Raw genomic sequence first — 72,089 nt, forward strand, 5'->3', positions numbered from 1 at the left:
GTTGTCTTTCATAATTTATCTGGTTATGACTCACACTTTATAATTAAATCCTTAGCTACAGTATTTGAGGGTGAAATTTCATTATTACCAATCAATAAAGAGCGTTACATTTCTTTCACAAAATCAGTTAAAAATACTTCAGTCTCTCTAAGATTTATTAACTCTTTTAGATTCATGGCCTCCAGTTTAGAGAAATTAGCTTCATACCTTGATGATAAAGACAAACAGATTACGCGACTACACTACCCTGACCCTAACAAATTTAAATTAGCAATACGTAAGGGTGTATTCCCGTATGAGTACATTGACAGCATTGACAGACTAGATGAGAGACAATTACCTGACCAAGAATCATTTTATTCAAAATTAACAAACTCAACTATTTCTGATGATGATTATGCTTTTGCTCAAGTAGTTTGGAATGAATTCGGTATCAATACGTTAGGTGAGTACTCAGACTTGTACTTGAAGACTGATGTACTTCTCCTGGCTGATGTTTTTGAGAATTTTCGACGCAGTTAATTTAAGACATATAATTTAGATGCCCTACATTTTTATACAGCACCAGGTCTTTCAAACTCTGCAATGTTAAAGCGTACTGAAGTAGAACTTGAACTGTTAACTGATCCTGAGATGCTTCTTTTCATTGAAAAGGGTGTTCGTGGTGGGGTATCGATGTGTGCTAATAGACATGCTGTAGCTAACAACCGGTATATGGGCAAAGATTATGATTCAAACAACCCCGAAACATACTTGATGTACTACGATGTAAATAATTTGTATGGAGCAGCAATGAGTATGTCTTTACCCAAGGGTAAATTTGAATGGGTTGAAAATGTAGACAATGTAGATCAGTTTTTCAATGATGATGAGAGTGTAGGCTACATCCTTGAAGTGGACCTACACTATCCTGAGAAATTACATGATCTACACAAAGATCTACCTTTATGCCCAGAACATTTTGTACCACCTGGCAGCAAACAACAAAAATTAACAACAACTCTGTATGATAAGTCTAATTATGTAATACATTATAAGAATTTAAAACAATGTTTAGATTTAGGCTTAGAACTTAAGAAAATACATCGAGTCTTGAAATTTGAGCAGTCAGACTGGCTCAAGTCATACATTGATAAAAATACTGATTGCCGAAAATTAGCGAAAAATGAGTTTGAAAAAAATTTTTATAAATTAATGAATAACGCAGTTTTCGGAAAGACGATGGAAAATGTAAGAAAATATAAAGATGTATATTTGAGAACGAAGTGGCAAGGTCGATACAATGTATCCGATTTAGTATGTAGATCTAACTTCCACAGCCTTACAATTTTCGATGAAGACATGGTTATAGTAGAACTTAAAAAAGCTAGAGTCTGCTTCAACAAACCAATATATGTAGGCTTTAGTATATTAGATTTATCCAAGACTTTTAATTATGACTTCCACTATAATTATGTGCTTGAAAATTATGCAAAAACCTCTAAATTATTGTACACCGATACAGACAGTTTAATTTACCAATTCAATGTACCCAACATCTATGAAGACATCAAACGTGATATCTCAAGGTTTGATACTTCCGATTACCCACCTAACAACGTCTTCAACATGCCCCTTGTTAACAAAAAGGTTCTGGGACTCATGAAGGATGAGAACAATGGAGAAATCATGTCCGAGTTCGTGGGTCTCAGAGCCAAATTGTATGCCTTCGAAATCCATGATCCTGAGAAGGAAAAGGATAGGATTAAGAAACGGGCAAAGGGTATCGGAGGATCAGCCTTGAAGACTATCATGTTTGATGACTTCAAAAGATGCCTTTTTGAAAATGTGCTGTTAAAGAAAGAGCAGTATATGATAAAAAGCAAAAAACATCAAGTGCACACAGTAAAACAGGAGAAACTTGCTCTCAGTTGGGCTGATGACAAACGTCAACTCATTGAGGCAAGCACTGATACTGTGCCTTGGGGTTATAAAGGCTCCTTAGATTTTAAGAAAAGAAAACTTGTAGATGATGAAAATGATAATAAGAGACAAAAAGTTTTGTAATAGTAAAAATAATGTAAATATATTTTTAAGGATTTATGTATTAAAGTTTTGTAAATAAAAACAATGTAAATATAATTTGTGTTTTATATATCTGATTTATTGATCCAACTATTATGTTTAGTATCAAAGCCTAACCATTTAACATAGTATTTATTTCCACGTTTTCTAATTACTTTTTCAACAAGATATACATCTGGATATTTGACTTTGCTGAGTTCTTTGTTGTAATATCCGCCTTCAATTGGTTGATCCTGATAGTCCACGAGCTTGTACGTCGTTGGATTCGTATTCTGCACCGATTTGATTGTGAAGATTTCTGTTGTCCAGTTTGGCGTGTATCCTTTGTCAAAAACATGCTTGTACTTGCTGATTCGGACTTTGTCTCCAACTTTGAACTTCTGCTTCGATTTGGTTTTCAGTGGTTGATATATATTTTCCAATAGTTGTTTCTCCTGAGCAGCGGTAACATCAACAGGTTTCATTTTGATGGTACTGTGTTTGGTGTTGTTGTAAGTATTCACCAAGTCATCAAGTATATCAGTCCACTTGTAGCTGCCACGAGCTGTAAATTCTCGCCACATTTTATTCTTGAGTGTTCTGTTGAAACGTTCACATATGGATGCTTTGAGATTGCTGAATGTTGAGTAAAGATTTATCTTGTGCTGCTTCATCAGATCTTTGAATTCTTTGTTGTAAAACTCTTTACCCTGATCAACATGGAGATTCTTAGGAACACGACCTTGCTGGAGTACAGACTTCATAGTACTAGTGACATCTCCACCACTTTTTGATTTAATTGGAACTGCCCAGGCATATTTAGAAAATATGTCTATGATTGTAAGCAGATACTTGTATCCTTTATTGACTGTCGCATATGGAATCATCTCAACCAAGTCAGCTTGCCAAGTCTCATCGAGACCTCGGATGTCAACATGACGACGTTTATAGTTCCTGCGAGCTGGTTTGTGAAGCTCTTCAGCTATCACTGTCTTTTTGTCGTTCATTGAGTTTCTCAGTGAGATATTTGATATTATTTTGGTGAGAGGAAAGTACTGCTTTAACTTCCTCAATAGTCGTCTGCAAATTTCCCACAGCAGCTTTCAGTATTACTATTTCAGAGTGTAAATGTGAAATAATCTCTTTCTGTTCACTGTCTATACTTTTATTCAGTTCAGACATCTGTCTCAGTACAAACTGCACTGTCGCCGCATCATGTTCATTTGAAGGATTACCGAGATTGCACAGCCTTTTATTCTCAATGTTATAGTTTCCATCAGAAGTTACATTGAAACCTCTACCAGCTGGCCCTCGTTGACCTAAGTTATTGTCCAGTGGACGTCCAAATATATCGATGCTCATGGTTATGAACACTTTGACTGTCAGCGTGTGAATGATTTAATTTTTCAGAAGCTTTTAATATATAACTCCAGCCTCCCTAAGCTCTTCAATAATTGATATGATTTCATTCGTGTGACTTGGATTTCCAGCAGCTTGAGATGCCATAAGTAGTTGCAAACGATCAACTAGTTCATTTGGATCATCCCAGTAAACATAGTCCATTGGTAATCTCTGTTTTCTTGCAATCATATATTTTGGTAACCCTTTACCGAACTTGGTGATAAAATCAGCAATGTATTTATTGAACTTGATTGTTGTATCTTCATAAATAGTACGATTTGGGTCATAATTTTTCCTATGAGCGTTGGTATGTTGAATTATGTCCAAGTACTTTTTCTTATCATCTGGGGTGATGAGTGCATCCTCTGGTGATTTTCTAAATAATAATTCCAACAACCCAGGAGTTATTGGATAATTTTTTTCTTTGACAGTTATTGTATCATTTGCAAATGAAATAGGTGAATCACCCATATGCATTTCACCGCGTTTTCTGCGTACACCATATCTCATATCATTATCTTTATGTTTTTTACTTAAACGTTGTAGATAATTAGTGAGAAGAGGATTTCTACGAGCTGGAGTACTTGTTGATGGTGGTGGCTGAGTAATAGCAAGTGCTGTATTCTCAAATGACCTTTCATCATCTGTTATTAAACTGTTGTATACTTCTGGATCATCATATAAAGATTTTTCAACCTCTTGTTTTTCAACCAGTGGTTTTTCTTCTTTTTTAATATTTTCTTCTTTAAGCTTTGAAGATTCAACTATACTCTGGAGTGGTGTCACAATAGGCTTGAACATTTCCTCCATAGCTTTCTCAGCTGTATCTTTACCCAACTTCAACATCTTGTGCTTCCGTCGGATGGCATCACTGGCTTGAGATATCTGATGCAGAATATCTTTCTGCTTTGATATTTCTTCAGGCTTCATGTTGACAGGTTAACGTCTACAGCATGTATGACTATCACACTCTAAAGTACCTCAATTTATACTAATGAAGCAGTCACATCCTTTGCGATACCTACCACTGTTCAATTCACTGTCTTTATCTATTACCACAAACCCATATTTATTCCAACATGCCGAGCATAAATCTCTGAATGAGTTGTACGACATGTCTGTATTGACATGATCATTATAAATATGCTTCAGATTCATTTCATCTTGACGGAATAGCACGAGAAAGTTTGCGTTATCTCTAATCAGATGCTTAGGTATTCGTGTATAAGTTTGACAGAGATAGAAGCTGTCTACATCCTTGTGTCGACCCATGCAGAAAAAAGCCATGATGTGATCTTGTTTTTCACAAGCAACATCATCAAATATCATCAGGGAGTTAGGTTTAGCATCTTCAGGCTTGATTACAGCTTCATGTTCACTGAATGTGAAGAATCCAATACCATCAATCTGTTTAAGCAGCGTCTCCAGGAACTGATACTTTGGTAGGTTAAGAGACTTTGATTAAAGATATATATTCTCAAACCTCAAACCGTTTAGATGTACAATAAGAGACAGTAGAGCGTTGGTCTTTCCACAGTTTGATGGTCCGCAAAACACTGCACGGATACTGTTGGGAAGTAATGCACCGTGTCGTTTGAGTTTCACACCGGTCCCTTGAACAATTTGATCAAAATTGATAACTGGCAACTGAGCTCTTGATTTGCTGCCCATGACTGCTGATTAGATTCTGAGCTCAAGGGGTATATATACCAGCTTATATAGATTAGCATGTCAGTCTTTGATGTGACATGTCTGAGAGCAGACGTGGTGAAGGTTTATTCAACAACATAATCAATAAGCTTCCACTTGAACTTCACATACCAGGATATCAGTATTGTGGTCCGGGAACAAAGTTAGCCAAAAGGTTAGCTCGAGGTGATCCAGGCATAAATCCTTTGGACTCTGCGTGTAAGGAACACGATATAGCTTACTCTAAAAATCATGAAAATTTGGAAGCCCGTCACGAGGCTGATAAAATTCTTGCTGAGAAAGCGTGGCAACGATTTCAAGCGAGGGACGCTACTATTGGTGAAAAAGCTGCTGCTTGGAGTGTGAATAAAATCATGAAGTTGAAAAGACGTTTCGGTATGGGTCTTAAAAAAGAAAAACCTATTACAAAGCGTAAGACAATTAAAAGAAAAACAATGAAGCGTAAGACAGTCAAAAGAAAGACAACCAAGAAGAAGGATGTTGCTCTGAGACAGATTGTTGATGAAGCTAAAAAGTCCATGCAACCTGGTGGAGATCCAGTTAAAACAGCTCTTGGAGGTGCCCGCAAAGCAGTCAAGAAAATTGGTGGGAAGAAAAACGTTCGATTGCCTCGTATTCTACCAGTTCCATCAAAGATTGGTGGAGTACTTCCATTCTTGATTCCCCGGTTTGCAGGGTTATCAGCGGTTGGTGCTCTAACAGGTGGAGCTGCAGGTGTTGCAAAAGCTGTGAACGATGCCAGCGCAGCCAAAAATCAATTAGCTGAAAAGAAACGTCACAACTTGAAGATGGAGGAAATAGCTGTAGGTAGAGGATTATACCTCAAACCTTACCGCAGTGGTATGGGACTTTATCTGAAACCATACCCAGAAGGAGCTGGCTGCAAGAAGTCAAAAAACCAGTAGAGCTACCACATCGAGCACTGACTAACATCGACTTATTAAAGTATGCCAAGCTGCTTAAAATTTCAAATTTTCGTGGAGTTTTCATGAGAAATGATTTACCAAAATCTGGACCAAAGACAAACTAATCAGCAATAATAAATTTAGATGATAAACTTGGACCTGGAACTCACTGGGTTGCATACCAGAAGAATCATAATCAAGTAATTTACTTTGATAGTTTTGGTAATCTACAACCCCCACAAGACTTGATGAAATATCTCGATGTAGGTAGCGTAAAGTACAATCATAAAAGATATCAAGACTTTGATACAATCATATGTGGACATTTGTGCTTAAAATTCCTGGCTAGACAACTATAAATTGAAGTGAGTCGAGACAACAAGCGTCAGTCATGGCAGAGTCATTCACCTTGACACTATCCGGAAACTCCTCCATACTGGAGGCAAATTATTTTCCGCCGATTGAGCTATCACCAACAAAAATTATGTACTTGGGCTTGTTAAGCTCCTAACATTTAATTCAATACCAAATATTGATGTTGGTGCTAATAAATTTTATGTGTCATCAAAAAGATCCAAAAGAAGTACAATCAAGAGATTTCAAGAAATAACTATACCAACAGGGAGTTATGAAATTAAAGATATTGAAACTTATATAAACAAGACATTACCTGAACTAAGTTTCACTTTAAAAGCAAACAACAATGAGTTGAGAAGTGAAATAAGATGTGATCAATATATAAATTTGGAGCCTGAAGATTCCATTGGATCATTACTTGGATTTACCAACCGCGTGCTTGAACCTAACACAGCACATAAATCTGATTTACCAGTCAAAATATTGAAAATCAATGCTCTGAGAGTCGAGTGCAATATAACTACTGGATCGTACATCAATGGTGAGAAGAATCACACAATCCATGAATTTTTCCCGAGGGTTCCAGCAGGATATAAGATAGTGGAAGTGCCAACAAACATCATTTACCTACCAGTCACCGTACGAGCAATACACAACTTGAGGCTCCGCATTGTTGATCAGGACGGGAGAATAGCAAATTTCCGTGACGAGACTATAACGATAAGACTGCATATAAAAAGCCTGTAATGGGTATCGTATATGAGACAAAGACTGGTAACGGGTATAAAAGAATTGCAGGATGTCCAAAGATTATCAGTCATCATCGAGCTCTGAAAGTGTTGACACGTCAAAACGCCGAGTTCCTAAAAAGTCTAGGACTAAAATTACGTGGAAAATTCACAAGATAAAAATAAATTTTTGTTGTCTAGCTTGTGTGATACCATGGCGGAAATCTTAGATATAAAAAAATCAATTATTTTCGATGAGTCTATTGCACACTGTGAAGCTCATTCACACTTACCATATGCATCATCAACATTCAACAACAGTGATGAAATCAGGATTGCTGTTCAACATCAAGATCTGTGCTTGCTCCCAAGCAAGAGCACATTACATTTTTATGGAAGAATGAGGAAGGCTGATGGTACTGCTGTAAGTGCTACTACGAAGATGGTCAACATGGCTGTTTGTCATATGTTTGAAGTGATACGTTATGAGCTCAATGGTGTAGTAATCGATAGATGTAAGAATGTTGGTATCACCAGTGTTATGAAAGGATACGCTTCTCTGAGTCCGGGACAACAAAATATTCTGGAAAATGCTGGTTGGATTGTTAATGAAGATGACAACAAGCTGACTGATAATAGCGGTTACTTTGATGTCTCAGTACCGCTGAGTTTCATTCTTGGATTTGCTGAAGATTATCAACGAATTATCGTGAATGCTAAGCATGAATTGATACTAATCAGATCAAATACTGATCAAAATGCTTATGTTGTTACCGTTGAGAATGAAAATGTTTCAATTACGATTCAAAAAATTGAGTGGATTGTACCATACATAACAATGTCTGACAAGCAAAAAATTATGGTGCTGAATTACATAACCTCCGATCCAGCTATCCCAATCAGTTTCCGGACTTGGGAATTGTATAAGTATCCACTGCTACCAGCTACCAACAAGCATATTTGGGTAATCAAAACAACAAATCAGCTTGAGAAACCTCGTTTTGTTATCCTTGGATTCCAAACAGCAAGAAAGAATCAATCGAATCAAAACGCAAGCGAGTTTGATCACTGCAGCATAAGAGACATTAAGCTGTTCTTGAACTCTCAGAGTTATTCATATGGAAATTTGAACCTCAACATTGTGCATAATCAGTATGCCTTGATGTATGATATGTACACAAATTTTCAAAGTGCTTACTATGGGAAAGAAGCTGAACCGCTATTGGCTAAGAAAAAATTTCTAAGTACAGCACCTCTGTATATAATTGACTGTTCCAAGCAGAACGAGTCAATCAAGTCTGGACCTGTGGATATACGTCTGGAGTTTGAATCGTCAGCACAGTTTCCAAATCAAACTGCTGCTTACTGCTTGATAATTCACGACCGAATAATTGAGTACAATCCCATCAGCAGCACTGTAAGAAAACTTACTTAATGGTACAGATTGATCCGAAACCCACCATACATTACATGTATGTATGGGACTTTGCATCCAGACAAGCGAGGAAAGGACCATGGGAACAAGCAGCAAGAGACGGAGAACGATTTCGTCGACGAATACAACAAATCAATAACATTATTGATCCTATACTAATCAATAAACTTAATGTAATTAAAAATAGTAAATAAACTTAATGTAATTAAAAATAGTAAATAAATAACAATGTTTTTGTAATTTAATGTTTTTTAATTACAAACCTTACTAGAATAAGTATAAAAAATTATTTAGTATAAAAGTTAAGTATAAAACAATTATTTAGAATAAAAGTTAAGTGCACATATCAAAACACAATTCTCATCACAATTTCTGTAATTGATTTCCCAGAGTGATTAATAAGCTTGAATTTATTATAATTGGCCCCAATGTAGTGTCGATTTAAAGTATTGCATAAGATTAAAAATTTCATTTTAAATATCATATCAGGATTGTTGAGATATTTCTGGTTGGTGGTAGCAGGGAAGAACGTTGAAAAGTGGTTTTCCAGATCGATTTCAACGTTGAGTCCATGATCTGTCATAACCGTTCTAATCCCAGTTAGCTTGTAAGTTTTTCCCACCTCAAGTTCACACATCCTCTTGAACATCAACGGGCTTGGAGTTTTATCTTCAACTTTGACACGCTTGAAAGTTGTTGATCTCTCAATTTCATGCATTGTATCAGTAACAGGATGTTTACAGTACGGTGCCATGATTGAGATTTCTTCAGCAGATTTCAAGTAGCAGATTCCAGCACGAGGTAGCAGATTTCAACAGCTGGTAGCAGGCTTCAGAAAACAGTTTCAGAACAGCAGATTTCAAAAGCTTGATATTTTCTAACACACAACACTATGGTACTTCACTCGTACTTCACTTCGATGAAGTATGCTCGCGGCGCGCTGCTTTTATAGTAAGGTAATGATGTCATCTACTGCGCAGTTGGAAAAATTCTAGAATAGTATGACTCATAATCTAAAAATAGAAACTGCGTAGTTATGATAGATGACGCACAAGAAGTTTAACATAACCTGAAATCATAAGTTAAATGGTGGGAAAGCATAAACATAACCTGTAAAATGAGTTAAATGGCGGGAAAGCATAAACATAACCTATAAAATGAGTTAAATGGCGGGAAAGCATAAACATAACCTGTAAAAATGAGATGACGTCATCTACTACGCAACAGAAATAGAACAAAGAAAAACTGCACAGCTACGAGACCTTGAACAGGTTCAGAACTGTTGGATAGTGTCATATACTACATAGTTCAAAAATCTACTGTGTACTTTGAATAACCAATCAAATTATCAATTAACCAAGAAGAAATAATTGACCAATAAGATTATCGAGTGGTGGGGGTAAAATCCAGAGATCGGGTTATAAAAAGGTTGAATTGATTGTAAGAGTCATCATTCAGTCACTCTTCGTTGTCAAGAGCAGAGAAATGGAGATCATTCTAGACATTCAAGGATTCAGAGGAGCTGATAATCGCTTCATTGTTAAGGAGTTGGCCTCAATAACAATTCAACATGATATTGTTAATATTGAAGAGTTGTCATACACACTATTTCAACCGCCATATCACTGGAAGGTGTTACCAGTCAACTATCAACGTCTGAATACCTGGCTGATCCGAAATTATCATGGAATCGGTTGGAATGCTGGAACAACTTCATATTACAAGCTCAAAGAAGTTCTCAATTATTTAACTTGTAATAAAAAAATTATTTATGTCAAAGGTATCGAGAAAAAGTTATGGGTTCAAAATTTAATTGATTGTAATAATAAAATTGTAATCGATCTCGATAATTTCAAATGTCCCTCTCTAAAAAGTATGAAAATTTGTAACAATCATTTTTGTAATTATCATGATCGTTTATCTGATTTATGTGCCTTGGAAAATGTAAAAATTTAAAAGATTGGTTTGTAAGCACTCAATAAATCTAAAATAAATGAATTATAATTGTTATTATTATTTCATCCTAACACATTTAGTTCAGAATAGAATTAATTATTGTTAGTTATTAAATTCAAATAATTTTCCAACACTACTACTGATATTAATACTTATCAACAGATGGCGTAATGGTTTTTGATTTTTTAATTATGATAATCAATAATCAGTTTTTGTTTTCTAAAATTTTATAATTAATATTTGTTTAAATTAAAAGTCATGCATTATTTTATATAACCATTTAAAAATAAAAACTGAGTATTGATTTTCAAAATATATCGCTAGAAGATTTTTGGATTTGACGATACAGAGCACATCAACCCCATATTAGTTTATCAAATAATACATAACTTTTAATTTAAATAAATATTAATAATATTAATAACAAAATATTATAAACTAATAATAATTATTTATCTTTTATTTAAATTAAAAGTCATGTATTATTCTATATATGTATATATAACTAGAAAATTTTTTTAATATTTTTGAATTGACAGCTTTCACGCTCTAAGAATAAATAACTGATAGTAGTAGATGGCTCTAGTACAAGAAACGCGAAATTCAAACTATCATTATGATAAGTAATTTAAAAAATTATGAATAAGTATAACTTCATGAAGAGTTTGAATGAATTAATAGATTCAAACTATCTGTTTCTGCGTTATCATGGTGGAAAATATAATAAATTTGAATTTATTAATTCTAGTCTTGATGTAAAAATGACCAGTGGAATTATTTAATCAATAAAATATTGGATTTCAATATAAATAATTCATTGTTTTTATTTATAATTCCTCACATTTTTAATTTAAGATTAATATTTATAATTCAAATTCAATAAGTTATCATCTTTTAGATGTTGAATAGTTCTTGATGGTAGATAAATGTTAAATTCATCGTTTATATTAGCAACAATCCTAGTTTCATACTGAGTTGTAATAGCTTTGATACCGTTAATCTTATATTTTCGATTAAACTCCAACTCATTTATTTTCTTAACAGGAAGAATCCCAGTAAGACAATTAACCTCATTTCTCTTGGTACGATCCATGATTGATTGCTGCAAAAATTTTTTAATTAATTGTACTGGTTGATTAAATGATTCTTGATTTAATTCATATTTTGATTAGACAGTAAATGAATACTTACGATTAGTAATACTGATAGGTAGAAGATGTATATCACCAAGAACTTGTACTTCAACTTGTAGTCACCACCAGCTCGTACTTTACTGGAGACGTGTACTTCGTTTTTGTGAAGTACGGCTTGAGCGCGCTGCTTTTATAGCCAGAGGATACTACGCAGTTACCCCCCATTCCTTTACCTCAAAAACGGTTTGATGACGTCATCTGCTACGCAGTTAGAAATAGAACAAAGAAAACTGCGCAGTTACGCAACCTTGAACAGGCTCAGACCTGTATGATGACGTCATCTACTACGCAGTTAGGAATAAAGCAAAGAGAACTACGGAGTTACCGTCACCTTGAACAGGTTCAGACCTGTTTAGAAGTAGACAGAAATCTCGACAGATGGCGTATCTTCTCGCATGTACTCCTCATACGTACAGTTTGAATATATTAATCTTTTCAGAATATAAACAATGAAATGCACCTGTGATCTAAGCAACTATTATTGATGCTGAGAGCACAGGTGCATTTTTTAACAAAAATGCAGGAAATCAGAATCAAAATTTGAAATGGCGGAAATCAGACTCAAAATGGCGGAGTCAGATAGCAACCACCAGATGGTAAATTTCAGATAAAAGATTTCAGAGAGCAGACTCAAAATGGCGGATTTCAGACTCAGATAGCAGCCACCAGATGGCGGAAATCAGATAGCAGACTCAAAAAATTCTAGAACAGAATGAGTCATCTACTGCGCGGTTAGAAGTAATGCACGCTATCACCAGATGGCGTTGCGTGAAATCCTTCTCGCAAGTAGTTGACATAACTTCATTTTAAATATATAGAACATGGATATACCATACTACAAATGCGTAATCCTGAACTATTGATCTGTTATGGCTGAGCCGAAGGCAGGTTAATAGTTGAGGATGCTTTTTAACCTCAAAATGTTGAACTCAAATTCAAAATGGCGGATAGCAGCCACCAAATGGCGGATTCAAAATGGCGGATAGTAAGATTTAAAAAATGGTGGATAGTAAGATGGCGGCAGAATTCCCCACCAGCGCCACCTATAACCTCGATAAAAACCTCACCCATAACCTCAAAATGACATACATATCTACCGTCGACAACACATACTGTCGGTAAAACAGGTCACCCATATACACAGATGATACTTGTCACGAACCTACTGTCGGTAATGTACATCCCAGCTTAGCGTGGACATGAACCCACAACCTGTTTTACCGACTGAACATGCACCCCTGTTTAACTACTAAGATGAGTTTTATGAACGTGGACTTGGCGCAATTTTTAACAGTGAAACTGTTTTTGTTCGGATTTCATATCTTTTTGTTAAGTGTAATTTTTTGCTCGCCTCTTAATACATTCTTAATTTTAAAATTGAACTTTTCCCGCGCAAAATTAGAAATATGTAAATAAATTAATTAATGCAGGTAAAGCTATTATCATATAAAAGGTTATTTGTTCGTTAATTTTGAAAATCAAATCCTAACAAAAAAATTAAAATTCTGTTTCTCTCATAGTAGCTAGTAGCATTAAAAAACTTAACGTGACTGACCCGTGTAAACTCTTCGGTTTCAATCAATTAACTAGCTTATCAATGGGGATTTTAAATTTTTTATGTATATATAGTTAAAGTTTAACATTTTTTTGAATTAAAAAAGTTGTTAATCTAGATTTAATGCTCTACTACACATTAATTTAACAATAACAATAATTATTTTGGTAATGATAAACAATGATAATGATACTTTTAACATCAATTTATCATTACCGATATAATAAATTTCATTTTTATAATGATTATCATTGTTATTGTTACAATGACATTATTGTTAATAAAGGGGACAATGCATCATACGCATAATTGTTATACCTATGGCCTAAAAATTACAATTATTTGAAATCCGCTCCATTGAATAACAATGCCACCTACAGGCAACGACTACAAAGTCGTAGAATGTGTACACTATCCAATGAGAATTGCCTAAATCTTGAACTGCTGGCCTGAAGGAAGAAAGTAAAACTCAAACAATCTTTAGCCTGTTGTGTATTTAGTCTAGTTAATAAATGAAATTCAATAGAAAGAATAGGTTTGAAAACCATCCACATATGAAGTTGTTTGATAGTTTGTTCTAGAAATTTTGTATTTATAAAGTATTTTAACATTCTTAATTTCAAAATTAAATTTTTCCCGCGCAAATTTGAAAATTCATAAATGAATAAATTAATGCAGGCAAAGCTATTCTAATATGGTAGGTTGTTTATTCGTTAATTTTGATAATCAAATCCTAATAAAAAAATTGAAATTCTGTTTCTCTCATAGTAGCTAGTAGCATTAAAAAACTTAACGTGACTGATCCGCGTATAATCCGCGGTTAAAAGCAATTAACTATCTTATTAATAGGGATTTTACATTTTTATTTATATACAGTCAAAATTTTAACATTTTTTTGAATTAAAAAAGTTGTTGACTTGGATTTAATACTCTAATACACATTGATTTAATAATAACAATAATTCATTCAGTAATAATAATGATAATGATATTTTTAACCTCAATTTGGTATTACCGATACAATTCATTTCAGTCTCATAATTTTTATTATTAGTGTTATTGTTATTATGACATTGTTGTAAGTAAATGACACAATACACCATGCGCATAATTGTAAGACTTTTCACCTAAAGATTACAATTATTTGAAATCCACTTGATTGGATAACAATGCAACCTATCGGCAACGACCACAAAATCATAGAATGGTACACTATCCAATGGGAATAACCTCTGATTATGATTGTTCATGTACAAAAAACCTTTGTTCCAACTTCAAATTGTTTATTTCTTCTTTAATTAACATTTTTAATAAGCTGAATATTTGTATTCTAAATATTTGCACTGCGCATGCGTCAACTTTACGTTTAGACTTTCAGCGCGGAGTTTTGAAAATTATATTGACCAGCACAGTGATTAGAGTAAGTGTATTTTTCTTGTAATTTCAATTATAGAGGTCACAGGAGAAAAGGGCAACGTGTAGTTTTTAATAATTTTATAATAAGTTTTATTTTAATAAAGTATTGAAATTTTTTGTTAATTGTTATGGATTTTTTTTTTTTTTTTTTTTTTTTTAATAGTTCGTAGTATTCATGAAAATAGAATTGATGAAAATAAAAAAATGTACATGCATTGATTAACAATTCTCTCGATATTTTTAAAAATTTAGAATGAAATGAATATTTATTAGTTATTTATTTATTTACTTAATGACATTGATATTGGCTGACGTCTAACAATTTTTTTTTAATTATTTGAATTAATTAAATAGTAATTCCTAAAAAATTACACTCGTAAATTTTTTAATTTTTTACACATGAGATGTGCTTGTTACTATAATTTTCAAAAGACCGCGCTAAAAGTCTATATACGTAAAGTTGACGCATGTGCAGTGCAAATATTTACCCAAAGAAAAGAAAAATCTTTTAATAACCTCTCAAAGCGTCAGCAACGGCGGCGTGTTAATAAAAGCATCTCTGATATGATGAATCAAAGCTTTAATACTCTAAATAATGTTAATAAAAAAATGTCTGATTCCATTATTCAAGTTAATATGCCGTGTAAAAATATTAGAAACAATAGTGCAATTATTCATAATAGTAATTTCAATAATTGTAATTTGCAACCTGACTATAATTTTCAGCATACAGTAAACTCAATTATTGATAATAACATTGATAACGATAGCGATGATGATGATGATGATAATAATAATTTTGATGGCCATCCTAATGATAACTTAGCTAATAATTTTATTTATTCCAATTTTCATTCAACATTAGTACATTTACAGTTTCCGAATGTGATCATCCAAAATCAAGAAATTGACAAAGTCCAATCACTTACTTCTTTTATAAAAACTTGGCATGTGAAGCATAGAATCACTAGAGAGGCTTCCGATGATTCATTACATGGGTTACATTCAATTACCGGATATAATATTCCCGTGACTATTAGATCGATTATAAATACCCCTCGAAATAATAAAAATATAGTTGATCACGAGTCAGGTAAATTTATCTATTATGGTATTGAGAAAGCTCTATTAGATCGCTTCATTCACATAGATGGCTTAAAAATATCTTCAACTTTAGATTTATATATTAATGTAGATGGTTTACCAATTTCCAAAAGTTCCAAGACCCGGGAAAAAATGATCAGACCTGACCATGCCTGTTCATGTATGATCAGGCCTGAAATTAGACCTGATCATGCCTGTTCATGTATGACCAGGCCTGAAGTTATACATGATCATGCCTGATCAGTTCTGTTCATGCCTGCTCATATCTGGAGTACTAAATACGCTCAGGCCTGATCAGGCCTGTCCATGCCTGACCAGACCTATCCATGCCTGCTCATGTCTGTTCATGTCTAAAGTGTTAAATACGTTCAGGCCTGTCCATGCCTGATCAGACCTCTCCATGCCTGATCATGTCTGAAGTGTTAAATACGCTCAGGCCTGTTCATACCTGTTCATGTCTATTCATGTCTGACCATGCCTGTTTATGACTGTTCCTCTCTGACTATAGTCAGAGATAAGATAAAAATTTTTCTTTGACAAAAAAATTTTTGGTCATCAAAAAAGTGCAAAATTATTTTTAACATTACGTTTATTTAAATAATTTTGAAATAAAAAATTTATTACATTTTCTATGGGATGTTATGGTCTGCTCTGCTCCTGCCTAATATGAAAATCATTACTTATTATATTATTTAAATAAATGTGATATTATAATGAGATTCGGTTACATAAATAAATTAGGACTATCAAAATATATTATAAAACCAATTTTAACATTATATTTATCATAAACTTATTCGATACTCTATGTACTTCATAGAATTGTTACATCTAATATAGCAGCACAGAAGGCGGGAAATTCAAGGCAAACGGATAACACCAGAGTTAAACAGCATTGAGCATGGTTGGTAGTTGGATGGTTGACCGCTGGTGTTACATCCTTACAATAATATGTAATTATTTTTTTTTTTTATTTTATTTTATTATAGAGAATTGCGTATGACTCTATCAAGTACTACAACCATAAAATTAAGCAAAATAATTAATTAAAAATAGTAATGGGTTTTCAGACCTGACCATGTCTGATCAGGCCTGATCAGGTCAATTCATGCCTGATCAGGCATGGTCATTTTTCATGTCTGATCAGGGCTGAAGACTCATGCCTGTTCATGTCTGATCAGGTCTGATCATTTTTTCCCGGGGAGTGAATTCTGTCCTATTTTAGGTAAAGTTCTTCATATTCCTTGTTTTGATGAACCTTTTATTATAGCTATATATCATGGGATTGGCAAACCTTCTTCTCTAGATCAATACCTTCACGATTTTTGCAAAGATACAAACTATGAAATGAAAAGGGATTTAATTACAAAAACCGCAACTTCAAAATAAATATCAAAGGTTTTCTTGCTGATACTCCTGCTAAAAATTTCCTTCGTTCTTTTTGTAGTCACACCAGTCGTTGTGGTGAATGTATCCAAAAAGGAAAAACCATCCATCATTGTCGTGTTTTTTTAGAAATGAATTCACCTCTACGAACAGATGATAATTTTAGATATGATATCGTTGAAAAATATAAAAGTACAAAGTCACCATTACAAGATATTGGAATTAGTATGACAAAAGATTTTCCTTTAGATTATATGCATTTAGTATGTTTAGGCGTTCAAAAAAAACTGCTTTTAATATATGTCCAATTATTAAAAGGTTCAGATCAAAATGAAAATAAAGAATTTACCACGTTTAATAATTTTTTTATTAGCTTATCTTCGTACATTCCTTCCGAATTTGTACGTAAGCCGCGTTGTTTGAAAGAAGTTAATCGGTGGAAAGCTACTGAATTTCGTTTATTGTTATTGTATCTAGGTCCAGTTGTACTGCGTTCAATATTACCGGAACCATTGTTAATTCATTTTAATACATTAAGCTGTGCAATAAGAATTTTATGTGACCCTAAAGAATGTCGGAAAAACTATGATTATGCAAACGAATTATTAAATTACTTTGTTGAAAATATGTAAATTTTATACGGCGATGTATCATTAATTTATAACGCCCACAACCTTATCCATATTACAAAATATGTTTTAGATCATGGTCATCTTGATGAATTTAGTGTTTTTTGTTTTGAAAATGTTTTGCAAAAGTTAAAGAATATGATTAAAACCGGCAATTTGCCCTTACAGCAAGCCATGAATCGAATTATTGAAAAATCTAAAATTTTTACGGTTAAAGATGATCCTTTTTTTCAATTTAAATTATTAAAAAAAGTTACTAAAGAATCTGCCCTTCCGGAAGACTGCAATAACGAGTATCAATCAATCGAATTTGCCATTTTTAAATTAACTAACACGACTCCAAATAATTGTTGTTACTTACGAGATAATACGGTCGTTTTCATTACAGCTATTTGTCATTATAAAAATGATCCCGTAATTGTTGGACGCAAACTTATAAATCCTGTTGATTTGGAGAATTATCCTTGTGATTCTCGCAGTCTTGGCATTTATAAAGTCGAGGAAATTTCTAACTTAAAAATTTGGCCTATTACACAAATAACTCGCAAAGGATTTGCTGTCGTAAATTATGATTCTTGCTATGTTTCTCCTATTTTACACAGCGATTTGAAATTAACTCTATTTTTTACTGTATTTTTTACTGTTAAATTAATCAAACTGATTAAACGTATACGGAAATGGGAATGGTTCCTATAATGCTATAGGAATAATTCCTATACTATTATAGGAACTATTCCTCTATCATTATAGGAAATAATCCCATAATATTATGGGAACTATTCCTATAACACCATAGGAACTTTTCCTATACCATTATGGGAATGGTTCCCATAATGCTATAGGAATGATTCCTATCCTATTATAGGAATGATTCCTATACTATTATAGGAATCATTCCTATACTATTATAGGAATCATTCATATACTATTATAGGAATGGTTTCTATAATTTATGGGAATAGTTCTTATATCATTATGCGAACTATTACCATAATGGTATAGGAAAAATTCCTAGAATATTATAGGAAGAAACATTTCTTTTTAATTTCTCTCATTTTCTTATGCACACAAATTATTGAATGTCTATTATTATTATTAAAATTATTATTATTATTATTATTATTATTAACATTTTCGTAAATATAAGCTCATTCTAATTTTATACTCAACGAGACCTTTCATTTGAGTACCCACATAAATTTTTTTATATATCTTATATATATAATATTTATGAAATATATAAAATATATGAAAAATGCAAGTGAGTACTTAAATGAAAGGTCTCGATGAGTGTAACATCGGGATGAGTTAATATCTTTAAAAATGTCAATAGTTCACAAGATACAAGGTCATTTCTTAATTATTGAAATTTTTAAAGATATAAGCTCACCCTTGTGGAAATAATTCTCTGAAAAAACTCTTGAAAAGTCTTTATAACTCTGAATAAGACTTTTCGAAAGTCTTCATATCCCTAACTAAGTAAAGGAAAGACTTAATAAGTCTTCAAAACTCTGCAATACTCTTCAAAAGTCAAATTTTCCCTGCAATTTCGGCATTTCTCAAAGAGTTATTAAGACTTGATAAGACTTGTTCAGTTTTACAGGAAAAGAAGAATATATTTCTTTTCAAAAAAATTACTTATCAGAATTAAATAAAACTATAAAAAAGAATTAATGCATGTTTTAAAAAAATTTCTTTTAAATAATATTTTCATCGCGAAAATACTTTGATGGGCATCGAATCACTCATAGTTGAGCAAGTCAAAACATCAACAGCAAATGAAGTGCACTTGATGTTGGAAACAGATACTACTCAAAGAGTAAATCCAATCGGTATTTAATTTGGACTATCAAATATTAAAGTCAACTTTCTAGGTAGGAAAGAATTTTCTATCCATACGCTATCTGCTGGAATTAATTGATACCTAACATATGTTAGTTTACGAATTTACAGTTAGAATCTTTGAGTGTTCTTAGTTTCTAATAGGTGGCATGTGGTTAGAAAATTCACATGCATTTTCATATATTTATCATATATTCATATACATAATATATATAAATGTATGAAAAATTAATGTGGGTACTCAAAATAAAGGTGTCGATGAGTATAAAGTCATAATGGACTTATATTTACAAAAATGTTACAAATTAACGGATGATAATGTATTTTGTTAACTAATGATGTTTTTAACGATATAAGCTCATATTCCTATATATATATATATATATATATATATATATATATATATATATATATATATAATATATGAAAAATTGATGTGGGTACTCAAATGAAAGCTCTCGATGAGTGTAATGTCGAGATGAGCTTATATCTTTAAAAATATCATTAGTTGACCGGATACAATGTAATTTCTTAATTATTGACGTTTTTAAAGATATAAGCTCATCCCGATGTTTCACTCATCGAGACCTTTCATTTGAATACCCACTTGCATTTTTCATATATTTAATATGTTTCATAAATATTATATATATATATATATATATATATATATATATATATATATATATATATATATATATATATATATATATATATATATATATATATATATATATATATATATATATATATATAATTTTTTATTATTATTATTATTATTGAGTGAGGACGTTGTTTATGACGTTCCGTAAATTAGTTGCATAAAAAGTGTCAGTAGAAGCAAAAAATATATGTTATTAGTGTGACATATGATTCAAAATTATCTGAATCTTATGAGTATAAATTGCTTGGTTTTTCATTCATAGATTGTTTTAAATAAATTAATTTTAAAAGTTGAAATTGTTGGAAGAGGTTAGGTATCTGAGAAATTAAAGCTCAACTTACACAACTCAAGTTACTAGTATTAGAAGCCTGAGTTACCATCTAATTAAACGTAGCAAGTAGTGACATGTAGAGGAAAGTGTGAAGAACTAAATTTTAATTTTAAATTTAAATTTGAATTTATGTACAAAGAATGAATACTAAAGTTATTTGTAGTCGATGTAAATCGGAGACGAAAAGAATAGTAGAAACATGTCAAATATGTTTGAAAGATTTTCATCCATCATGTACAAAAGAACATAAGATCTTAAACAGCGATGGAAAATCAGTCATCTGTGAGGGAAATTGCGAATTGTTTAATAGAACAATAATTGACAACAAAACTTACAGGCGGAGTAGAAAGTGGGATGACCCTCATGATCAAGAGGAATTGGAGGAAGAGAAAACCATCACAAATAGAAATAAGAGCAACAATAATAATGATAATAATGCAAAAACAAAGACGAATGAAATGAAATGTGATGACTTGAGTAAAGTAATTGACGACTCTATGGAAAAGATCAATGACAAAATAGATAAAATGCATTTGGAAAATATTAAAGAACTAAAGCATCATGTGAAAACCTGTGTGAGCCAAGAACTTTTTACAATGGAAGAATCATTGAAGGAAGTAATTAAGAAGGAGATAGAAAATGTCAAAGAAGTTTTTATAAGAGAATTACAGAAAATCAGCAAAATAATACAAAGTTCATCGACTGAAATAAGCACAAAGGAAAATAACTATAGATACCAGGGTAACCAGAGCATGAGTACTAATATGGAACCAAAAGAATCGCTCGAACGTGTAGTAGTAATACCTACACAAAAACAAGAGAGCGAAATCACGATGTCACAATTAACAAATAGAGTTGATATTGTTGGACTTGGTATAGGAGTGAATAAGATGAAAACTGGAATAGATGGAAAGATTATATTAGTAGTAGAAGAAGAGAGGGAAAAAGCTATTCTGGCGAAGGAAATTCAGGAAAAACTTGGTGATAAATATAAAGTGAATGTAAGTAATAAAAAAAATCCTAAAGTTAAAATAGTTGGACTTGAAGATAGTATTGTAAATAGTAATGGAGAAATATTTATAAATAATTTGATAAAACAGAACCACATAATATTAAACAACTCGAACAAGGACGACGTTAAGTTACTAAAACTATTTAAAAACAACAAAGGAATTGGAACTGCAATACTCGAAGTAAAACCAGAGTTACATAAAAAAATTTTAATAAATACTCATATCAAAATTGGTTGGAAAAATTGCAAAGCATTCGACTACATCAATGCAGTTAGATGTTTTAAATGCTGGGGTTTCAATCATTTTGCAAACAAATGTACAAAAGGAACAACTTGCAGGATCTGTGCCGGTAACCACAAGGAAGCCGAGTGTCAAAGTTTAATTAAAAAATGTGTAAACTGTGTTGAGTGGGCTAAAAAACATAATTTAAAAGATTGGCAAGTAGATCATGTAGCCACAGACCGACATTGCGAATGTTATAGAAAAATTTTATTACACGAGCAAACAAAAATAACAGCAAACAAACAATAGCAAAAAAAGCATTCGACTCTAGTTATAGTAGTATTAAACATTTGTGGACTAATTTATCATAAAGATGAGTTAGAAAACTGGGTGTATGCTTCTCAACCAGACATTATATGCTTAACTGAAACGCACGTGACACCTACGATACCTGAAAATGAAATAATGATCAAAAACTACCAGAATGTGAGAACGGATTCTAATAGCAATAGAACAGGCGGTGTAATTACGTACATTAAAAATAATATTAAATTTAAAATGATCAACAGTAGCAATAGTGTGATAAATGGAGTATGGATGAATACTATTGAAATTTGTAAAAATAAAATAATGATATGTAATCTATACCGTTCACCTAGCAGTAACATAAGTATGTTTTGTAATAGTTTTGTTAAATTAATTGAAGATATACAAGATAGGAATAAATTAATCATAACCGGGGACTTTAATATAGATATAAATATAAATAGTTTTTACAGTAAGAGAATAGTTAATGAGTTGAAGTACTTAGGCTTTGATCAAAGAGTAGAGTCCTTTACACGATCAAATTTTAGATCCAGCACGATTATTGACTTGGTTTTCACAAACATGAACGTCAATACAAAAGTACTAGATAAACCTAAAATTACGGATCATAATATAGTACAAATAGATATAAATAATACTCATATAGAACATAATGCATCAAATACATATTTGACGAGAAATTTTAAAAATTTTGACAAAAATGCATTTTATTTGTCGTTAAAAAGTAAGTTTAATAAGTTAGATATTAAGTATGGCTGCGATGATGTGTGCGACATTGAAAAATATAATTTTATTGTAAACAATATCACATGTAATATACTAGATAGTTTAGATGAAGTAGCCCCTATTATACAAAAAATGTTAAATTAAACTGGAGAGTGAAACCATTGATAAATGATGTAATACGTACAAAAATAATTGAACGAGATGGAGCATTTAAAATGGCAAAATTGACAGGATTTTCAACTGATATAGATAAATACAGAAAATTGCGTAATGTAGTAGTCAATGAGATCAGGAATTATAAAAAGAAATATTACGAAGAGTGTATTGATAGAAACAAGTTTAAGCCAGATAAATTATGGAGTAGTTTAAAAGAATTAATTGGAGACAAAAAGAAATGTGAGTTGGAATCATTAAAAGAAATTCATTTTGAGGGGGAAGTTTATACAGATGCTAAGGTTTGTGCTGATAAAATTAATAATTACTTTATAAATAATGTCCAAAAAATAGTAGATGATATTGAAATGAAAAATGAAAATGAGTGGGATGAATTTTACAACAATAATGTAAGCTGGCAGAGTTTTAAAGAAATTACTATTGCGCAAGTAGATAAAATTATTAAAAATCTAGACTGCAAGAAAGGGTCAAAGATTGAAATCAATGCTTTTGTAATAAAAATGGTATGGGAAACGGAAAAAGACACCCTAATGTTTGTGATAAATAATTCTTTAAAGCTAGGGATTATGCCTGACATATTAAAAATATCTACAGTGATACCGATACAAAAAATAAAAAGTAGTTATAAAGCGGAAGACCTAAGGCCAATAAATACATTACCTATTATTGAACAAATTATAGAACAACTAGTAAAAGATCAACTTGAAGAATATGTAGATAAACAAAATATTTTAAATGAAGAACAGTCCGGTTTTAGGAGGTCTCACTCATGTGAAACTGCGATACAAAACTGTATCATTGATTGGCGGAGTTCATTAGATGGGGGTTTGTTAACTGGCTTACTTTTTGTGGACCTAACTAAAGCTTTTGAAACGATAGATAGGAGTAAGTTAATAGCTACATTAGAGTTAATGGGTATCAAAGGTACGGTGAAACAATGGTTTGTATCTTACTTGCTCAATAGAAAACAAAAGGTCAAATTCAGAAACGCAATATCAAAAAAACTAAATATAGATCACGGTGTTCCACAGGGTTCGAAACTAGGACCACTGCTGTTTATATTATATACACTAGTCACAAAAATTAAGGGATATAAAAAAAATTCCAAATTTTTTGGTGATTTTCAGCGAGCTGTAACTCCGAGGAAAATGATCGCACAGAAAAAAAAAAAAAAAGCAAATTGTAGCTCCAAGTGTCTAGTTTTTAGATATGACCATGAAAATTTTTTGTCATCGTCAGGTCTGGAGAAATCCTAAGAAAACTACTGAAAAAAAATTTTTCGAAATTTTTTTTCGTCTTAAAAAAGGTCTACGGGCTTCAAAAAAATTTTTTCGATTGTTTCGTTTAAAAGCTCTTTTAGTAAATTTAATACCCTTTAATTTGACGTAATCAAAAAGCCTGTACGATAATTTGCCGCGGAGTTATCGTCAATCAAAGCAAAAAGTTTTTTTGACTTTGGAAATCAATAACTCTGGAAATAATGACCGTATAGGAAATCGAAGGAGGGTTTTGAAAACTACACAATATTCTCTATAAGAAAACGTAAACCGCTTTTGAAGAAAAAATTTTTTTGAATTGAAAACTCGGACTGAAAAAAGACAAAAATTCGCATAATTAAGGATATTTGGATAACTTGGTATAACTTTGGATAAAATGGATGAACGAAGGATATCGTTGGTAATTTTTAACTTCAAAGTGTCCCCTAAAATCCCTAAGAAATTCAAAGCGCTGCGATTTTTTGTTCATAGTGCCCAGAAGCTTCAAATTCTGTGTTTTCGCAAAAATCACCATTATGAGCAATTTTGTGATTTTTATTCATTTTTCCATTGAAAAAAATTTTTTTCAAAATTCTTTATTTTTCGATCAAAGAGATTGATTTTTCAAGAAATTTGAAAAAAAAATTTCAATTTTTTTGAAAATTTTTTCGAAATTTTCTCAATTTTTTTCGACTGTTGTTTTACCGCCGGCATTAGCGTTACCCAAAGCGTACCACGTGGAGGTTGCTCGGTCGGATTTACGCTTCTCACACACGTGTGTGTGTGTGTGTGTGTGTGTGTGTGTGTGTGTGTGTGTGTGTGTGTGTGTGTGTGTGTGTGTGTGTGTGTGTGTGTGTGTGTGTGTGTGTGTGTGTGTGTGTGTGTGTGTGTGTGTCTTTGTCTGCGTGTTTGTCTGTTTGCAGCTGCCGAATGACCTCTGTACGCACGGCAGTAACTGCTCAGTACCGTGTATTGCCACCTCTGTTCCGAATCACAGCTCGTAAACGCTCTTGCATGTTGATGCATCGTCGAATATCACGTTGCGAAATTCCTTGCCAACAACGTAACAACGCTTGAGTCAACTGATGAAGATTGTGCAGTTGCGGATAGTCTCGCCGCAATCGACGCCCAAGCATGTCCCAAACATGCTCAATTGGGTTCAAATCAGGACTCATCGCTGGATGATTAAGCGTTGTTACGTTGTTGGCGCGGAGAAAAGTTCGCGTACGAACTGCAGTGTGAGGACGAGCATTATCCTGCATCAAAATGAACCGTCTTGCCCCCATGCGTGTGCGCATAGGCAGGACGTGTGGCTCCAGAATTTCGTCGACGTACCTATCAACGTCCCACGAACGATGACCAACGGGGTTCTGGTATTGAAGGACACGCTCGGTAGTGATTCGTAGTCTACCTTGACCCGGACGACGATCGTAACTTTGAGTCGCGTTAAATCGGGCATAGGCCCGACTGATAACGGACTGGCTCACTCCCATAGAAGCTGCTACTTCCACCTGACTGTAGCCCTCTTGAAGGAGGGTAACAATGCGAGCCACATCTGTGGCAGCTAAATGTCGACGAGGCATATCAAAAGGTGCTTATCAAAGAAAAGCTTACATAAAATTCACGTAAGGAATTTAGGCTAAAAAGAAAACGTAAAATTCAAGTTTTGTGTGAGGAAAAGCCGAACTCCGCGGGGGGTATATCAATTTGTTTTTATTGAATTTTTAAAATGAGATTTAAAACTAAGGCAGTTGTAGCGGACAGAAAAAATTGAGTTAATTTTTTTGACAATAGTGAAGCATTCTGAAGACGATAAAAAAAAAAATTAAAAAAATTTTTGATAAAAAAATTTCGAAAAAATTTTCGAAAAAAATTGAAAATTTTTTTTTTTTTTTTTCAAATTTCTTGAAAAATCAATCTCTTTGATCGAAAAATAAAGAATTTTGAAAAAAATTTTTTTCAATGGAAAAATGAATAAAAATCACAAAATTGCTCATAATGGTGATTTTTGCGAAAACACAGAATTTGAAGCTTCTGGGCACTATGAACAAAAAATCGCAGCGCTTTGAATTTCTTAGGGATTTTAGGGGACACTTTGAAGTTAAAAATTACCAACGATATCCTTCGTTCATCCATTTTATCCAAAGTTATACCAAGTTATCCAAATATCCTTAATTATGCGAATTTTTGTCTTTTTTCAGTCCGAGTTTTCAATTCAAAAAAATTTTTTCTTCAAAAGCGGTTTACGTTTTCTTATAGAGAATATTGTGTAGTTTTCAAAACCCTCCTTCGATTTCCTATACGGTCATTATTTCCAGAGTTATTGATTTCCAAAGTCAAAAAAACTTTTTGCTTTGATTGACGATAACTCCGCGGCAAATTATCGTACAGGCTTTTTGATTACGTCAAATTAAAGGGTATTAAATTTACTAAAAGAGCTTTTAAACGAAACAATCGAAAAAATTTTTTTGAAGCCCGTAGACCTTTTTTAAGACGAAAAAAAATTTCGAAAAATTTTTTTTCAGTAGTTTTCTTAGGATTTCTCCAGACCTGACGATGACAAAAATTTTCATGGTCATATCTAAAAACTAGACACTTGGAGCTACAATTTGCTTTTTTTTTTTTTTTTTTTCTGTGCGATCATTTTCCTCGGAGTTACAGCTCGCTGAAAATCACCAAAAAATTTGGAATTTTTTTATATCCCTTAATTTTTGTGACTAGTGTATATATATATATATATATATATATATATATATATATATATATATATATATATATATATATATATATATATATATATACCGGCTTATGTAGATAAGCGAGTCAGTCTTCGATGTGACATGTCTGACAGCAGACGTGGTAAAGGTTTGTTCAACAACATAATCAATAAGCTCCCACTTGAACCTCACATATCAGGGTATCAGTACTGAGGTCCAGGTACAAAGTTAGCCAAAAGGTCAGCTCGAGGTGATCAAGGTATAAATCCTTTGGACGCTGTGTGTAAGGAACACGATATAGCTTTCTCTAAAAATCGTGAAAATTTGGAAGCCCGTCACAAGGCTGATAAAATCCTTGCTGAGAAAGCGTTGCAACGATTTCAAGCAAGAGACGCTGCTATTGGTGAAAAATCTGCTGCTTGGAGTGTGAATAAAATCATGAAGTTGAAAAGACGTTTCGGTATGGGTCTTAAAAAAGAAAAACCTATTACTAAGCGTGAGAATGAAGAGAAAAATGACCAAGCCTAAGACAACAAAGCTCAAGACTACTGTAAAATGCTGAAAAGGCGGAAAACTAAAGGATCAGGTTTAGCCGGTTTCTCAATTAAAAAATACTAAAATATAATTTACAAAATAAACTAGAACTTTATTTACATTGAATATACTTAATGTTTAATTGTTAAGTTAGCGGATTACTCAAATAAAGGCGGATAAAGAAAGCAAAGCGTGTGAACTAAAGCGAAGCCGGTTGACACGTGGTGCTCACAAATTCGGCACTGGAAAAAGCAGTTTAATTCTGCACGAATAACACTGAAAATTACCTGAAACAGAAATAGATGAATAAAGCAATTAATTAAGCAACTTAAATTATTTAATTAGCTCAAATAAGCGGACTTTATAAATAGCGAACCGATTATGAAAAATGGCGAAGCGACTACTTGAAAGCGTGGTTAAAGATTCATAATGATAATGCGTCTTCTTTCTCGTCAGCTTCGGGATGAAGGCTGACTGCGTATGTCAGCGGAGCAAGCGGCCAATCAGAAAATTCGGTCTATTGATGTCGACATCGATAGCCAATGTAATAAATCGATGCATCTGGCGTGATCGTGACGTCAGAGTGACTCGGTTTGCGTGAGAAATGATTTACCAAAATCTGGACCTAAGACAAATGAAACAGCAATAATAAATTTGGATGATAAACTTGGACCTGAAACTCACTGGGTTGCATACAAGAAAAATCATGATCAAGTAATTTACTTTGACAGTTTTGGTAATCTACAACCCCCACAAGACTTGATGAAATATCTCGATGTAGGTAGCGTAAAGTACAATCATAAAAAATATGAAGACTTTCATACAATCATATGTGGACATTTTGTATTAAATTCCTGAATGGACAACTATAAATTGAAGTGAATCGGAACTACAAGCATCAGTCATGGCAGTGTCACGGGGCTCCTTCATTACCCGTTGAAGGTCCTCATCCTAGCCGCGGTTAGTTATCGACGGATCATAGAGCGCTGTGGTCTAGGATGCTCGCGCAGTAGAAATAAAATTTACATAGGTTCCGGGGCCTAGAAAATAAGTGTTCCGCGGGTGGGGATAATCCCACACGAGGGACGAGTGAAGTTGCCGAACGGAAAAACGACATTGTGAAGCCGGAGCCCGAGCAACCAACACGAAATTTTGGAAATACCAGGTAAATATTAATATTCCTCTGAGATTCCTGTGGAACCTTCAGAGCGATTATTTTAACTTATAAAATTGATAATTACTGCTAGGCATTTAGCCGGCCTAATTATCCAATGAAAACAATTCTAACTATCCTGAATTTCCAGATAAAATATTGCTAAATATCCCGAGCTGCGACGCAGTGAACCCGAGTACCGAGAACACCGTGATTTTGGCTGACAAGGTTACCTCTATTAGAAGTCAACGAGAACAACAAAGAGAGCCGAACTCAAGAGAAGAAATCGTCAAAAGTTCTCAGGTACAAAATAAAGTTTAACCTCGGGAAATTATTGCGTCGTCCCCGGAAACTCTAGGCACAGGCCAGGTTCCGTCTTCCAATCACCCTACTTGATTAATTAATTAATTATTCGAATTTAATTAAAATATCTAAATTATAAATCGAGGTTAAAATTAATTAAAATAAAATTTAAACAAATAGAAAATTCAATAAGTTGAAAAAATCCAAATTTAAAAATAAAAGAAATAAAATTATTATAAAATTGGTCAAATAAATTTAGATTAAAATTTACAAATCAGGAATTTTGAGATCGACAATTTTAAGTCAAACTGCGTCATTTATATAAACGATATTCTGTCGATTAAATTTATTACAAATTAGAAATTAAAATAAAACTAAAGGAAATTAAAATTAGAAATTTCTCCGAGTTAGATCAAAATTGACCAATAAAATCAACAAGTAAAAATGAATTAAAATTTAAATTAAAATTAATAATTGAAATTTACTTTTGAGAAATTATTAAAAATTATAAAATAAAATTATCATAGACACAAATTCCTTAAATTAGAATATTAAAATTGTTAAGTGGTGAATTAATTTATAAAACAAAATTACAAGAGAAAATTTATCAACAAAAGAAAATTTGTTCAATGAAATTCGATAAATAAATTTGTCAAATTCCAGTACGATGATTTCAAAAAATAATCAACATAAAAATTAGCCTTGGGAAAATTCTACCAAGTTAAAAACTAAGTCTGAAATCTTGACTGGAATTCAAATAGACATAAGCCGATTATTCAGGCAGTTTAAATTCGAGTAAATTTTAATTAATCTAACATCTTGGTTGAATAAACGCTACTGTGATATCATTAATTAAGCAACCAAAATTTAAATAAAATTATTTATCGAAGTCAAGTCAGGGACCGGGAATTTGATTCCCAGGAAGAAATATTGTAAAAAGTATTATGGATTTTAAAATGATTGTAAATTAGAGTCAAGTGTGTATTAGATAAATTATTTTTATTGAGAATTGTGTGTGTGTGTGTGTGTGTGTGGAAAAATAATTTACAGTATATACTCCTCGTTCACGGGCTGTCGAGGAGGTTAGTATTAGCAGGTTGTCGACTAGTGTCATGGTATCCTCCTCTGTCCTAGTCGACTTCAGGTTCCTTAGTCCCGTAGTGAGGGTCCGGGCGACAACGAAAGGGCTAAGGACGGTATGAACCTTGGGCAGGGGTCCGGGCGACCACCCAGGGTCATATCTAGAGTCATAGAGCGTGAGGGTCCTGTGGACAGCGCGATTTAAGTAGAAACTGCGATATAGACGCTCCATATGAGGGTATCGTTAGGAATAGGTAATTTGATAGAAACTACGATATTGACGCTCCATATGAGGGTATCGTTAGGAATAAGAAACCTTTACATGTATGAGAGTGTGTGTGAGTATTAAAATAAGAATTAATTGTTGTCAGATTGTCAAAATAAATCTATAATTAATGCAAAGTTTAATTGTTCTTATTTGTGTCAAATTTTTATAATTTCTCCCGACCCTGTGATATCTCTCTTGCTTGGACCAGTTCTGGAAACCGTGATAAAAATTCCAGTGGCGCCCTTAATTATCAAATTTAAATAAAGGGGTGACCAAGGGACGGTACCAACCCGTTACAAACCGATTAATAACATCTTCCTTAGTTGGTCGCCAAGTTGACTTGTCTCGAGAAATAAGAACAGAAGGACACGGCAAAAGTAAGGGTAGCCATCGAAATATTATTCCACTCTGGATATCTATAATGAAAAAAGTAAATATTAATATCGGATATAAAGATAAAATAGTCATAAGTCAAAATAAATACCTTCACTTTTATCAATATTCTCTTTAAACAGATTTAATTGGGTTTTAATTTCCGCATTTTTCTTTTTTTTCTTATCACAATAAGTATATAACTTTTTCTCTAAGTTTTTATAATTATCAATCAAACGTGTTGCTTGATTGGGATATTGATTATTAAAATCAATGTCAATTAGTTTTAAGCCATCGTGTTTATTCCTGAGAGCTACGAAAGTCTTTAAGTAATCACTACTGGTAATTTTATTATCACTTATAAGGTCTTGAATGCGTTTGCTCGAAGTTTTTTCCCAGTAATTTTCGATTGTATCCCATGGATCTATACGAGTTTTAAAATAATTTAGTTGATCTTCATAATCTTGAGGTACATAATCTAAAAAAAAATTGAGAAAAATTTTTATATTAGACTGTAAGTAAATGAACTAGTAAGAAGTATGATAATTAACTAATAGTAACCAATTTCAAAAATGTCCAGACATCGTCCTAAACGAACCGGAGCAGATTCATCGATTATTTTTCGTTTAAGTCCTCTACAATTTGGTGTTGATCCACTTTGAATTAGAATGTCCTTCCAATGATTGTAGCGAGTATGGAATTTGCCGCGAGCTAATATTTTTTGCTTTTTTCTCGACTATAAGTTACGTAATACGTATCACATAATTCTAATACACATACTTCTGGTATTAGTAATGCCAATTCGTGTAGTCTTTCTGGAGTTATCCTGTAAATAATTTTTAAAAGTACTTTATTAACAATATTTAATCTGTATTTGAAATTCAAAATTAAAAATAATAGCAGAACTACAAAGTACATTAAACTGTGATTTGTGCGCATTTCAGTCGACACAATTACGTCAGATAAAAGATTTCTGTAGAAATCATTAAATGTCCGATGATTCTTATAATAATAAAGTACAGCTAAACCTTGAACTGATGATTTTAGAGTTTCGAGGATATCAGTAATTGGTTCACATGTATTAATTGAAATTTCTTCATCATAAGGATACATGTCTATAATAATAGGATTGCATTCAATATGATCTTTATTTTCTAGCACTTGGGAACCATTATCTATGAAATTAATATTTAAATAATTAATTAATTTAACTTAATTAACAGTGAATAGTGTAGCATAAATTTAAAAAAAAAAACAAAAACTCAAAGGAATGACAGAAATAAAACTGGCGTGGTTTTTTTAAATATATATACCTGATGCAGGATCGAGGGCTTTAGAATTAAATGGAATATTATCTTCAGGACAAGGAAAAGTAGGAGTTATAATAACCTGTCAAGCAAAAAGAAAGTTAAAAATAAGATACTTCATAATTTTTTAAAAATAATAAAGAATATAAGAATTAAATTCTTATAATTAATAATAGCAAATGCATTTATAATCAATAACATGGCTTAAATTTCTTTCAATACATTTTACTCTTTTTCGAAGTAACAATCTTACAGTTATATTCAGTATCAAATAAGTTTATTTTGAAATTGATTAAATAATATTAATGTTACTTATTTATGAAATACCCTCGCAACCTTTGATTCATTCTGGAAACACTATGGAATCGCTTTGGAAACATTCTGTAATCAGACTGATTCCAGCATGTATCCAGAGTGTGTTTGTTATATTTGTCCATTATGTTTCCAGAGTAAAACCAGAGTGAATACATATCGAAACCATAATGAATCCATTTTGAATTCAGAATGTAACTTGATCGAATACATATTGGAATCAGAAAGAATACATATTAAAACCAGAATGTAACCAGAGTGGATACATACTATTTTCAGAATAAATTCTTACAAATTCCATAATGTATTCTGAGTTAAAACCTTCCACTCTCAAAATAATTCCATATCCCGGGTAAAAAAAGTTATAAATAATTAGACATAATTATATATAATACCATATATAATTATATATGAAAAATGGCCCTATATAATTATATATAACTATATAGAATTATTTCCATAGAAAAAAAAAACCGTCACGCGCGGGAACCAAACCTGGGACCTAACGCTTAAGAGGCTATTACTTTACCCGTTTACCTATGAGACTTACTTGAATAACAGAGTTTTTAACAACTATAAGTAATGCAAATCGTATGCATAATCGATGCGTAATACACAAAATTTTTTATTTTGTTTTTAAATTATTAATTATCAATATACACTGATAGAAAGATTCATTGACTATTAATAAATTAATTTATTCGAAGACAATTATTTAATTGGTTAAATTTTAATAAATCCTCGAAATTAATATACATGATATAATAATATATTAATAATATACATGAAAGTCTTGAAGTTAATAACATAAAAAAAAAATTAGAAAATCCAAAAGTGCACGACTCATAATGCTCATTTAATTATGAAATATAAAAAAAAATAAAAAAACTTAAGTCGTTCAAAATTAATTGCCGAAAAAACAGCTATAGTAGGAAGAAGGTACTGCACAAGCGCCCCTGGTAGAATAAATGTACATAATATCTATAGATATACAGTCTTGTAGTTTTCGTTTTTTATTAATTGTAATTAAACGACACTGAATTAGTTAATCATTCGCATTCACTGACCTACAATCGTCGATTAGAATTTAAAAAAAAAAATTTTACTCAAATAATGAATTTTTCACAAGTTCCGGGTTTCATACATGACGGACAGGAAAATTTTTTGACCTATTTTGGTGTTTTTTTTCGAATTCTATTGCAGTAAATCAATGTTTAAACAGTATGGAATTAATCTCCATCAAATTATCTCGACAATAGTATGCAAAATATCTTGATTCCGTGAACTAATAAGGCTATAATAATAAAAATAGCCGCTAAAATGAGGCGAAAAAAATTTTTCGATCATAAAGCACTCTCTGATGCTTCGCATCATGAGTCGTGCAATTATTCAAGGTGTACAAATGCTTAAATGTAAAATAGGAGAAACTAATCAAAATGAACAAGCTCGAGAGTTACAAATTTATTTGTGGTTGGGAAATTCAATTAATTATGAATTATAAGTAATTATATATAGTTATATATCAATTATATATAATCTTAAAAACGAACGTATGAAATGACGTATAGTTATATAAAAATTATATGCAATTATATATAACTTTAAAAACAAACATATGTGAAGACATATAGTTATATATAAATTATATATAATTATATATAGTCTTATATAATTATATATAACCTTAAAAACGAACATACAATCGTGGTCATTAATTCAAGTATGTTTTTAATATTACTGGAAAATAGCCGTTTGTAAAATAGAATGTTTATTAACTTTAAAGTTGGAAATCAGTTGATAATGTCATTTGTAAATTTTGTCGCAAATAAAAAATGATATTAATGAAATTAGCGAAATTTAAATTTCACCAATTATAAATTTAGTCATTTAAAAAATAGCGAAAAACAAAAATCTGTAGGTACGTGAATTTAGCCAATTCTTACTGCAGAAACTTGTAAAATTAGCCGATTATAAACTTTGTGAAATGTAAAATTAGCCGTTTCTAAATCTCTCGTAATTCTTTAACGGATCGACGGATCAAAAAACGCTTTGAGGCATCTGCAAGGACTTTCATAAATTTCGTTTCTCTGAAAATTAGAGCAGATTCGACTGACTCATTCAAAAGTTATAAGAAGTTTAAAAACAGCTAATTTTACAATTCGTAAAGTTTACAATCGGCTAATTTTATAAGTTTCTGCAGTAAGAATTTGCTAAATCCACGTAGCCGAAGATTTTTGTTTTTGCTATTTTATAAATGACTGAATTTTGATTTGGTGAAATTTCCATTTCGCTAATTTCATTAATATCATTTTTATTTGCGACTAATTTTATAAATGACATTATCGTCTAATTTTCAAATTTATAGTTTATACACTGATAAAAAAAATTGACTAGACTCAAGAGTCAAACTCTTGAACCAAGAATCCGATTTTGAAGAAAATGATTTTCTTGAGTCAAGAGAATAAATTCTTGAGCTAAGAAATTATTCTTGGTCTAAGAGAATTCTTCCTCATCAACTTCATTGTCTAAAAAACACAATAATAAAATTTTAACTCCAATTATTAAGAATCAATGTTCAATTAGAATATATGTATACCAGAAACTTTCAATAAATACAATTATTTACTTTTTTGATAGTGTTGAAAATAAAAAAAAAATTATAATAAAAAATATCATAAAAAAAATCGGACAATTGTCATTTTATCGTCATAAGAAGTTAACTGCATGCAACAATATACATATATGCAAGCAAGAAAAATAAAAAATAATTAAAATAACTTACCTTCAAAAATTTCTTCCAATTTTTCCAAATTCCACTCAAGCAACTTATTTCGAACTCACTCATCCATTGAAAATTATAAAATGTTTTTGAAAAACGAAAAAATAAGTTTTACCAATTAAAAGAACGCAGCTAATATAAGTACGACGCATTGATTGTATATTGACAAAAACATATCGAGCCATCGGCAAATCGAAGACTCGATTGCGCAAGCTCCGTAAGTTCTCGCGGTCGACAGCGATCCATCGTATGGTCAATTTAGTTATACAGATCCTTATGCTGACGATGCGGTTACGTAGATTAACAAAACTACATATGCTCAGAAGAGCTTTTTCACGTATCTTTATATTAAATAAATGAATCCTTATCGTAACTAAAACTTATATCACTACCTCAGCCATACTGTAAATCATTAACTGAATAAATATGTATTCTTAAAACAGATAAACGTATTGTTATAGTAAGTAACCAAATCGTTAATTTAACAATACGTGGTTTAAAGATACGTTGGATAGTTACCCTTGTGGAAAAATTTCTCTGAAATAACTGAAAAAGAAATTTAATAAGTACGAATAATAGTTCATAAAGTTTTTTGTTTTCTTAAAAAGTCCGAAAAAGTCTTATTAAATCAGAAAAACTCTTTATTCGACTTAGAAAGTCCGGTTTTTACCAAGATTTCGGACTCTGCCAGAAAAGTCATTCAGAGTTATTAAAACTTCTTGTAGGAATCCTTGTGGAAATAATTCTCTGAAAAATCTCTTAAAAAGTCAAATTTCCCCTGCAAGTTGGGACTTTCCTAAAGGGTTATTAAAGATTTGATAAGACTTATTCAGTTTTCCATTAAAAAGAAGAGAAAGTTTCGTTTCAAAAAATTTACTGGTCAGAATTGGAGAAAATTGAAAATTAAACTATTGAAAGAATTAATGCATGTTTTGTAAAGAATTTTTTTTTCGAATAATATTTTCATCACAAAAATATTTCGATAAACATATAATCGCTCATAGTTGAGCATGTCAAAACATCAACAGCAAATAAAGTGCATTTGCTGGTAAAGACAGATACTACTCAGAGAGTAAATCAAATCAATATTTAATTTGGACTATAACATATATAACTTAACTTTCTAGGTAGGAAAGAATTTTCTAACCATACGCCATCTATGAGAAACTGAAAATAAACATTCTAGTCAATATATAAAAGATTAAACGATCTTTTAAATGAGTTATTATCAAAAATTTTAATTATTGCTAATCTATTGTTATGCGCATTTGTTTATAAAAAGTAATTTTTTTTTCGATGTTTTTCAAATTTTCATAACTTCTAGCTTTTTAAATAATGCCGATACTAATTTTTTCAGAAAATTTTTTGAAAAATGACATCATTTATAAATAAATGAAAAAAGCTTGCTGAAAAAGTTGACTGAAAAAGAAGTATTTTCAGTTTCTCATAGATGGCGTATGGTTAGAAAATTCTTTCCTACCTAGAAAGTTAAGTTATATATGTTATAGTCCAAATTAAATATTGATTTGATTTACTCTCTGAGTAATATCTGTCTTTACCAGCAAATGCACTTTATTTGCTGTTGATGTTTTGACATGCTCAACTATGAGCGATTATATGTTTATCGAAATATTTTTGTGATGAAAATATTATTCGAAAAAAATTCTTTACAAAACATGCATTAATTCTTTCAATAGTTTAATTTTCAATTTTCTCCAATTCTGACCAGTAAATTTTTTGAAACGAAACTCTCTTCTTTTTAATGGAAAACTGAATAAGTCTTATCAAATCTTTAATAACCCTTTAGGAAAGTCCCAACTTGCAGGGGAAATTTGACTTTTTAAGAGATTTTTCAGAGAATTATTTCCACAAGGATTCCTACAAGAAGTTTTAATAACTCTGAATGACTTTTCTGGCAGAGTCCGAAATCTTGGTAAAAACCGGACTTTCTAAGTCGAATAAAGAGTTTTTCTGATTTAATAAGACTTTTTCGGACTTTTTAAGAAAACATAAAACTTTATAACTATTATTCGTACTTATTAAATTTCTTTTTCAGTTATTTCAGAGAAATTTTTCCACAAGGGTATTCTAACAATATTTTTTCTCCGTGTACGTAAAAACTTCTACATTCTGCTAATGGAGATAAAACAGAAATTACAATTTAGCAAACGAGATTCGTACAAGACTGACGTAGAGTTTGAAACTCTAGACGATTCAGTAGATTGGGATAATTTTGGTATCTCTATCACTGATGAAAATATCAATGATAATAATGATTCATCATGTGAACATGAAAATGTTGTAATGTGTAATTCACTAATGCCTGTTGAATTAGATATGAGGAATAATAATAATAATAATAATAATAATAATAATAATAATAATAATAATAATAATAATAATAATAATAATAATAATAATAATAATAATAATAATAATAATAATAATAATAATAATAATAATAATAATAATAATAATAATAATAATAATAATAATAATAATAATAATAATAAGCGATGCTTGCTACGTGGCCTCCAAGCGGCGCATCGCGGGAAACGCAGACCATAACATCAGGTCTGTAGGCGAACGACGTAGCCCGTGCAGTGGGCCAACTACCCACTGCATGGAAATAACTGAGTTACCACAAGATACCAACTCAGAAGTGCTCCCCACAACCGGTCCTTTTCGGATGAGGACCATTCATCAGGTGGGAGGAGCACGCCGGACCCGATGAATGATGACGACCCTGGCGCCTTAAGGACTTACTTTAAGTGGACGGAGGAACTGAGAGTCGATCTCTTGGTGTGCTACCAACGTAGCGAGCCGGGGGTGAGCGGCTATATGGCCCGGATGCACACTCTTTGGAGTGATATGCATCCGGAGCTAGCGCATTTTACGCCCAAACACCTGCGTAATTATGCCGCTCATCTTCGGCGAAATAGAAGATCGCTTGTGCCGGACAGAAGGCAGTCTAATAGACTTTCCTTTCCGGCGCAACTACACCAAAGCGACGCCGTTCCTCCTTGGACAACAACAATCCCTTTGTAGGACGGCAAGTAAGTATATCTAAAAAGATAACTTACTCCCAACAACAGCTTGACGCGGTAAACGAAGATCTCCGTGCAAACATCCTGGAGGATTCCACCCTGCTCACTGTGAGCCAGGTTGTGTATGGTGCAGCAGTTTCGGCTTTTCCGAGAGAGAGACAATGTCTCTCGATCGAGGCAAGGTTGAAACAGCGCATCTCACAACTTGGCTTGAAAATTGACATGTCCCGGAAACAGGTCTCCCGCATTCAGTGTGTGATTGAGTACGACACAACTCAAACACCATACACGCCCCGAATTCGGCGCATTGCTGCTGAACTTCGGTGGCGTCATCACACACTGAACAAGAGTACTCTTCATGTCATCAAGGAAGAGTCTCTTAATAAATTGCGGGCTCTAGTGGCTGCTAAAAAGTCATTAGAGAAAAGGCTGAAGCGGTTGGTCGACAACTCGTTGTTTCGATCCAGCCCTTCACGGTTTCTGACACCAAAGACCGATGTTACCGGGAATTATCCAACACCTGAGCGGGTGGAAGCTTTTGGACTGAGTTGTATGGAGATCAACCAAACGTGAACGCCAACACTCCAGCTCTGCACGACTTCAAAGTATTCTGTCGGGAACACCGTCGACAGAATGCTGATGAAGAGAGCCCCTGCAGTCAGTGTGGATGAAGTTCGTTCAGCTCTAAATGGCAGCAAAAATTGGGCTGCCCCGGGACCAGACGGCATTAATGTCTTTTGGTGGAAGAAGTTTACTTCTACCCACCTCCATCTGGCCCGCATATTTACATCATACATTAGAGCTGACGATCCGATTCCGGACTGGCTTGTAGAAGGGCGAACCGTACTGATACCTAAAAAAGGTGACTTGTCTGACCCTAAGAATTTCAGGCCTATCACCTGCTTGAATGCGGTTTATAAAATTTTTACAAAAATTTTAAATAACCGTATCTTGCAGCAGATAGAGCCTGTATGGCAACAGATATATGAACAACGTGGCAGTAAAGAGGCCTGTCAGGTTGCAAGGAGAACCTGATAGTGGATCGATGCGTCTTACAAGATGCGATCTACTATCAACGCAACCTGTCAATGGCTTGGATTGACTATCGCAAGGCATTTGACTCAACTCCACATGAGTTGATTTTATATCTACTCAAATGCCTGGGAGTCAATCCCGAAATAGTGGAATGTATTCGGCGTACAATGCAGCTCTGGCGAACGCGATTTCACATTGGAAGTGGAAACGCATTGCACGTAACCGGAGTTGTAGAGTACAAACGAGGGGTCTTCCAAGGCGATTCCTTGAGCCCTCTGCTATTTTGCATTTCACTGCTGCCTATATCTGTTGTTCTCCGTAAAACTCATGGGTACTCTGTGGGGCCTCCGGGTGATCGAAACTATTCTATTACCCATCTGCTTTACATGGATGATCTGAAGTTGTATAGCGCTGATAAAGATCATCTACAAGCGGCCCTCAACATCGTAGCAGAGTACACACGAGATGTCGGAATGTCTTTTGGGTTGGACAAGTGTGCGGTCGTACATCTGGCGAGGGGTAAGTGCTCTGATACTGGTGATGATGTCGAATTAGTGGATGGGAGCGTCTTAAGCCAATTAGACGCCGGGGAGTTGTATAGATATCTAGGAATGGAAGAGCACCGCATGCATGCGGTCTCTGAAGTCGAACAACTCTCCAGAGCGAGTATGTTAGGAGACTCCGGAAAATTTGGTCCTCCGAACTTTCCGGCAAAAACAAAGTCTCAGCTACTAACATGCTCGCTGTCCCAGTCTTACTATACTCTTTCGGTGTCCTGAAATGGACCCGAAAGGATTTACGAGATCTCGACATCAAAAACCCGTAAGATCATTAATATGAATCGGAGCATGCACCCCAATTCATCAGTCGCCAGATTATACCTCTCCCGGTCCATCGGTGGGAGAGGTTTGCAGAGTTTGGAGCGGCTTCACGACCGTTTGGTCCTGGGTTTAACTCACGAAGTTGTCAATTTCACTGCAGACGAGGATGACTTTCTTATGCAAATTGTACATAAACATGAAAATGCGCATAAGGGGTCATTCTTGTATAAGGCAGCAATATATGCGGCAAGAACCCTTGGTCTTGGAGAAATAAACGCTCTTATGGAACTCGAAAGGAGGAATTTAAGAGCGTCATCAGGAACGCCGAGGAAAAACTACTCCTTGGCGAACTGATGGACAAGTCCATGCACAGCGTGTTCTTTAAACACGTGCGTGATCATGGCTTGTCCATCCAGCTGACGTTTTCCTTCTTAAAGTCAGCGGGCCTGATGTCCGAGACTGAAGGGTTCATATTTGCCTGCCAAGATGGTGTCATTAACACTCTTGAGTACCGTAGCAAGGTGCTCCAGGTGCAGCTTCCGGACACGTCCTGTAGGAGGTGTAGACAACATCCGGAGACGCTTATGCACCTTTTGTCGGCATGTCCAGTGCTGGCGAGAGGTGCATATATCCAGCGTCACAATGCTGCCCTGAGAGTACTGTACTACTATCTTCGTCATTGCTACGGTATTGACGTGACACCAGTGCTGCCTTATTTGCCAGGAGATATTCCCCAGGTTGTTGAGAATGACAGTTGCAAAATTTATTGGAACATGCCATTTGCAACAACCCGGCGGATAGATCACAACAAACCTGATATTGTGCTCTTCGACAAGGCCACTCGTGACATTTATGTCATTGAGTTCTCGGCCCCGGCTGAATACAACATCTCAGCCAAAGAAGAGCACAAAAGACAAATATATCAGGATCTCCCGTTTGAAATTGGCAAACTTTACCCAGGTTACCGTGTCAAGCTTGTCGTCCTGATTGTTGGCGTCCTAGGAGGGATGAAACAGTCTTTTGTATCCTCACTTGCCAAAGTTCCAGCTTGCTCATCAAAAGCTGAGTTCTTGGCAGTTAGGATGCAGAAGGCTGTTTTACTTGGTTCTCTCCGTCTCTTAAGGGAAATGACTTTGGCCTGCTGTGATCACTAACCGCCTTGTTGTGCGGAGTGGTCCAGCAGTAACGGATGGAGCTCAGGCTGGGCCCTCGGAGAATCGGACTCCGGGGATAACCCCCCTGAGCATTTAATAACAAAATAATAATAATAATAATAATAATAATAATAATAATAATAATAATAATAATAATAATAATAATAATAATAATAATAATAATAATAATAATAATAATAATAATAATAATAATAATAATAATAATAATAATAATAATAATAATAATAATAATAATTGTTATTGTTTTGTATCTGATAAAGAAAAAGCGTTAAACGCTGTTGGAGCTCTTCGTCATTGGCATCTAGTCAATTGCAATTTTCAGGAATTAAATGTTGTAAATGATCTCAAAGCCTTACATAGCATTGAATAGCGTCCCGGAAAAAAATGATTATGCCTAATTATATATGGTTATATATAATATAACTTATATATAATTAGACCTGAAAATTGGCCAGGTCTAATTATATATAATCATATATAAGTTATATAATTTTATATACTCTATGATGGCTTTTTCACGGCACTGGCGTCGACAGCGCCGGGGAGCTCCACCTAAATATTGGCTTACCTGGTTCGTAGATTGTTGGGCGCCAGGAACTTTACGTTCCACGGTTCGGAAGTTAACAATTGATCGTCGATGGGCGGCAGGTCAATGTCGAAGAGATCCTAAAGTTTGTAGAGCGGGTATAGGAATCGATTCGGAATATTTGTACCACCAGAGATAAAAAACAAATTGAGACAGCTCCAAGAAAAAAAATTAATGCGCAGGGACTGTTACAAATATGTTTATTAATTAACAATGAACTAGATCGAACAATTACGCAGGTCCGGCAATTCTCAATATCACAAAAATCTGAATATTATCAAAAAAAAATATGTTTTATCTTTTCTTCTCTTAACAACAAATTTTTGAATTTCTCAATACAAAAAAAAATAATTGTTTCGCTTGTCCTTTCTTAACAACAAAATTTTGAATTTATCAAAAAAAATAACAGAAAAAAATAACTGTTTCGCTTTTCTTGTCTTAACAAACAAATTATGAATTCATCAATACAACAAAAAATTGTTTCTATTGTCCCTTCTTAACAAACAAAACTTTGAATTTATTAAAAAAAGTAACAAAAAAAAATTTAATTAATTAATGGTTCAAAATTCGATTAAAATCGCCAAAATCAGACCAGTCGGAATCGGTACTATATTTAACCGCACTCGAAGTCGAACAATATCGCTAGTACGCAATAAAAGTATAAACACAACGAATCGAATAAGAGCCTCGCAAACAAATTAACAACCAAAAAAAAATTATTTTCCTTCTTAAACAATAACGAATTTAATACAGTCGGTCACAAGAAATCAGTCGAATAATTACAACAAAAAAAAAATTTTCTTCAATTCGCAATTGAGGAATGAATTTATCAAGTGGATCGATCTGCAGTACATATATTATCGATGGCACAATCTATCAATCAGTTATCATCCGCGGCGGATAACAGGACCGTCGGTAACTGTGGTTACCTGTCGGGCAGTACACGGGAACAAAGCTCGAGGTATAGTGTCTATTGGCGCTCTTAGATGGCCCTCGAGTCGAGCCAATGTAGTTGTTATATTGTACTACACTGTATATAAAAATGGTAATGATATTATTTGCAAGATTAATTGATTTAATGGTGTTTATTCACTTATTTCTGCATACAATAGTACTTAGCGTCTAAATCTATATGTTAGTCAAATCACACACTGAGATCTGTAATCATAAAAATAATCATCATATATTACAATAACACCAAATCACGCCACAGCTATGGCGTATGAAAAGGCGGGAGAATTTGAGTGTGTGCGGGACTGTTTTGTGATAGTAGTGCGAGGGTTTCCCGCTCCGATGACTGGCGCTTTGGTAGGTCTAGTTGGACTTCTGGCCGTTGGTGGCGTGACCGAGGCGGCAGGACCGCCACACCAATTCTCTGCGGCAGGCAATCTCAAATTTTTACCAAAACAAATCGATAAATGTATACAATGTCTCTCAACAGCAGGTATTACAAAAAAAAATTGGCACCGGACACCTGGCTGACGTCACCCCGAAGCCGGAATTCAACAACGCAATTGTTGAATTTCGGTACACAATTATTATCGGACTTAAGTTCAAAATCGTAATTAGTTGTCCTTTCTTTGTTTCAAACGTTATATAAAAAAAAATTAAATAAACAATTATAGCTTGTAACTCGGACAGGTAAGAAACCTATCCGATCTCGGCTTAATCGCGGGTCGCGGTGAAGTCACCCAGGTAAATTAACAAACTGCGACCGCACTTACCCCGTTCAGTCGACCTCTCGTCACGGTGTGAAAGTCCAGGAAGCAGGTGTCGGCTGTGCTGACAGGCGGCAGAGGTTCCCGGCGATGGCGTCACAACGGAATTTTTCGTTGTCGAAATTACCAAAAACTTTTGGTATAATTCTTGGCTTTCTGGTGTACGGCAATGACACAATGAAACTGACTTTCGGCGGGATCGACACTCAAAATTAATTAATTAAAGAAATTCAACACGTAAGCGGATGAAATTCCAATATAATCCGTCTTAGCTTGATTTTAGTGTAACAACAAAAATTTATCGGCGTGTTAATATTAGCTCGAACGGTATCCAGATCAGAATTGAATTATTTCTGTTTAGTTTTCCAGCAACATGTGGTTTTTCTCTAGCGCAGCTAAGAAGCTGCGCGTCCAATCAGCCGTTGTCGGATAAATTTCCATGGTCGATGGTTGGTCGATTCCCACTTTAGTCCTCCATTCGGCGTTCAGGTGGAGCCTCGATGTGCTCCCGTTGCTTCAACGTCCTGTCATTCGTAGATTCCGATTCCGGGTTTCCCTCGTTGATCGTTGTCACTCCCAGATGTCTCCCTGGTCGTTGATGGCGAACTGAACTGCGGGTTCGCCCGGTCGCTTTTCTCATTCGCTCTCTCTCTCTCACACACTCTTAAATACATCGTAAATTTTTGTTGGACGCATCCATCCATACTTAATTTAATTTATTTGGCGCGGTTCGGCTTAATTTCTACCTCGAGCTTTGCATTCTGATCGGAAACCACTTGGGGCGACACAGGCGTGTCGAATCTCAGCATTCCATCAGCCTGGCCAACACTCTAGACTAAGTAATACTAAAAAAAAATGATCTTTATAAATGAAATATAGATGGGAAAAATTTCCCATGTCACAACTCATGTATAACTACATGTAACAACATTAAATTATATATCATTACCTTTAATTAAATATGTGGTTATTTTTAGGGATATAATATTTGATTTCGTCGTACCTAATCCTGTAACCAAAAAAAAATTATTACAGATGATTTTACAGCTATAACTCCGACGCGGTCACCCATCCAATTACTAACCACGCTCAATACTGCTTAACTTTGATGATCCCAGTGCGTCTTGAAATTCCCGGCTGCTATACTGTCGTCTTATAAGTATTGATGATTCTATGAAGTACATAACGTATCAAATCAATTTATCAGAAATATAATATAAAAATTAATTTTATATTCAATTTTGATACTCTTGATTTGCTTATTTCACTGAATCTAATTATAACCACATATTTATTCCAATAATCATTTTATTATTAAACAGTAGCAGGGCAAACCAAGACATCCTATAGGAAGTGCATTAAATTTTTTATTTTACAACTATTTAAGCGTATTGTTAAACATCATTTTGCACTTCAAGTGATATCCAAAAAAATGTTTGCTTACTATACAGTCAAAAAGTATTGACTACTTTTTTAAAACGCGAGTAACTTATATTTAAAAAAAATGTCATTGAAATATGACAGATATCGATCGATGAGTCAAAGTTTTATGTAACTCTATCCAAAATTGCTAATTTATAAAAAATTTTTGACAAGAAATATAAACAATAAAAGAGTAAAAAACGGGGGTTTTTTTGGGGTCTCAAAACAAGCATCAACTTTAGACTTCTGTAAAATCGTAAATTCAAATTTTTTGTTCACGCTGAATATTTTGGTGATTAGCTGAACCTTCTTGAACGCAATGATGAAGAAAAATTTTTGTTTTTTTCATAAATTATTATCATAATTTATAAACAATGGTCACTCGCTATCTTTTGATCAAATAGAGATAGAAATTTGTTTCGAATTGGCATTTATAAAGTGAATTTAGACAAGTGTTTATGGCCCCTATCGACTTTCGATCCTTTTGTAATTGATCCTTTTTCCATAGGCGTAGTCACTCAAATATACCTGGAATATTATCTTTGTATACTTCTTTCTAACACAGTAGGTACAAAAATAAATAGTAAGTTGAATTCACGAAGTAGCCAGCCAAATTTTTAACAATAAAAATAATTTATAAAATATTACAAAAAAATAATATTTTTTTTAATTTATCAATAATATTATAATATTTTTAAATAATTTTCATCAAGACTTAGGCGTTATCTCTACAATTACTTAATGAATTTTTAATATCGTACACAATAACAATTTTTAGCTACTGTAAAATAAGACACTTTTATCTTTCCTTTCGAAAATATGCTATCTGAAAAATAAGTCTTATGTCGTAAAAATATTATCAGAAAATTTATAATTCGAAACTCAATATTTATCACTCATAAGCTTATCTTGAACCGGAGAAACTGTTTATTTTTTAAGCATCAATGTTTTATAATTTACAACTACAAAAATGGATAGAAAAAAACAATTATTGAACGACCAAACGAGCCGCCGAAGGCGGGCGAAGTTCGATGGACATTATACGAAGCGTCTCGTTCGAAGATGATTGATAACTTGTAATACTGTTAAGTATGCTTAAACTTCACAACGTTTCGATTTAAATTAAAAAATATTCCCGCGCACCGAGGCCAGTAGCTCGCGCGCGCCTCTACCGGTCGTCATATCTTTTAGAGTCTGTTAGTGTCTTTTATGTAGCGATATCACAGTTTTTTACGAAGATGATTAAGGGACGGGGGATTCTTTGGGTGGGAAATGATCATCTTCGAACGAGACGCTTCGTATAATTTCGATCGAACTTCGCCCGCCTTCGGTGGGCTCGTTTGATCGTTCAATTATACTACGCGTCTCGTTCTCGATGATTGATAACTTGTAGATTTTTAGCGTCTGTGATAGCGCTTTATTATTGTATTTATTTTCTCAAATAAATTACAATTCTTGAAAACTAGCAATGCATTTAAACACCTGAATGTTATTATAGTTGTTATTAAATATGAAAACTTTTTTTTTTTTTATAAACAGGAAACATGCTTAATTATTTTTAGATAATATTGTCAAGCAAACTTATTGCTAGGTTCTGTCAGAGGTCTGTTGTAGAAACGTGCGAACGTCTTTGATTGTTCCGTCCAACCTGCTGTTCTTCTTATTGTATCAATATCAATTCCTTTCCTGTAAGCAGTTGAAACAGCGGCGTGTTTTGTGCTGTATGCACTGAACTCTTTAGTATCAACGCCTACTTTGGATAATAATGACTTGATCCAATGTCCAATTGTTTGAGGGCTGACTTTCTTATGTGGTTTTTTTGTAGATAAAAACAAGTTCTTGTTTTCTCCTCTAATTGATTTTGTAAGCTTGAGGTAGTGTAGGATTATAGAAGCTACGCAAAGTTTAGGTCGTTTCTTAAAAAACGGAATTGTGAGAACTGGCTGGTTTTTTCCCGGCTTTGATGTCTTTATCAAATCAGGGATCTTTATTTGAAGTCCTGATGAAGTCTTGTTTAGGTGATCAATTATAATAACAGAGATAGGTTGGAGTCTATGAGCCGTTACAAGTATTAAGAGCGTTGCTGCGATCTCTGAAACAACTTTTAACTTTTGATCCTTTATTGAGTCCAGTTTTTCTATATATTCCAGAACTTGTTCTGTGTCCCATGTGGTGGAATATTTTGGCGTGGTAGGTCTTCTTTTGAAGATTCCTTTAAACAATCTGGATATAAGGATATCTTTAGATATGTCTTTCTTTATTATTAATCAGATAGCAGATCGTGATGAGTTTAAAGTTCTATAGCTTGCTTTTTCATTGAAATTTTTCGTTAAAAATTCAATAATATTTGCACTACTAGGATCGAAGATGTTGTAGTCTTTTTCCCTGGCAAATAACACCCATTTTTTAAGGCTTCCTTCATATTGCTTGAGAGTTGATGGTGCAATTGAATCCCACTAGAGAAAGTTTGTGTGCCAGGGGATGACTTTTGTTCCTGCAAGGAGAAAGTAAAAGGTCAGGTGATGGTTTCAATATTAGTGGATCTTCACACAGAAGAGAAGTAAACAAAGGGAACCACACTTGTGTGGGCCAATTCGGAACGACTACGATTCCAGTTGCTTCATCACTAATAATTTTTCTTAATGTCTGTAGAATAACGGCGAAGGGAGGGAAAGCGTAAAATTGTTCTCTCGTCCATGAAATTGTAAACGAATCAACTATCGATGCCTCTGGATCTGGGTAGCGTGAGCAGAATCTTTTACACTTTGAGTTAATCCTATAAACGAATAAATCAACAGTAAAGGAACCATACTTTTTAGTAATTTGTTTAAAATATTTATCAGCTAATTCCCATTCCATATCTAAGTTAATAACTCTAGATGCAGCGTCGGCATGGACGTTTTCCTTAGATGCGATATATGAGGCTGTTATCCAGATCTTTTTGGTTTCACACCATTGCCAGATTTTTCGCGCAAGTTCACTTAAATGAGGGAATTTCACTCCGCCAGCTTCGTTTATATATGAGATTGCTGTCGTATTATCTATACGCATTAATATTTCACTATTAGAGAGCTCCGATGCAAAGCATTTCAATGCGAAGAAAGCCGCTAAGAGTTCAAGATAATTTATATGAAATTTTTATCGTTCATGCTCCAGAAACTTCTGGTGATGATTGAGTTTGATACCGCGCCTCAACCTGTCCTAGAAGCATCAAATGATATTACTATTTTATATTTTTGTGTTCGTATTGGGTTAGTCCCAATCAATATATTAGTTTTCCACCAAGCAAAATCCTCTAGTACCTCGTGTTTTATTTTCATATGTGCTTCAAAATTATTATTGTTTACGGTTATGCTAGCCACTTAGCCCTTTCGAGTCTTTTACAATAGACTTTGTTATATTCTACCGCTGGTGATTCTGCGACTAGAGTTCCCAGTATTTGCGCAAAGGAGCGAATTTTGTATTGTTTTCCCGCTTCAAATCTGTTTAAAATTCTTAATATTTGATACTTCTTTTCAGTCGGTAAGTCTACTGAATATTTTTCGGAGTTTAAAATAAAACCGAGATATTTACACCGTTTACTCGGCGTTATGGAACTCTTTTTATAATTGATAATAAATCCCAATTTCTCTAATAATTTTTTTCATAGTAAAATTTACGTTGTCGTAGTACAACTTATATGAATTGCTAATACATAATATGTCGTCTAAGTATATAATTGACAGCCAGCCCTTTAGTCGTAAAAAATTAATGACTGGCTTCATGATTTTTGTAAAGATGTAAGGGCTGGAGGATAACCCAAAAGGTAAACATCTAAATTGATACAAAATACCGTTAAAACGAAATTATAAAGTGTATTATTAGACAGTAAGCTGATGTATCATTAGGAAATTGTTTAGTTGATTCAAACTCCAGGCGTATATCCACGGGTCCAGACTTGATTGACTCATTTTGCTTGGAGCAATCGATTATATACAGAGGCGCTATACTCAAGAATGTTTTCTTATCCAGTAACGGTTCAGCTTCTTTTCCAAAGTAAACACTTTGGAAATTTGTGTACATGTCAAACATTAAGGCATACTGATTCCGTGCAATATTGAGGTTCAAATTCCCATAAGGATAACTCTGAGAGTTCAAGAACAGCTTAATATCTCTGATATCACAGTGATCAAATTCACTTGCATTTTGAGTCGGTTGATTTTTTCTTGCTGTTTTGTGCTTGGTTATCTTTCTTTTAACTATTTTACGCTTAGTTATTTTATGCTCAGCTGTCTTTCTTTTGGTATTTTTAAGGCCCATACCGAAACGTCTTTTCAACTTCATGATTTTATTGACACTCCAAGCAGTAGCTTTTTCATCAATAGCAGCGTCTCTTGCTTGAAATCGTTGCCATGCTATTTCAGCAAGAATTTTATCAGCCTCGTGACGGGCTTCCAAATTTTCACGATTTTTTGAGTAAGCTATATCATGTTCCTTACAAGCAGCATCCAAAGGATTTATACCTGGATCACCTCGAGCTAACCTCTTGGCTAACTTTGTGCCCGAACCACAGTATTGATACCGTGGTATGTGAAGTTCAAATGGGAGCTTGTTGATTATATTGTTGACAACACCTTTACCACGTCTACTCTCAGACATGACACATCAAAGACTGACTTGATGATGTATATAAGCCCGTATTTATACCTCTAAGTCTCAGAATTAATTGAGCAGTCATGGAGTTTAAGAAAGCAAGAGCTCAGTTACCAGTTATTAACTTTGATCAAATTGTTCAAGGGACAGGAGTGAAAAAACTCAAGAGACACGGTGATCTACTTCCAAACAGTATACGTGCTGTATTTTGCGGACCATCCAACTGTGGACAGACGAATGCTCTGCTATCTCTTATTGTACATCCAAACGGTTTGAGGTTTGAGAATATATATCTTTACTCAAAGTCTCTTAATCAACCAAAGTATCAGTTTCTGGAGACACTGCTCAAACAGATTGATGATATTGGATTCTTTACATTCAGCGAACATGAGGCTGTAATCAAGCCTGAAGATGCTAAGCCTAACTCCCTGATGATATTTGATGATGTTGCTTGTGAAAAACAAGATCACATCAAGGCTTTTTTCTGCATGGGTCGACATAAGGATGTGGACAGCTTCTATCTCTGTCAAACTTATACATGAATACCTAAACATCTGATTAGAGATAACGCAAACTTTCTCGTTCTATTCCGTCAAGATGAAATGAATCTGAAGCATATTTATGATGATCATGTCAATACAGACATGTCATACAACTTATTCAGAGATTTATGCTCGGCATGCTGGAATAAATATGGGTTTGTGGTAATAGATAAAGACAGTGAATTGAACACTGGTAAATATAGAAAAGGATTCGACTGCTTCATTAGTATAAATTGAGGTTCTTTAGAGTGTGATAGTCATACATGCTGTAGACTTTAACCTGTTAACATGAAGCCTGAAGAAATTTCAAAGCAGAAGAATACTCTGCATCAGATATCTCAAGCCAGCGATGCCATCCGACGAAATCACAGGATGTTGAAGTTAGGCAAAGATACAGCTGAAAAAGCCATGGAGGAAATGTTCAAGCCCATTGTCACACCACTTCAGAGTATAGTTGAATCTTCAAAGCTTAAAGAAGAAAATATTAAAAAAGAAGAGGTTGAAAAGTTACAAGTTGAATAAAACAAGAAGATGAAAAATCTTTATATGCTGATCCAGAAGTATACAACAGTTTAATATCAGAAGATGAAGGTTCATTTAACAACACATCACTTGCTATCACTCAGCTACCACCATCAACAAGTACTCCAGCTCGGAGAAATCCTCTTCTTCTCACTAATTATCTACAACGTTTAAGTAAAAAACATAAAGATAATGATATGAGATATGGTGTACGCAGAAAACGTGGTGAAATGCATATGGGGGATTCACCTATTTCATTTGCAAATGATACAATAACTATCAAAGAAAAAAATTATCCAATAACTCCTGGGTTGTTGGAATTATTATTTAGAAAATCACCAGAGGATGCACTCATCACCCCAGATGATAAGAAAAAGTACTTGGGCATAATTCAACATACCAACGCTCATAGGAAAAATTATGATCCAAATCGTACCATTTATGAAGATACAACAATCAAGTTCAATAAATACATTGCTGATTTTATCACCAAGTTCGGTAAAGGATTACCAAAATATACGATTGCAAGAAAACAGAGATTACCAATGGACTACGTTTACTGAGATGATCCCAATGAACTAGTTGATCGTTTGCAACTGCTGATGGCGTCTCAAGCTGCTGAGAATCCAAGTCACACAAATGAAATCATGTCAATTATTAAAGAACTTAGAGAGGTTGGGGTTATATATTAAAAAGCTTTTAGAAAATTATATCATTCACACGTTGACTGTCAAAGTATTCACAACTATGAGCATCGATATATTTGGACGTCCACTGGACAATGACAAGTCAGCTCAACGAGGTCCAGCTGGAAGAGGTTTTAATGTAACTTCTGATGGAAACTATAACATTGTGAATAAAAGACTGTGCAATCTCGGTAATCCATCAAATAAACATGATGCGGCAACAGTGCAATTTGTACTGAGACAGATGTCTGAACTGAATAAAAGTATAGACAGTGAACAGAAAGAGATTATTTCACATTTACATTCTGAAATAGTAATACTGAACTATTGAGGAAGTTAAAGCAGTACTTTCCTCTCACCAAAATAATATCAAATATCTCACTGAGAAACTCAATGAACGACAAAAAGACAGTGATAGCTGAAGAGCTTCACAAACCAGCTCGCAGGAACTATAAACGTCGTCATGTTGACATCCGAGGTCTCGATGAGACTTGGCAAGCTAACTTGGTTGAGATGATTCCATATGCAATAGTCAATAAAGGATACAAATACCTGCTTATAATCATAGATATATTTTCAAAGTATGCCTAGGCAGTTCCAATTAAGTCTAAAAGTGGTGCGGATGTCACTAGTGCTATGAAGTCTGTACTCCAGCAAGGTCGTATCCCTAAGAATCTCCATGTGGATCAAGGCAAGGAGTTTTATAATAGAGAATTTCGAGATTTAATGAAGAAACACAATGTAAATCTTTATTCAACATTTAGCAACTTAAAGGCGTCAATATGTGAACGCTTCAATAGAACTCTTAAGACTAAAATATGGCGAGAATTCTCAGCTTGTGGCAGCTACAAATGAATTGATGGACTTGATGATTTAATGAATACTTACAACAACACCAAGCATCGAACCATCAAAATGAAACCGATTGATGTATCTACCACTCAAGAAAAACAAATATTAAAAAATATTTACGAACCACTACAGTCAAAGTCAGTACAGAAGAAAACTAAATTTAAAGTTGGAGACAAAGTCCGAATCAGCAAGTACAAGCATGTATTTGAGAAAGGATATACACCGAACTGGACAACAGAAATTTTTACAATAAAAACAGTACAGAACACCAATCCAACGACGTATAAACTCGTAGACTATCAGGATCAACCAATCGAGGCTGGATTTTACAATGAAGAACTTAGTAAAGTCAAGTACCCAGATGATTACCTAGTTGAAAAAATCATTAAAAAACGTGGAAATAAATATTATATCAGGTGGTTGGGTTTTGATTCAAAACATGATTCATGGATTGATAAATCCGATATTTAAAATACACTAATGTAATATTAATATAAAATAAAATTCAAAAAACACAAATATAATACAAATATAATTTCTTTTTTTATTTACAAAACCTTAATTCTATTTTTTTACAGTTTTTGAAATTATTTTCACAAATATTTATTTTTGTAATTATTTATATATTTTTTTTATTGCAATTTTTGTCGTTTAAATCCTATTTTTTTAACTTTCTCTTCATTATCTACAATTCCCATTTTTTCATCATCATGCAGTTTATATCCCCATGGCAGTGTGTCAGTACTATCTTTTAATAATTGCCGCTTATCATCACCCCAACTTAAAGATAATTTTTTTTGTATTATAGTTTTTACTTCATGATTCTTACTTTTAATTATATACTGCTCATGTATTAAATTAATATGATCATCTAGACATTTTTTGAAATCATCGAAGGTAATTGTTTTCAAAGTTGAATGCTTGATACCTTTAGCTCTTTTTTTAAGTTTTTCTTCATCATTACTTGGATTAAATATTTCAAATGCATATACCTTAGCTCTGAGACCCACAAATTCAGACATAATTTTACCATTATTCTCATCTTTCATGAGCCCCAAAACTTTCTTGTTTGCAAGTGGAATTTGATAAATATTATCAACAGGGTAATCAGAAGTATCAAACTTTGAAATGTCACGTTTGATGTCTTCATAGACGTTTGGTATTGTTAAATGATAAATCGAGCTATCAGTGTCTGTATACATCAATTTAGATTCATGTGGATAATTTTTCTTGATATAATTATAATGAAAGTCATACATAACTATCTTAGATATATCTAAAATTGAGAATCCAACATAAATAGGTTTATTAAAAAATACTCTAACTTTTTTTAACTCTACTATAGCCATATCTTCTCCAAAAATAGTAAGACAATGGAAATTAGGACGACAAATTAAAGATTTAAGACCATACCTTCCTTCCCATTTTGTAATTAACTGAAGATCTTTGTGCTTTCTTACATTTTCCATGGTCTTACCAAATACACTATTGTTCATTAATTAAAATAAATTCTTTTCAAATTCATTCTTAGCATTTTTCCGACATTCGGTATTTTTATCAATATAAGGCTTAAGCCATGGAGACTGTGCAAATTTTAACACTCTGTAAACTTTTGTTATTTCTAAACCTAAGTCTAAGCATTGCTTTAAATTTTTATAATGTATTACATAATTTTTTTTCGGATACAACGTCGTAGACAGTTTGGTTTGCTTAGTTCCTGGAGGTATAAAGTGCTCTGGGCATAGAGGCAAATCTTTGTGTAGATCATGTAACTCTACTGGATTGTAACAGTTTTACCTGCTCAGGTTGGCCCCTAATCAATTTTTAATTTAACTAAACAAAACTAACAACAATAAAAATTATCAGGGCGCCACCAGGATTATTAATCACGGTTCCTGGAACCGGTCCAGAGCTGAGAAAACTTATCTTAGGGTAGAGAGAGTGGAGGAAGGTGCTGTTAAATAATAAAAATTTAATTAACAATCTGATCAGTTTTATTAACAATAAAAATTTACCAAACTTAACAATTTTTAACGCTCACACACACACTTATAATCTAACGAAGCGGAGAACAACTGCGAAATAAACGATATTTACAAACGAACCTCCAATTTGACGATACGATGACTAGACGGGCTTTTTCGAACAAACGGTCTCCCACACCTGTCTTAGAACTAATTGGGCTTTTTCGAACAAACGGTCTCCCACACCTGTCTTAGAACTAATTGGGCTTTTTCGAAAAAACGGTCTCCCACACCTGTCTTAGAGCTAAACTTAAAATTTAACGTCCACCGGACGACCAAAACTAACTCCACACTTTACAATATCTTATTCTCGACGAGCCCCTTTTCGGCGTCTACCCGTCGATTTCTAACTTATTCTCGACGAGCCCCTTTCGGCGTCTACCCGTCAATTTCTAACTTATTCTCGACGAGCCCCTTTCGGCGTCTACCCGTCAATTTCTAACTTATTCTCGACGAGCCCCTTTCGGCGTCTACCCGTCGATTTCTAACACGTGCCCCTCCCGGCGTCTACACGTGACGGGCCCCTTTCGGCGTCTACACGTGACGGGCCCCTTTCGGCGTCTACCCGATTTCTAACTACTGTCACCCGCACAGAGACGAATCATATACTAGGATCGTTAACTCGGCTCACAGGAGTAACAGCCCAGCGACTAAACATAGACCTAGATACTCCTGCAGCTTATACACACTTTACTACAGAACAACAGCCCAGCGACGAAACATAGACCTAGATGTTCTGCAGCACACTCTCATAACCCACACCAGCTACAGCAGTAACGGTCCAGCGACGAAACATAGACCTAATCACTCTGCAACTCACACATAACCCACACTTGTCTCACACTCACACTACTAACTTGACTTTACTTTATAAATTTTACTTTAATAAAATTGACTGTAACTAATTCTAATTAAATATTTTAAATCAATTATTCAATCATTAGTAATTTGATAAAACGATAATTTTCAATTAACAATGTATTTCTAACTAACTACGACAATTCTCAAATTCCAATTGTTAATTTTAATTCTATTAAAATATTAAAACAGCTTAAAATTCTTAAGTCATTATTTCGAACGAGAGGCTTAATACCTTGAACTAGCTTTTGTTAAATAAATTAATCACAATATAAATCTTACAATCACTTCTAAATTATTAACACAAGTTTAATTAACTAATTCTGATTAAGCTTTTACTGTGACGATTTTTGACTCAATTAACTAATTACTTGGACTTAATATCCACGCCGATAATTATCAAATGTCAGCAAAATTAATTTAATTAATTCACGGACTTAATCCCATAATTATTAAATTCACACTTGATGGAATAATCTTATAATATAATATTCTCCATAATTTTCCACTCTATATTATCCTCGATAATTAATTCTCAAATTAGAATTCTTAATAATTAATCCTTGATATAAAACATTATCACTAGCGTTCTACTCGTCTAGGAGAAGTAACTGGGTATTGGATAAACCGCGGTCCACTTCCTTCCCACAGAGCAATAATTGACACCTTGACGAACAAAACGATGATCTAGCTCACTCGTTGAGGATGAAGTCCTAGTTGTAGTTGGCTTCCTTCGTCTCGTCACTACTCTTGGGAACGGTCCTTTTTGATTTCCGTGGCACTCAGTCTGGCGGTCACACTACTTCTCTCTGTTCCACTGCACGGCTCACCTATTTTAACCCAAACTCGCCCCCTCCTATTCTCCCTTTAGGCCCGAAGATCGAGACGCGCCAGTGCTATGTCGAATAATTATCGATATTCGGTGACTTATCGATTAAGGGTAATTTTACCCTGTTACAGGATAATTTAAATCAACTTCAAGTATATAGCCAACATTTTCATTGGTGTCATTTAAATACTGATCAATACAATGATTTACCTCGATCCATTCAAATGAGCCTTCTGGAAGAGCCATACACATCGCAGCACCATACAAATTATTTACATCAAGATACATAAGATATGATTCAGGTTTGCTCGGATCAAAGTATTTTCCCATATAATGATTATTTGCTGCTGCATAACGATTGACACACATTGAAACCCCCACCTCGAATACCCTTTTCAATGAAAAGAAGGATTTCTGGATCAGTCAACAGCTCAAGTTCCACACCAGTAAAACGTAGCATTGCTTCATTTGCAAAACCAGGAAGAGTATAAAAGTGACATGGGTCTAAATTGTAAGTTTCCAAGCAGCTAGATCTAAAATTTTCAAATACATCAGCTAGAAGAAGCACATCAGTCTTGAGGTACAAGTCTGAGTACTCTCCTAGAGTGTTAATGTTAAATTTATTCCAAACTAATTGTGCAAAAATATAATGTTCATCAGAAACATGATTATTAGTTAGTCGTGAATAAAAAAACTCTCTGTCAGGTAGTTTTTGTCATCAAGTTTATCAATCGAGTCAATATATTCATATGGGAATATACCTTTTCGAGTCACTAATTTAAATTGTTCAGAATCAGGATAGAATAATTTTGTAATTTTTTTATTATCATCATTAAGATAAGAAGATAATTTATCAAGACTGGATGCCATAAATTTAAACGAATCAATAAAACGTAAAGTGATAGAAGTATTTTCAACAGATTTGGAAAATGATATATATTTTTCTTTATTAATTGGTAATAATTTTATTCTACCTTCAAAGACTGTAGCTAAAGATTTAATTAAAAAATGTGAATCGTAGCCAGACAAATTATGAAATACTACTGGAATTATTTGGGGTTTTTGATAATTTAAATTACACGATATATGAGCGGCATCACGGAAAATTCCTGTGAAATGATTATGATCGTAACATTTATCTTTAGTTGAAGTAAATTGTTTTTCACAAATGTGGCAAACAGTAGCTTGGTCATATCTGTTCTGTTGTTCTTTAGTTAGTGGTTTGATTGGAATAATATTTTGGGAATATTGATTAAATTCCCTAGCTAAAGTTTCTAATTTTTTCATAAACCATTCAATACAAGAAGGCGAGCGATTAATTTCAAACTTTGAAAGTTTATCATTATAGCTGCAGTGATAATAAAACGCTATACTGTGTGGAACATGTTGTTGAGTGTTGTCGTCATCTTCATGAGATTCAAGTGTGCATTCTAAGTCAGCATATACTACAAAGGGAACAGTATCTTTGTACTGATACTTGGTAAATTTTAAAATTTTATTTTTTTGTTGGAAGTTCCAGGCGAACTTTATTAATTTTAAAACAATCAGATCTATGATTTTCATAAGAATGCTGCTCCTTAAAATGACTGAGACATCTATTACAAAAATATAATTTAGCATGACTCTTTGAAATCTGATTTTTAACTAGTCTTGATAGATCTTTGATCAGAGCAAAGTGAAATTTAGGTGTATAATTTTTTAAATCATCATCAGTAATATTTACATTTACATTTTGTTGTTGCTGAATAATTAATAAATGAATAACTTCTCTTTCAGAATTATAATTACTACTTAAATAGATAGGAACTATTATATTTTTTTCCGACTTTTTTTCTGTAAATTCTGATTGAATACCATAAACGTTTATAGATAAATTATTTAATTTTTCAAATTTTGGTATTTCTTTTAAAGTTATAGGAAACTTAATACCTTCATAATTAAGAATAGTACTGAAGTGTGGATACGACGATGTCCTTTCTGGAAGTCCAGTCTGAGGTTGATGTAAAGCAGCTATGATGCACCAGAGAAAACAGTACTCATTGAAATTTTCAATATTGAGTACTGCTCGTTTACGTTGAATGTCCCGGAGAAGTTAAACATATGTTGATTCACCAGCTTCTCAAGATGAAAACGTCGACATGGTTACAACCAAACTGTTGATTTCTGACAAGCTCCATCCTGAATCATTCTGGTTGAACTCTTCAACTTTTTTAAGTAATTTTTCTTGTACATTGTCTGAGTACCACTGATTCAAAAGAATAGCTGGTAGTACTTCATGACTTTTGTGATAAAGGACTTTTTTCTTCGACAGTATCACCGTTTTTTGAATTTTTAAAAATACAATATAATTCTGTATTTACTTTAAGACTGCCTGAAGCTCTCATCATGCTTTCTATTTTATTGATCATCAAATTTTTAGAATCTTCCAAAAAGGATCTCAAGTCTGTATGAGCACAATTTAAAACACATCCAGTCTTTACATTATTAGCGAAAGCAATTTCAAGATCTTGCCACTTGATGAGTTCATTTATTGCACTGAGATCACCACCAATAGCTTTACCACTTAATTGAACAAAAAGATTTGCATACCAACATAAAAATGCAATATGAGATTGAGCACTTCTCTTTTGTTAGACACTTGTTTGTTGATCAGCCAAAATTGTATTTAAATAATCAATTGTCTCGGTACAAATATTGTAACACCGTTGACAATGTTCTGGATTAATATTTTCATCCCTCAAGTCGTTGAATGATTGAATAATTGTATCAACCATATTCTTGAGAGCCTCAATAAGATTGTGAGGCTGAGCCATCTTGATAAGTTCTTTTAATTCTCAGTTTAAAGTTTTTGAAGACAAAATAACTATTGATAGTCTCAACAGTTCTTTAACACACAGAAAACAGTCACTGACACTTGATTTTTTTAATAATAGTTTTTATGTTAAAAAATTATTCACAGATTAACACAAAACTTTTTATTTAATGTTTTATATGATTTAATGTTTTTGTATCAAAGTTTTCTGTTTAAAGTTTTTGAATGCACAAAATAACTGTTCGAAAGTCTCGATAGTTCTTTAACACACAGAAAACACTCATTGACAATTTATTTTTTAAATAATAGTTTCTATGTTAAAAAATTATTCACAGATCAACACAAAACTTTTTTTTCAAATAATAAAATTCTTCAAAGAAAAATTACAACTGTAAAATTTCAATTAAAACTTTTAAATAAATCACTTAGCAGTTCAGAATACGTACTTCACTCAGTCTCGTACTTCTTTTTTGTGAAGTTCATCCAGAGTGTACTGCTTATATAGTCGTAGGATGATTCATCGTGGGGGTCAGTCATAGTTTAACGGTTAACGCGAATAGCGGGAAAAAAGCGCCCTCACAAGCTAAATCAGGCGGGAACTGACAACCTTACCTATTAAAATAAGCGGAAAGTGGCAACATAACCTAGCAAAAGTGGAGGGAACTAACAACCTAACCTATTAAATTTAAAAATAATACGACTGCGATGGCGCTGTGAAAATAGAACAAAGGGTGTTTTTCTGGGAAAAAGCATGAGTCATAGACAAACATTTTAACCGTTAAACAAGTTCAAACCTGTTCTAACAAGTTCAAACCTGTTTCAACACATTAACCGTTAAACAGCTGATGATTTTCATGTAATAATTTATTAAAAATTATAAAAGTGGAGGGGAGAGAGGATTATAATAAATAAAAGTTGAATGAAAAATAATTTAGTTTCTGTTTGGCTGTCACTGGAGAAAGAACAAAAATGTGTGCAATACTAGACGTGCAAGGATTCAGAAGTTTTAGTAATGAGTTTATTACTAAAGAATTAGCAACAATTACTATGCAACATGAGAGTATTGAAGAAACAACATATACATTATTTGAACCACCATATAATTGGGAGGAATTATCAAATAAGTATCAACCTTTAAATACCTGGGTCATAAACAGTTATCATGGAATTACTTGGGATGCTGGATCAACACCATATTTTGAATTGAAGAAAGTACTTGATTATGTTACGCGAGACAAAAAAATTTATTTATGTTAAAGGTTCTGAGAAGAAATCATGGATTCAAAATTTGATAGATTATAACAAGATTGTGATTGATCTCGATAATTTAAAATGTCCAAAGCTTAAAGATATGAAATTATTAAATAACAATTTTTATAACTATCATGATAAATTTGATAAAAATTATTCATGTGCATTGGAAAATGTAAAATCTTTAAAAAAATTGGCTGAATAATAATAATAATAATTAATACAAATTATAAAATTTAACTACTTTGTATTTTTTTATAAAACCTATAAATTATAACTAACAATATAACTAATTTAACCTATATAACTAACAATATCTTAATTTAATTCATTTCATATATCTCAAGTTATTTTTATAACTCAAGTTATTTTTAATATCTTAAGTTAATTAGAAAAATATTTATTATAAATAATAGTAAACTTTAAGCTCAGTACACATAATTTTATTTTTAAAACCTTTATTTGGAATTTGTGTTAATTTGTTTTTAGAAAATAATTTTTTTTTAAAAAGATTAAATACTATTTGTAAGATAATAATCTTAACATTAAATATTTATTTTGCCGGGACTAGGTGTTAAAAGATGGAGGAGACACATTCGTGGTTATAATGATATTTATTCTAAAATTAATCACAGGCGTAGTTTTGATTGTACAGAGTTTGAGTAGTTTACAAATATTGAGCACTTTGAACACTTATTATGATCTTGAATTATTACATTGATTCATGAGTACGCGTTGGTTGAGTTTAATTGAGTTGTATCAATTAATGTATATTAATTATACTGAGTATGAGTTGTAGAAATTTGATCTTCAATTGAACTGTTAATTAATTTACAATGTAATTAACACTAGCAATTATGAGCGATAAATATGAGTAATGTTGTAGAATTAGGTCACCAGACGATTAATTAATTACACTTAATTAATAGTCATAGTATGAGAGTATGAATTGGATTGACTGAATGTAATGATTAATAGAGTGAATGAATGCAAGTGTAGTGAGAGCTTGAGCTTGAATCTGTAGAGCTCACAGTAATGATTAATTGGATGAGCTGTATAAAGTAGAGTCACTGGATTATTAATCAATTAACAATATAATTAACTTTCACAGTGTGAGCGAATGAGCCTTAAAACTAATGAGCTTAATTGTTTACGTGGATCTCGGGATGCGAGATAGAACACACATTGTTGAACACGGAATGGCTGATAGGCCCAAGAGCAGGTAGCAGTCACCCCCAATCTCCACCAAACAACATCTGCAATGCGGCACTTGATTTTGCCGCATGATGACGAATTTCTCTTAACAGTTGTAACACGTGATTGTTGCTAGGTAAAAAGTGTAGGTGGCTGGTATACATATGTATGAGAAAGAGCGACACATGAGTAAGCCATGTGACAATGAGTAAGAGAGAGAGAGGGAAGATGAGAGTATATGTTGTGATAAAGTGATCTCAGATGATTTACAATAGATACTTAATTGTACCTGAGTTGCCAATGATGCTGGTGAATAAAAATGAGTAGCGATGCTGTAGTTGGCTTCAGTAAAGTTGAGTGGATGAGCTTGATGATTTTGTAGATACACAAAGAAATGCACTGGTCACGGTAAATGCGTGTGTACGCTGTACAATTAGCACGTGTTATGAGGAGTATGGCTGCTTGCCGGTGAGCCAGTTGAGTTGAGGTAGGACACCCGAGGGCGCTTGTGTAGCGACGCCTCGGTGCTACCAGTTTGTTGCGGGAATGTTTGAATGTTGAATTCCGCAACACTATTGTTCATAAAAAAATTGAACTATAAAATGTATAATAAAGTGATATGAATAGAAAAAAACCAAGTAAGTATAGATTTAAATTTACCGCTTTCATTGATTCGATGTATCGATTTTAGGGGTCATCTGAGTGATCCGAACGGACATGTCGCCAATGTAATAATTGTAAAGGAATACAAAAAGTAACTTGCTCTCTAACAAATTATATACATTTAATACTTCATACATAACACTCAATGTAGGTCAAATAATAGTAAATTCAATGTAATAAAATACACACATTAAAACATTTCAATATCATATTTATGAAAGAATTTAAACTGTAACCCATGAAAAATTACAAAAGAACGACAATTGATCTGTCTTCTAAGTTTTGTAAATCACAAGTAAGAAATTAGCTGTCGGTAAGGCAAATTTTGTTAGGTAACTGGCGGTGGAGAAAATTTAAATTATACATCTAATTCAAACACAACCTTTTTATACTAAATAAGAATATTTCTTTATCAAAATATTTATTGTTTTTATTTATTAAAATATGTAAATATTGATTAATAAAATAAAACAAAAAAATCGCTTATTTAATGAGAAATAATTTATTTTTATTTATAAAGTAATTTTTTTTTTAATTATGTAAAATATTCAAATCAAACTGTTTTTTATTTGTTTCAACTTAAACTATTATTTATTTATTTATACACTTTCTCAACATTTATCAATAATTACGTTCTTGTCATATGAATATTATATATATATATATATATATATATATATATATATATATATATATATATATATATATATATATATTATGACATGGGAAATTTTTCCCAGCTAGATTTCATTTATAGAGATTATTTTTTTGAGTATTACACTAGTCACAAAAATTAAGGGATATAAAAAAATTCCAAATTTTTGGTGATTTTCAGCGAGCTGTAACTCCGAGGAAAATGATCGCACAGAAAAAAAAAAAAAAGCAAATTGTAGCTCCAAGTGTCTAGTTTTTAGATATGACCATGAAAATTTTTGTCATCGTCAGGTCTGGAGAAATCCTAAGAAAACTACTGAAAAAAATTTTTCGAAATTTTTTTCGTCTTAAAAAGGTCTACGGGCTTCAAAAAAATTTTTTCGATTGTTTCGTTTAAAAGCTCTTTTAGTAAATTTAATACCCTTTAATTTGACGTAATCAAAAAGCCTGTACGATAATTTGCCGCGGAGTTATCGTCAATCAAAGCAAAAAAGTTTTTTTGACTTTGGAAATCAATAACTCTGGAAATAATGACCGTATAGGAAATCGAAGGAGGGTTTTGAAAACTACACAATATTCTCTATAAGAAAACGTAAACCGCTTTTGAAGAAAAAATTTTTTTGAATTGAAAACTCGGACTGAAAAAAGACAAAAATTCGCATAATTAAGGATATTTGGATAACTTGGTATAACTTTGGATAAAATGGATGAACGAAGGATATCGTTGGTAATTTTTAACTTCAAAGTGTCCCCTAAAATCCCTAAGAAATTCAAAGCGCTGCGATTTTTTGTTCATAGTGCCCAGAAGCTTCAAATTCTGTGTTTTCGCAAAAATCACCATTATGAGCAATTTTGTGATTTTTATTCATTTTTCCATTGAAAAAATTTTTTTCAAAATTCTTTATTTTTTCGATCAAAGAGATTGATTTTTCAAGAAATTTGAAAAAAAAAAAAAAAAATTTTCAATTTTTTCGAAAATTTTTTTCGAAATTTTTTTATCAAAAAATTTTTTTAATTTTTTTTTATCGTCTTCAGAATGCTTCACTATTGTCAAAAAAATTAACTCAATTTTTTCTGTCCACTACAACTGCCTTAGTTTTAAATCTCATTTTAAAAATTCAATAAAAACAAATTGATATGTGGAGTTCGGCTTTTCCTCACACAAAACTTGAATTTTACGTTTTGTGTGTTTTAGCCTAAATTCCTTACGTGAATTTTATGTAAGCTTTTCTTTGATAAGCACCTTTGATATGCCTCGTCGACATTTAGCTGCCACAGATGTGGCTCGCATTACCCTCCTTCAAGAGGGCTACAGTCGTGGAAGTAGCAGCTTCTATGGGAGTGAGCCAGTCGTTATCAGTCGGGCCTATGCCCGATTTAACGCGACTCAAAGTTACGATCGTCGTCCGGGTCAAGGTAGACTACGAATCACTACCGAGCGTGTCCTTCAATACCAGAACCCCGTTGGTCATCGTTCGTGGGACGTTGATAGGTACGTCGACGAAATTTGGAGCCACACGTCCTACGAATGCGCACACGCATGGGGGCAAAAGACGGTTCATTTTGATGCAGGATAATGCTCGTCCTCACACTGCAGTTCGTACGCGAACTTTTCTCCGCGCCAACAACGTAACAACGCTTAATCATCCAGCGATGAGTCTGATTTGAACCCAATTGAGCATGTTTGGGACATGCTTGGGCGTCGATTGCGGCGAGACTATCCGCAACTGCACAATCTTCATCAGTTGACTCAAGCGTTGTTACGTTGTTGGCAAGGAATTTCGCAACGTGATATTCGACGATGCATCAACATGCAAGAGCGTTTACGAGCTGTGATTCGGAACAGAGGTGGCAATACACGGTACTGAGCAGTTACTGCCGTGCGTACAGAGGTCATTCGGCAGCTGCTTATCAACAGACAAACACGCAGAAAATTCACGTAAGGAACACTACACACACACACACACACACACACACACACACACACACACACACACACACACACACACACACACACACACACACACACACACACACACACACACACACACACACACACACACACGTGTGTGTGAGAAGTAAATCCGAAGCAACCTCCAGTGGTACGCTTTGGGTAACGCTAATGCCGGCGGTAAAACAACAGTTAAAAAAATTGAGAAAATTTCGAAAAAATTTTCAAAAAAATTGAAATTTTTTTTTTTTTTTTTCAAATTTCTTGAAAAATCAATCTCTTTGATCGAAAAAATAAAGAATTTTGAAAAAAAAATTTTTTTCAATGGAAAAATGAATAAAAATCACAAAATTGCTCATAATGGTGATTTTTGCGAAAACACAGAATTTGAAGCTTCTGGGCACTATGAACAAAAAATCGCAGCGCTTTGAATTTCTTAGGGATTTTAGGGGACACTTTGAAGTTAAAAAATTACCAACGATATCCTTCGTTCATCCATTTTATCCAAAGTTATACCAAGTTATCCAAATATCCTTAATTATGCGAATTTTTGTCTTTTTTCAGTCCGAGTTTTCAATTCAAAAAAATTTTTTCTTCAAAAGCGGTTTACGTTTTCTTATAGAGAATATTGTGTAGTTTTCAAAACCCTCCTTCGATTTCCTATACGGTCATTATTTCCAGAGTTATTGATTTCCAAAGTCAAAAAAACTTTTTGCTTTGATTGACGATAACTCCGCGGCAAATTATCGTACAGGCTTTTTGATTACGTCAAATTAAAGGGTATTAAATTTACTAAAAGAGCTTTTAAACGAAACAATCGAAAAAATTTTTTTGAAGCCCGTAGACCTTTTTAAGACGAAAAAAATTTCGAAAAATTTTTTTTCAGTAGTTTTCTTAGGATTTCTCCAGACCTGACGATGACAAAAAATTTTCATGGTCATATCTAAAAACTAGACACTTGGAGCTACAATTTGCTTTTTTTTTTTTTTCTGTGCGATCATTTTCCTCGGAGTTACAGCTCGCTGAAAATCACCAAAAAATTTGGAATTTTTTTTATATCCCTTAATTTTTGTGACTAGTGTAATACTCAAAAAAAATAATCTCTATAAATGAAATCTAGCTGGGAAAAATTTCCCATGTCATAATATATATATATATATATATATATATATATATATATATATATATATATATATATATATATATATATATATATATATATAATATTCATATGACAAGAACGTAATTATTGATAAATGTTGAGAAAGTGTATAAATAAATAAATAATAGTTTAAGTTGAAACAAATAAAAAACAGTTTGATTTGAATATTTTACATAATTAAAAAAAAAATTACTTTATAAATAAAAATAAATTATTTCTCATTAAATAAGCGATTTTTTTGTTTTATTTTATTAATCAATATTTACATATTTTAATAAATAAAAACAATAAATATTTTGATAAAGAAATATTCTTATTTAGTATAAAAAGGTTGTGTTTGAATTAGATGTATAATTTAAATTTTCTCCACCGCCAGTTACCTAACAAAATTTGCCTTACCGACAGCTAATTTCTTACTTGTGATTTACAAAACTTAGAAGACAGATCAATTGTCGTTCTTTTGTAATTTTTCATGGGTTACAGTTTAAATTCTTTCATAAATATGATATTGAAATGTTTTAATGTGTGTATTTTATTACATTGAATTTACTATTATTTGACCTACATTGAGTGTTATGTATGAAGTATTAAATGTATATAATTTGTTAGAGAGCAAGTTACTTTTTGTATTCCTTTACAATTATTACATTGGCGACATGTCCGTTCGGATCACTCAGATGACCCCTAAAATCGATACATCGAATCAATGAAAGCGGTAAATTTAAATCTATACTTACTTGGTTTTTTTCTATTCATATCACTTTATTATACATTTTATAGTTCAATTTTTTTATGAACAATAGTGTTGCGGAATTCAACATTCAAACATTCCCGCAACAAACTGGTAGCACCGAGGCGTCGCTACACAAGCGCCCTCGGGTGTCCTACCTCAACTCAACTGGCTCACCGGCAAGCAGCCATACTCCTCATAACACGTGCTAATTGTACAGCGTACACACGCATTTACCGTGACCAGTGCATTTCTTTGTGTATCTACAAAATCATCAAGCTCATCCACTCAACTTTACTGAAGCCAACTACAGCATCGCTACTCATTTTTATTCACCAGCATCATTGGCAACTCAGGTACAATTAAGTATCTATTGTAAATCATCTGAGATCACTTTATCACAACATATACTCTCATCTTCCCTCTCTCTCTCTTACTCATTGTCACATGGCTTACTCATGTGTCGCTCTTTCTCATACATATGTATACCAGCCACCTACACTTTTTACCTAGCAACAATCACGTGTTACAACTGTTAAGAGAAATTCGTCATCATGCGGCAAAATCAAGTGCCGCATTGCAGATGTTGTTTGGTGGAGATTGGGGGTGACTGCTACCTGCTCTTGGGCCTATCAGCCATTCCGTGTTCAACAATGTGTGTTCTATCTCGCATCCCGAGATCCACGTAAACAATTAAGCTCATTAGTTTTAAGGCTCATTCGCTCACACTGTGAAAGTTAATTATATTGTTAATTGATTAATAATCCAGTGACTCTACTTTATACAGCTCATCCAATTAATCATTACTGTGAGCTCTACAGATTCAAGCTCAAGCTCTCACTACACTTGCATTCATTCACTCTATTAATCATTACATTCAGTCAATCCAATTCATACTCTCATACTATGACTATTAATTAAGTGTAATTAATTAATCGTCTGGTGACCTAATTCTACAACATTACTCATATTTATCGCTCATAATTGCTAGTGTTAATTACATTGTAAATTAATTAACAGTTCAATTGAAGATCAAATTTCTACAACTCATACTCAGTATAATTAATATACATTAATTGATACAACTCAATTAAACTCAACCAACGCGTACTCATGAATCAATGTAATAATTCAAGATCATAATAAGTGTTCAAAGTGCTCAATATTTGTAAACTACTCAAACTCTGTACAATCAAAACTACGCCTGTGATTAATTTTAGAATAAATATCATTATAACCACGAATGTGTCTCCTCCATCTTTTAACACCTAGTCCCGGCAAAATAAATATTTAATGTTAAGATTATTATCTTACAAATAGTATTTAATCTTTTTAAAAAAAAATTATTTTCTAAAAACAAATTAACACAAATTCCAAATAAAGGTTTTAAAAATAAAATTATGTGTACTGAGCTTAAAGTTTACTATTATTTATAATAAATATTTTTCTAATTAACTTAAGATATTAAAAAATAACTTGAGTTATAAAAATAACTTGAGATATATGAAATGAATTAAATTAAGATATTGTTAGTTATATAGGTTAAATTAGTTATATTGTTAGTTATAATTTATAGGTTTTATAAAAAAATACAAAGTAGTTAAATTTTATAATTTGTATTAATTATTATTATTATTATTCAGCCAATTTTTTTAAAGATTTTACATTTTCCAATGCACATGAATAATTTTTATCAAATTTATCATGATAGTTATAAAAATTGTTATTTAATAATTTCATATCTTTAAGCTTTGGACATTTTAAATTATCGAGATCAATCACAATCTTGTTATAATCTATCAAATTTTGAATCCATGATTTCTTCTCAGAACCTTTAACATAAATAAATTTTTTGTCTCGCGTAACATAATCAAGTACTTTCTTCAATTCAAAATATGGTGTTGATCCAGCATCCCAAGTAATTCCATGATAACTGTTTATGACCCAGGTATTTAAAGGTTGATACTTATTTGATAATTCCTCCCAATTATATGGTGGTTCAAATAATGTATATGTTGTTTCTTCAATACTCTCATGTTGCATAGTAATTGTTGCTAATTCTTTAGTAATAAACTCATTACTAAAACTTCTGAATCCTTGCACGTCTAGTATTGCACACATTTTTGTTCTTTCTCCAGTGACAGCCAAACAGAAACTAAATTATTTTTCATTCAACTTTTATTTATTATAATCCTCTCTCCCCTCCACTTTTATAATTTTTAATAAATTATTACATGAAAATCATCAGCTGTTTAACGGTTAATGTGTTGAAACAGGTTTGAACTTGTTAGAACAGGTTTGAACTTGTTTAACGGTTAAAATGTTTGTCTATGACTCATGCTTTTTCCCAGAAAAACACCCTTTGTTCTATTTTCACAGCGCCATCGCAGTCGTATTATTTTTAAATTTAATAGGTTAGGTTGTTAGTTCCCTCCACTTTTGCTAGGTTATGTTGCCACTTTCCGCTTATTTTAATAGGTAAGGTTGTCAGTTCCCGCCTGATTTAGCTTGTGAGGGCGCTTTTTCCCGCTATTCGCGTTAACCGTTAAACTATGACTGACCCCACGATGAATCATCCTACGACTATATAAGCAGTACACTCTGGATGAACTTCACAAAAAGAAGTACGAGACTGAGTGAAGTACGTATTCTGAACTGCTAAGTGATTTATTTAAAAGTTTTAATTGAAATTTTACAGTTGTAATTTTTCTTTGAAGAATTTTATTATTTGAAAAAAAAGTTTTGTGTTGATCTGTGAATAATTTTTTAACATAGAAACTATTATTTAAAAAATAAATTGTCAATGAGCGTTTTCTGTGTGTTAAAGAACTATCGAGACTTTCGAACAGTTATTTTGTGCATTCAAAAACTTTAAACAGAAAACTTTGATACAAAAACATTAAATCATATAAAACATTAAATAAAAAGTTTTGTGTTAATCTGTGAATAATTTTTTAACATAAAAACTATTATTAAAAAAAAATCAAGTGTCAGTGACTGTTTTCTGTGTGTTAAAGAACTGTTGAGACTATCAATAGTTATTTTGTACCTTCAAAAACTTTAAACTGAGAATTAAAAGAACTTATCAAGATGGCTCAGCCTCACAATCTTATTGAGGCTCTCAAGAATATGGTTGATACAATTATTCAATCATTCAACGACTTGAGGGATGAAAATATTAATCCAGAACATTGTCAACGGTGTTACAATATTTGTACCGAGACAATTGATTATTTAAATACAATTTTGGCTGATCAACAAACAAGTGTCTAACAAAAGAGAAGTGCTCAATCTCATATTGCATTTTTATGTTGGTATGCAAATCTTTTTGTTCAATTAAGTGGTAAAGCTATTGGTGGTGATCTCAGTGCAATAAATGAACTCATCAAGTGGCAAGATCTTGAAATTGCTTTCGCTAATAATGTAAAGACTGGATGTGTTTTAAATTGTGCTCATACAGACTTGAGATCCTTTTTGGAAGATTCTAAAAATTTGATGATCAATAAAATAGAAAGCATGATGAGAGCTTCAGGCAGTCTTAAAGTAAATACAGAATTATATTGTATTTTTAAAAATTCAAAAAACGGTGATACTGTCGAAGAAAAAAAGTCCTTTATCACAAAAAGTCATGAAGTACTACCAGCTATTCTTTTGAATCAGTGGTACTCAGACAATGTACAAGAAAAATTACTTAAAAAAGTTGAAGAGTTCAACCAGAATGATTCAGGATGGAGCTTGTCAGAAATCAACAGTTTGGTTGTAACCATGTCGACGTTTTCATCTTGAGAAGCTGGTGAATCAACATATGTTTAACTTCTCCGGGACATTCAACGTAAACGAGCAGTACTCAATATTGAAAATTTCAATGAGTACTGTTTTCTCTGGTGCATCATAGCTGCTTTACATCAACCTCAGACTGGACTTCCAGAAAGGACATCGTCGTATCCACACTTCAGTACTATTCTTAATTATGAAGGTATTAAGTTTCCTATAACTTTAAAAGAAATACCAAAATTTGAAAAATTAAATAATTTATCTATAAACGTTTATGGTATTCAATCAGAATTTACAGAAAAAAAGTCGGAAAAAAATATAATAGTTCCTATCTATTTAAGTAGTAATTATAATTCTGAAAGAGAAGTTATTCATTTATTAATTATTCAGCAACAACAAAATGTAAATGTAAATATTACTGATGATGATTTAAAAAATTATACACCTAAATTTCACTTTGCTCTGATCAAAGATCTATCAAGACTAGTTAAAAATCAGATTTCAAAGAGTCATGCTAAATTATATTTTTGTAATAGATGTCTCAGTCATTTTAAGGAGCAGCATTCTTATGAAAATCATAGATCTGATTGTTTTAAAATTAATAAAGTTCGCCTGGAACTTCCAACAAAAAAAAATAAAATTTTAAAATTTACCAAGTATCAGTACAAAGATACTGTTCCCTTTGTAGTATATGCTGACTTAGAATGCACACTTGAATCTCATGAAGATGACGACAACACTCAACAACATGTTCCACACAGTATAGCGTTTTATTATCACTGCAGCTATAATGATAAACTTTCAAAGTTTGAAATTAATCGCTCGCCTTCTTGTATTGAATGGTTTATGAAAAAATTAGAAACTTTAGCTAGGGAATTTAATCAATATTCCCAAAATATTATTCCAATCAAACCACTAACTAAAGAACAACAGAACAGATATGACCAAGCTACTGTTTGCCACATTTGTGAAAAACAATTTACTTCAACTAAAGATAAATGTTACGATCATAATCATTTCACAGGAATTTTCCGTGATGCCGCTCATATATCGTGTAATTTAAATTATCAAAAACCCCAAATAATTCCAGTAGTATTTCATAATTTGTCTGGCTACGATTCACATTTTTTAATTAAATCTTTAGCTACAGTCTTTGAAGGTAGAATAAAATTATTACCAATTAATAAAGAAAAATATATATCATTTTCCAAATCTGTTGAAAATACTTCTATCACTTTACGTTTTATTGATTCGTTTAAATTTATGGCATCCAGTCTTGATAAATTATCTTCTTATCTTAATGATGATAATAAAAAAATTACAAAATTATTCTATCCTGATTCTGAACAATTTAAATTAGTGACTCGAAAAGGTATATTCCCATATGAATATATTGACTCGATTGATAAACTTGATGACAAAAAACTACCTGACAGAGAGTTTTTTTATTCACGACTAACTAATAATCATGTTTCTGATGAACATTATATTTTTGCACAATTAGTTTGGAATAAATTTAACATTAACACTCTAGGAGAGTACTCAGACTTGTACCTCAAGACTGATGTGCTTCTTCTAGCTGATGTATTTGAAAATTTTAGATCTAGCTGCTTGGAAACTTACAATTTAGACCCATGTCACTTTTATACTCTTCCTGGTTTTGCAAATGAAGCAATGCTACGTTTTACTGGTGTGGAACTTGAGCTGTTGACTGATCCAGAAATCCTTCTTTTCATTGAAAAGGGTATTCGAGGTGGGGTTTCAATGTGTGTCAATCGTTATGCAGCAGCAAATAATCATTATATGGGAAAATACTTTGATCCGAGCAAACCTGAATCATATCTTATGTATCTTGATGTAAATAATTTGTATGGTGCTGCGATGTGTATGGCTCTTCCAGAAGGCTCATTTGAATGGATCGAGGTAAATCATTGTATTGATCAGTATTTAA

At 32.8% G+C, this 72,089-nt stretch overlaps 2 protein-coding genes across 2 annotated transcripts; both read left to right on the forward strand.

Annotated features, from left to right (window-relative positions):
• The first annotated feature begins 23,158 nt into the window (after nt 1-23,158).
• LOC141528909 (uncharacterized) lies at nt 23,159-29,098 on the forward strand. The gene is made up of 2 exons (XM_074245192.1): nt 23,159-24,041; nt 28,929-29,098. The coding sequence occupies exons 1-2, from the start codon at nt 23,159-23,161 to the stop codon at nt 29,096-29,098; spliced, it is 1,053 nt and encodes a 350-aa protein (XP_074101293.1).
• A 23,201-nt stretch (nt 29,099-52,299) lies between these two features.
• On the forward strand, nt 52,300-52,707 carry LOC141528910 (uncharacterized). Its single transcript, XM_074245193.1, has one exon. It carries the CDS (start codon nt 52,300-52,302, stop codon nt 52,705-52,707), a length of 408 nt encoding a protein of 135 aa, XP_074101294.1.
• Nucleotides 52,708-72,089: the final 19,382 nt, after the last annotated feature.

This window comes from Cotesia typhae, unplaced genomic scaffold, assembly GCF_013202065.1.
Source record: "Cotesia typhae breed Kobodo isofemale line unplaced genomic scaffold, CoteBio_Ctyphae contig_44, whole genome shotgun sequence".
Classification (NCBI taxonomy): Eukaryota; Metazoa; Arthropoda; class Insecta; order Hymenoptera; family Braconidae; genus Cotesia; species Cotesia typhae.

Coding starts and splice junctions, on each gene's coding strand:
- LOC141528909 (XM_074245192.1), top strand. CDS start 23,159: ATGGCAAAATTGACAGGATTTTCAACTGATATAGATAAATACAGAAAA. Junction 24,042..28,928: donor AGAGTTAATGGGTATCAAAG/GTACGGTGAAAC, acceptor CTGAATTTCCAG/ATAAAATATTGCTAAATATC.
- LOC141528910 (XM_074245193.1), top strand. CDS start 52,300: ATGAAACCGATTGATGTATCTACCACTCAAGAAAAACAAATATTAAAA.